Here is a 71,922-nt window from a genome sequence, read left to right as displayed (position 1 = left end):
TCACGGTTCATGTACTGCTGAAGCCTGGCTTGGAGAATTTTGAGCATTACGTTACAAGCATGTGAGATGACTCTCCCCTATAAAAGCACTCCTAAACCACAGTGAATAGTTGTTTCTCCCAAGTTCATAGAGATATAAATAGAGAAATTTAAATAAAATTAAAAGGCAGAGGAACTAGTGCTAATTAAAAGAGCAGGAGAAATCCCCTGAAAGGACAAATAATGAAACAGAGCTCACCTGTCTACCAAATCCTGAGTTTATAAAGGTGGTAATAAAAATATCAACTGAATTGAGAAAAATTATCAATATAAATGCAGATAACTGTAACAAGGAACTAGAAACTATAAAGATGAACCAGTCAAAAATTTGTAGTTCAATTTCTAAGGCAGAAAGCAAAAAACAGCCAACTAAATGACAGGGGAAAAAAAAAAAAAGTGATCTGGAAGACAGAAAATGGAGATCTCCGGTCAGAACAGTAGACAGAAAGACAACTGAAAAGAAAAATGAAAGAAACATATGAGATCTACAGGATAATATACAATGCGACAACCTATGCATAATAATGCCAGAAGGAGAGAGAGAGATAGCTAAAATGTATTTGAAGAAATTATGGCTGAAAACACCCCAAACCTGAAGAAGAAAAGAAGGAAACAGAATCCAGACACAGGAAGTGCAGAAGGTTCAAAACCAGATAAACTAACAGGCCCACACCAAGACATCAGTTCAGTTCAGTTCAGTTGCTCAGTCGTGTCCGACTCTTTGCGACCCCATGAATTGCAGCACGCCAGGCCTCCCTGTCCATTACCAACTCCTGGAGTTCACTCAGACTCACGTCCATTGAGTCAGTGATGCCATCCAGCCATCTCATCCTCGGTCATCCCCTCTCCTCCTGCCCCCAATCCCTCCCACCATCACAGTCTTTTCCAATGAGTCAACTCTTTGCATGAGGTGGCCAAAGTACTGGAGCTTCAGCTTTAGCATCATTCCTTCCAAAGAACATCCAGTACCGATCTCCTTTAGAATGGACTGGTTGGATCTCCTTGCAGTCCAAAGGACTCTCAAAAGTCTTCTCCAACACCATAGTTTAAAAGCATCAATTCTTCAGCGCTTAGCTTTCTTCACAGTCCAACTCTCACATCCATACATGACCACAGGAAAAACCATAGCCTTGACTAGACGGACCTTTGTTGGCAAAGTAATGTCTCTGCTTTTGAATATGCTATCTAGGTTGGTCATAACATTCCTTCCAAGGAGTAAGCATCTTTTAATTTCACGGCTGCAATCACCATCTGCAGCGATTTTGGAGCCCCGAAAAATGACACTGTTTCCCCATCTATTTCCCATGAAGTGATGGGACCAGATGCCATGATCTTCGTTTTCTAAATGTTGAGATTTAAGCCAACTTTTTCACTCTCCTCTTTCACTTTCATCAAGAGGCTTTTTAGTTCCTCTTCACTTTCTGTCATAAGGGTGGTGTCATCTGCATATCTGAGGTTATTGATATTTCTCCAGGCAATCTTTATTCCAGCTTGTGCTTCTTCCAGCCCAGTGTTTCTCATGATGTACTCTGCATAGAAGTTAAATAAGCAGGGTGACAATACACAGCCTTGACGTACTCCTTTTCCTATTTGGAACCAGTCTGTTGTTCCATGTCCAGTTCTAACTGTTGCTTCCTGACCTGCATACAGGTTTCCCAAGAGGCAGGTCAGGTGGTCTGGGATTCCCATCTCTTTCAGAATTTTCCAGTTTATTGTGGTCCACACAGTCAAAGGCTTTGGCATAGTCAATAAAGCAGAAATAGATATTTTTCTGGAACTCTCTTGTTTTTTCGATGATCCAGCAGATGTTGGCAATTTAATCTCTGATTCCTCTGCCTTGTTTTAAAAACCAGCTTGAACATCTGGAAGTTCATGGTTCACGTATTGCTGAAGCCTGGCTTGGAGAATTTTGAGGATTACTTTACTAGCCTGTGAGATGAGTGCAATTGTGCAGTAGTTTGAGCATTCTTTGGCATTGCCTTTCTTTGGATTGAAATGAAAACTGACCTTTTCCAGTCCTGTGGCCACTGCTGAGTTTTCCAAATTTGCTGGCATATTGAGTGCAGCACTTTCACTGCATCATCTTCCAGGATTTGAAATAGCTCCACTGGAATTCCATCACCTCCACTAGCTTTGTTCATAGTGATGCTTTCTAAGGCCCACTTGACTTCACATCCCAGGATGTCTGGCTCTAGGTGAATGATCACACCATCGTGGTTATCTGGGTCATGAAGATCTTTTTTGTACAGTTCTTCTGTGTATTCTTGCCACCTCTTCTTAATAGCTTCTGCTTCTGTTAAGTCCATACCATTTCTGTCCTTTATTGAGCCCATCTTTGCATGAAATGTTCCCTTGGTATCTCTAATTTTCTTGAAGAGATCTCTAGCCTTTCCCATTCTGTTGTTTTCCTCTATTTCTTTGCATTGATCGCTGAGGAAGGCTTTCTTATCTCTCCTTGCTATTCTTTGGAACTCTGCATTCAGATGCTTATATCTTTCCTTTTCTCCTTTGCTTTTCACTCTCTTCTTTTCACAGCTATTTGGAAGGCCTCCCCAGACAGCCATTTTGCTTTTTTGCATTTCTTTTCCATGGGGATGGTCTTGATCCCTGTCTCCTGTACAATGTCACGAACTTCCATCCATAGTTCATCAGGCACTCTATCTATCAGATCTAGGCCCTTAAATCTATTTCTCACTTCCACTGTATAATCATAAGGGATTTTGATTTAGGTCATACCTGAATGGTCTAGTGGTTTTCCCTACTTTCTTCAATTTAAGTCTGAATTTGGCAATATGGAATTCATGATGTGAGCCACAGTCAGCTCCCAGTGTTTTTGCTGACTGTATAGAGCTTCTCCATCTTTGGCTGCAAAGAATATAATCAATCTGATTTCGATGTTGATCATCTGGTGACGTCTCTGTGTAGAGTCTTCTCTTGTGTTGTTGGAAGAGGGTGTTTCCTATGACCAGTGTGTTCTCTTGGCAAAACTCTATTAGTCTTTGCCCTGCTTCATTCCTTATTCCAAGGCCAAATTTGCCTGTTACTCCAGGTGTTTCTTGACTTCCTACTTTTGCATTCCAGTCCCCTATAATGAAAAGGACACCAAGACATACTATAATTAAAATGATAAAAGTTAAAGATAAGGGAAGGATTCTCAAGGTAGCAAGAGAAAAACAGTTATTTACAAGGGAATCCCAACAAGGCTATCAGCCAATTTAACTTTGCATACCAGAAGGGAGTGGCATGATATATATTTAAAGTCCTGAAAAGGAAAAACCTGCAACCTAGGATACTCTACTCAGCAAGATTATCATTTATAATAAAAGGAGCAATTTAATAAAAAATTTATCAGGTAAGCAAAAACTAAAATGATCTTTTCAACACTCTCTGCTATATTTCTACAGGAGTGGCTCACTGACACTCAGCTGCGGCACTCATTGTCCTTTCCTCCAAATCTTTATATTGTGGTGAGTAATGCTGTCATTATCCCAGCATGCGGAAGTAGGACCTAAATATTATTTATTCCCACTAACCTCTCTCCCTTGTCTCATTTCCAGTTAGGTACCAAATCCTGTACACCATTATTTTGAAACCATTCATGACATCTTTGTTATTATGAAAGTAATAATAACTTTATTTTATATAACTTTACCTTACCCTTGTACTACTGTGGTTGCCTGATAATGCACTCCCATTCTTTCCTGACCCAGGCGAATTCATCTTTCTAAAGCTTCCCCACGATGGGTCACAATCTCCTTCCTTTCTTTAAACACTTAAATTTGTCTCAGGATATGAACCAAGTATTTTTTAAACACAAAATCTACCTTTAAAGAAATATTAAAAGGTCTTCTCTAAACAGAAAAGAAGCACAAATGTACAATAAAGGTAAAATCAAAATAGGAAAGGCAACCATATAGTACAGATAGAAGGTCTCTTAAATAAGCAAGTATATAGATGAAAAATGATTTTAAAATGGTAAAACTGATTATAACTACAATTAACAGTAAAATGATAATCATAAAGCTTTAAAATAGGACATCATAATCATAAAATACGAGAGAAGGAATTATAAACTGTAGATATTTTACAATGTGTTTGAACTTAAATGACTATCAGTTTAAAGCAAGTAGATATGGTTATGGATCAACATCTACAAACTCCATGGCAACCACAAATCAAAAACATACCACAGATTCACAAAAACCAAAAACAAAGGACCCAGCATACTATAAAAGAAAATCATCAAACCACAAAAGGAAAAACAAAGAGACTAAGAAAAGAACACATAAAAACTACAAAAATAACTGGAAAACAAGGATTAAAATGGCAATAAATACATACCTATCAATAATTACTCTAATTGTCAACCAATAAACGCTCTGATCAAAAGAAAAAGAGTGACTGATTACATAAAAAAACAAGAACCTGCAATTTGCTGCCTACAAGAAAGTCGCTTCAAGGTGAAAGACACATACAGATTGAAAGTTAGGAGATAAAAAACAATACTTCATGCAAATGGAAATGACAAGAAGGCAGGAATAGCAATACTTGTATTAGACAAAACAAACTTTAAAGCAAAGGCCATAAAAAAGACAAAGAAGAGCATTATATAATGATAAAAGGATCAATACAAGAAGAGGATATTATACTTATTAACATATATACACACAATATAGGAAAACAAAATATCATAAGACTATACTATGAGCAGTTATATATCAATGATTTGGACAATCAAAACAAAATGGGCAAATATCTAGAAACAGACAGTCTGCAAAGACTAAGTCAAGTGAAACAGACAATTTGAACAGACTTAACAGTAGAAGTGGAATGGAATCAGACATAATAATTATAATAAAACCTCAGCAAACAAAAACCCAGGATCAGATGGCTTTACTGGGGAATCCTACCAAGCACACAAAAACTTACATTTACCATTTTCAAACTACTCCAAAAAATGAAGAGGCGAGAACACTCCCAGATTCATTCTATGTGGCAACCATGGGCTTCCCTTGTGGCTCAGCTTGAAAGAATCCACCAGCAATGCAGGAGACCTGGGTTTGATCCCTGGGTTGGGAAAATCCCCTGGAGAAGGGAAAGGCTACCCACTTCAGTATTCTTGCCTGGAGAATTCCATGGATTGTATAGTCCATGGGGTTGCAAAGAGTCAGACACGATTGAGCGACTTTCACAATTCACAATCATCCTGATACCAAAATCAAACACAGACTTTATAAAAAGAGAAAAAAATAAAATTACAGGCCAATATCTTTGATGAATATAGATTCAAAATCCTTAACAAAATAATAGCAATTCAAACCCAATAACACATAAAAAGAATCATACCCTACGATCAAGCTGGATTTATCCTGGGTCACAAAGTTGGTTCAACAGATGCAAATCAATCAATGTGATACACCACAGTAACACAAGGAAAGATAAAAACAAGACTTAACCTTAATAGCTGTGGAAAAAGCTTCTGCAAACCTTAATATCCATTCATAATAAAAAATTCTCATCAAAGTGTGTACAGAGGGAACATATCTCAACAAAATAAAGGCAATTTATGACAAACCCACACACAACAAAACGGTGAAATGCTGAAAGTCTTCCTGTAACAGGAGGGAAAGGGGCAGGGCACAACTTTCCAAAGACAACATAAACTGATTAAAATCCAATGGGACCAAGATGGCAGACGAGACTAGACCTTGATCCTGAATCAGCAAGTGAAATGACACACCTAGAGGTGCGCGACAGTTCCGAGGCACTGTTAAAAGACCAAGGAGCGGGTGGTGCCCAAATCCAGGAAATCTCCGCCCCTTCCCCAAAGTAGTTGGAATAGTTCCCCCACTCACTAACACATGAAATTACCCAGCCTATAAAAACTAACCATGCCATATTTCACAGCCGCCGCATTCACCTCCTGTGATGGCCCGTACTCTGTGGAGCGTGCGTCTCTCTGTATCTGAATAAATCCACTTCTTACCTATCATTTTTTCTCTCACTGAATTCTTTCTGCAACGACATCAAGAACCTGAGCTTCATTAGGTCCTGAAACCAGATACTGTGGGGTTTTGGGTGGGTTTGAGTCCCAGCCACTTGGGTTCAAGTCCCAAGCAGGGTTTTGGCTGGGTTCGAGTCCCAGGCACGTGGGTTCAAGTCCCAATCTGTGGTAAATGGTTTCATTCCCACTAAAGTCGAGAACAAGGCAAGGATTGTCACTCTCACTTCTTCCGTTCAACACAGAACTGGAATTCCTAGCCACAGCAATCAGTCAAGAAATAAGAGGTATCCAAATTGGAAGGAAAGAGATAAAACTGTTACTATCTGCAGATGACATGATAGTCTATATCAATAACCCTAAAGTCTCCACACAAAACTGTTGGAACTAAGAAATGAATTCAGCAAGTCAGCAGGAAAGAAAGCTAATATACAGAAATTGGTTGGCTTTCTATACACTAATAATGAAATACTGGAAAGAGAAATTAAGAAATAATCACACTTAAAATTTCATTGGAAAAACACCTAGGAATATACTTAACTAAGGAGATGAAAGGCATTTATGCTGAAAACTATAAAACACCAATAAAGAAAATTGAAGATGACTCAAAGAAGTGGAAAGATATCCCATGCTCTTGGATTGAGAGAATTAATACTGTTAAAATGGCCATATTACTGAAAGCAATCAACAAATTTAGTGCAATCCCTATCAAAATACCCATGACACTGTTATAGAACTAGAACAAATAATCTTAAAAATTATATGGAACCACAAAAGACCTAGAATTGCCAAAGCAATCCTGAGAAAAAAAGACCAAAGCTGGGTATAACACTTCCAGACTTCAGACTATATAACAAAGCTACAGTTATCAAAATAGCACAAAATAGACACAGAGGTATTGGTACAAAAACAGACACATATTTCAGTGGGACCGATTAGAGAGCCCAGAAATAAACACATGCACCTATGGTCAATCTATTTCAAAGGTGGCAAGAATATACAATGGAGAAAAGACAGTCTCTTAAGAAGTGGTGTTGGGAAAGTTGGACAGCTACATGTAAATCAATGAAATTAGAACATTCCCTTACACCATACAAAAATAAACTCAAAATGGTTTGAGTTTCTTTGACATAAATCATAGCAATATTTTCTTAGCTCAGTCTCCTAATGCAAAAGGAAGTAAAGCAAAAATAAACGAATGAGGTCTAATCAAGATTAAAAGCTTTTGCACAGCAAATGAAACCATCAACAAAATGAAGAGACAATGTACAGAATGGAAGAAAATTTTTGCAAATGATGTGATGGACAAGGGGTAAAAATCCAAGATATACAAACAGTGTATACAACTCAACATCAAAGAACAAACAACCCGATACAAAAACTGGGCAGAGGACCTAAATAGACATTTTCCCAGGAAAGCAGATGGCTAGCAGGCACATGAAAAGACAACATCACTAATAAATTCATATTAGAGAAAGGCACATCAAAACTACAGTGAGGTATTACCTCATACTAGTCAAAATGGCAATCATCAAAAAGTCTACAAACAATGCTGGAGAGGGTGTGGAAAAAAGAGACCCTGCAGACACTGTTATTGGAAATGCAAATTGGTGAAACTGCTATGAAAAATAGTACGGAGGTTCCTTAAGGAAACAGAAATAGTACTACCATATGACTCAGGAAGTCTACCCCTGGGTATATACCCAGAAAAAAGCAAGAAGTCTCATTCAAACAGATACATGCACCCCAATGTTCACTATTTACAACAGCCAAGACATGGAAGCTCTTTTATAACATAATCAAGTTTCCTTGATGACCTCCATGGGCTGCACTTGTACTCCTTCATGCTGGGGGAATGCGCATGACCTTCAAAATGTTTCAGATGCTTCTCAGCACCAGCTCTGCCCTGAGCAGAGCCACGTGCCCTGGTGTGTCTGAGGCAAATACATGTTTTCTGGGCTGAAAATCAGAACTGTCTTCCTCAGTGCAACTTCCAAATACATGGGCATAGAGGAGATGAACATAAACCCTTACACATGCTTGGTCACTTCTGTCTTGGCCCAAGGGTGGCTCTGCTGGGTCCTGCTATTGGGGCTTAATGTGCTACCCGTTTAAGAGAAACAGCACATCTACACCCTGGGCGCTGGATGGAGACTGGCTGTGTCAGGATGCTTCCTCTTCTTGGGGTCAGCTTGGTAGGAGTTTGGGCCTTGTCCTTGAATGTGGCCTCCCCCTAACTGCCCTGGCCATGACCCAGCTTGACCCTGGCTGAGCCAGCTGCCTCTGCATAAGAAAGGAGATTGCAGCCAGTGAGAGGGGTGTGGGGTAAGAGACTCAGCTAAAGGTTTCTTTACCACAGTGTAGACCCTGTGGTTTTGTCGGAATCACGTCCAGGTTTGAGTGCGTTTGGTTTTATGAAAAACCCAGGGCCATTTGCCCAGGAGTGAAATGAGTTGACCCAACTCAGCCACAAATGATATTTTGGCTAAAGATAAGCTCCTGTAGGGAAGAGGGAAACCTCCCTTCTTTAACTTCAAAGGCTCTCAAAGGTTTGTGTGGTCAAAGAGGAAGAACACTGGACACCTGGGTTCTGCTGCTCCTCTGCCACCAATGAGCTGTGTGACTGAAAGCCGGCCAGTTCGCCTCTCTGTGCTCCAGTTTCTTCACCTCTAAAATGAGTGGTGGGGGGAATGGATGACCTCTCAAAGCCCTTTCAGCTCAAACATTCTATGATTCTACATAGGGCTGTCTACGTAATTTGCAGGGCTCAGTGCAAAATGAAAATGCAAGGCTTCTTGCAAGGCAAGAATTTCAAGACAGCAAGAGCAGAACATGAAGACAAGCATAGGATCCTTCTAAGCACCGGTCCCTGTGTGCCTGACCAGATGGTGTGCTCAGGAAGCTGGCCTTGATTCTATGGATGACCCTACATTACCCTTTTTTGATGGAGCATCTGCTTAACATAGTGGGAAGAATATGGGCTTTGAAGTTGGAAAGACTTGGTCTTTACTAGAAACTAACACAACGCTATAAATCAACTATCCTTCAGTAAAAAACAAAAAGAAAGACTTGGTTTTTAATCTTGGCTCTATGACTAGTGTGTGACCTTGGGTTCCTCATCTAGTTGCTCCTTGCCTCAGCTTCCTTGTGTGTAAAACAGACAAATCACACCCACCCAGAAGAAAGGTTGTAAGCATGTGTTGGGATTCAGTAAACAGCATCACCAGTGTTGCAAGGTACTGTTATTCATATTAAACGGAATTCCATATGAAGGAGGGTTTCATGGAGCTGTTGCTTTCTAAGGCAAGGTTATGTGCTGCTAGAGAGACTGTCAGATTCAAAACAGACTTTCTTTTTGCCAAAAAAAAAGTCACGAGTTTTTTTTTTTTTTTACAGTAACTGCATCTGCAGTGCTGTGCTCCCTGGACCACACACTCTACGATTTAGGAAGTCATTCCATTCCCAACTGTAAATTATCTCCTGGGCCTGTTACTTTTTTCACTCAGTTCTCCATCCTCCCACTCGTTTCCCCTGCTATTCAGGACTGCATATGGCTTTTGAGAAAACCACTTGAGTTCCACATTTGCTTCACGGCTATTCTTGTTCTCATTTGCCTTTACTTCACATGTATCCACACGTGCAGTTTTCCTCTAATCTCTCTCCTGAGGTCTCTCTCTGCTCTAGTTAATATATTGGAAGCCCAAGTCAGCCTCCACCAGGGGAGGAAATATCATTCATTCACATAACCGTCCCCTCATTCATTCACTCACTCATTATTTTTTGAGCACTGACTGTGCGTGCTGGCCACGTTGCCAGGCACTAGGGATACAGAGATGAATAATGACCTTTGAGAAGCTTAAGAACTGATGGGGCAGACAAGTGAATGAAACTTGAAATACAACAAGGTAAATAGTTTCATAAAGGTTGCAGGTCTTGGGGTTGAGGGGAGTATGACTCCCATGAGTTCAGTTTCCAGCTGGGTGAGCCACAGAAGGAAACACTTGAGCTGGGTTTGAAAGGTAAGGAGTTTTCCAAGAAAAGATTCAACCATCTGAAAGGAATCCTCAGAGCTCACTGCTGCTTTGCCACCCCCTTCCCTTGTCTCTGGTCATTTCCCTGACACAGGTGCCTCAGGATTGTCCAGCTTCACAGACTGACTCACCCCCTGCTCTGATGGATAAGAAAGTATGGAGGTATGGAGGAGGCATGGAGGATAAGAAAGTACAAAGCCCCTCCACCCTCCTCTTTGCCCGAGTCATGCAATTCCTCACTCCTCCCCACTTTCTCTCAGAAGAAGAGGTCTCTTCTCCTCCCTTCTCCGAGACTCTAATAGCATCCCACCTCCTCCAAGATTTTGTTTGTTACGTTTTTGTTCTCATAACTTCAAAATCTCTAGCTCTCAAGCTCCTTCCCTTTGTCAACAGATTCCAGTCTCACACAACCTAAAAACAAACACAACCTTTCTGAACCTTGCTCTGCCCTCAAGCAATTGTGGTAAAATGCCTTCCTCTTACTGATACACTTGTTGAGGTTTCTTTTATCTCAGTCATTACATTCTCAATGCTCTTTCACTCCACACCTCCTACTAATCTGGCATTCAGCCCCTCTACCCCACTGAGTCTCATCTCTCAAGAGGCAACAGACCACCAGATCAACGAATCCACTGACCTATCTCCAGTCCTCATTCTCACCTACTCACGCAGCACTGAAACCCTAATGTTCTTTCTTCCACGGCATTGTGCTCCCCGCCTTCTGCCTTCCCCTTTCCCCCAACACCCCCTCTTCTCTTGTCACAGACCCCTTCCCTCAGTCATCCACATTGCCCCTCGGCCTCAGCTACAAGATTGACTCCCAAACCCCGCCACTGGGTTCCCTTGCCTCTCTAAGCCTCACGCTCATCTTTCTAACTGTCTCTGCTCTATTTCTACTGGGGTGGCTCACTGACACTCAACTGCTGCACTCATTGTCCTTTCTCCGAATCTTTATATTTTGGTGAGTGTTGCTGTCATCATCCCAGCACCCAAAACCAGCATCTGAATATTGTTTACTCCCATTTTTCTCTCTCCCTTGTCTCATTTCCAGTTAGGTACCAAATCCTATACACCATCATTCTGAAATCACTCCTGACATCTTTGTTATTATCAAAGCAATGGCTTTACCTTACCCTTGTACTACTGTGGTTGCCTGGTAATACACCTCCATTCTTTCCCGACCCAGGTGAATTCATCTTTCTAAACCTTCCCCATGATGGGTCACAATCCCCTTCCTTTCTTTAAACACTTACATTAGTCTCAGGATATGAACCAAGTATTTTAAAATAACTTCTGATTCTTCTATTCAATTAAACAAATTCTTGATTAGTGCCTGGTATGTACAAGTCCCTTGATGAGCAGCTGCAGAAAGAGGAAGACAGAGTTTTGCCTTCAAGAAGCAGAATTCAGCTTTAAGAGAAGACCATTGGAATGAGACAGAGAATGAGAAGAACTAGAAAGGAAGAGAAAAAGGCAATGATGCTTTCAGAAGGAGGAGGTCATAGTATATGCATGTAAGTAAGTGTGTGTCTAGAGTTGTAAGTAGAAGTGGCATTTGTGGAAGATTTTAATAGGAAAAAATGAGAGTAGAAGCCTCCAGGTGAAGAAAACAATTTCAACCATGGTGTAAAGATGAGAAATTACCATGAATGTTTGGAAAATGGTGAGTAATCCAGATCTGCTGAAGCACAGTGGGGTCCAGTCTAATTTAGTCTGCTTGATAAGCATGAAAATCCAAGTATTCCTTTAGGGAATATAGAGTAAATGGTGTAACTTGGGACTTCAGCTTGTTTGAGTGCTGTGTGTATTTGGTGGGGCACACACACGGTGTGCTGGGTAATGTAGACATATGGACCTTGCTCTTAAGAAACTCACTCTCTTAACAGGAGAGGATGATTGCAACTCCACGTGGTAGACATCATTAGTACTAGTAGTAAAATTGTGTGCAGTGCCTCTGGCAGCCAGGGAAGGGAAGGGAAATTATGCTGGCATGAATTGTAAGGAAAATTATCAGACAGGTAGCATTTGATTACAGCTTTCAAACACGAGTAGAATTTGTCAGTGGAAAGGGGCAAAGTAGGATGTTTCAGGTAAAGGTAACAGGAAGAAAGGTGCGTGTGTGTGTGTGTGCATGTGTGTGTGTGCATGTGTGTGTGTGCATGTGTGTGTGTTGTGTGTGTGTAGTGGGGAGGGTATATGAAAATGTGTTCATAGGAAGGCAGGTTCTCAGTGGGAGTGGGGTAAGTTAGCCCCAGGTAGGATGACTGATGGAGATGATTTTGTCCCCCAGGGGACCTCTGGCAATGTCTCCAGATTTTCTGGCTGTCAGGAGGGTAACAGCAGGGTGGGAATTGGGGACTTCTAGGAAGGAAAGTTATGACCAACCTAGACAGCATATTAAAAAGCAGAGATTTTACTTTGCCAACAAAGGTCCATCTAGTCAAGGCTATGGTTTTACCAGTAGTCATGTATGGATGTGAGAGTTGGACTGTGAAGAAGGCTGAGCGCCGAAGAATTGATGCTTTTGAACTGTGGTGTTGGAGAAGACTCTTGAGAGTCCCTTGGACTGCAAGGAGCTCCAACCAGTCCATCCTAAAGGAGATCAGTCCTGGGTGTTCATTGGAAGGACTGATGTTGAAGCTGAAACTCCAGTACTTTGGCTACCTCATGTGAAGAGCTGACTCATTGGAAAAGACTCTGATGCTGGGAGGGATTGGGGGCAGGAGGAGAAGGGGATGACAGAGGATGAGATGGCTGGATGGCATCACCGACTCGAGGGACATGAGTTTGGGTAAACTCTGGGAGTTGGTGATGGACAGGGAGGCCTGGCATGCTGCAATTCATGGGGTCACAAAGAGTTGGACACGACTGAGAGACTGAACTGAACTGAACTAAGTGGGTAGAAGCTGGACATGTTGCTAATATCTTACAATACAATAAGAACTACACAGGACAGTTCTTTACAACAAAGAATTATCCCATTCAAAATGCTGATAATGCTGAGGCTCAGAAACGCTGGGGTATAGAGTATGACAGTCTTAGAAAGAAGTAGTAGGAAATGAGATTGGAAAGATAGATTGGCATTAATTTGTGAAAGGTCTTAAACACCATATGATATAATGGAGATTTCTAGGAAGGTAAGAGTTTTATTTTTATTCATTTGGTTGGTATCCTTTTAGTCAATGGTACTCATTTATAGTACAGTTCAATAAGAAGCAATAATGCTTACAAGTGACAAAGGAACATTTTCTTTATAAAATTCTGTAACTAAACTTTGAGATCATCTGAACAAAGATTTTCTTATGGATAAGAGTTCATTCCTATGTCTCCCTTTCCTGATTACCAGCTAAATTCCTCTGCCCCAAGCCACTCCTTCACCTCCCATCCCTATGTCCATCCAAAGTGCCCAAAGTTATCCCCTGAGCCTTCTGGCTGAACTGACCCGTGAAGCACAAGGGCTGAGCTGGGTACAGGTGGACTAGGTGCCTCTGAGACTGTAACCAGAAACTGATCACTTTAGCTTACAGTTAGGTATGAGTTTTCCCAAAAGCCTGGCTCTGGTCCAGGACTAATATATGATGTTTGCGAATAGAAATCTTCTAAGCCATACTCAAGTTGGAAAAACTGAGTTTGTATTATCATTGCTTAATTCAGTACCTTTCCTCCCACACTGCTGTGTTATGAATTCCTCTCCCACTCAGAACTGGGTTTTATTACCACTTCATGATCAGGAGGTAGATGACTGGGCTGGAAATCACTCAGGAAACACAGAACTTCCTAAGCCTAGTTTCAACCTTCTAAACAAAGGTTCAGTTCAGTCGTTCAGTCCTCCAACTCTCTGTGACCCCATGGACTGCAGCACGTCAGGCCTTCCTGTCTATCACCAACTCCCAGAATTTACTCAAACTCATGTCCATTGAGTCAGTGAAGCCATCCAACCATCTTATCCTCTGTTGTCCCCTTCTCCTCCCACTTTCAATCTTTCCCAGCATCAGGGTCTTTTCAAAACAGTTCTTCACATCAGGTGGCCAAAGTGTTGCAGTTTCAGCTTCAGCATCAGTCCTTCCAAAGAATATTTAGGACTGATTTCCTTTAGGACGGACTGGTAGGACCTCCTTGCAGTCAAAGAGATTCTCAAGAGTTTTCTCCAACACCACAGTTCAAAAGCATCAATTCTTTGGTGTTCAGCTTTTTTATAGTTGACCTCTCACATCCATACATGACCACTGGAAAAACCATAGCCTTGACTAGACAGACCTTTGTTGGCAAAGTAATGTCTTTGCTTTTTAATATGCCACCTAGGTTGGTCCTAACTTTTCTTCCAAGGAGCAAATGTCTTTTAATTTCATGGCTGCAGTCACCATCTGCAGTGATTTTGGAGCCCCTCAAAATAAAGTCTGTCACTGTTTTCACTGTTTCCCCATCTATTTCCCATGAAGTAATAGGACCAGATGCCATGATCTTAGTTTTCTGAATTGAGTTTTAAGATGACTTTTTCAGTCTCCTCTTTCACTTTCACTGAGAGGCTCTTTAGTTCTTCGATTTCTGCCGTAGGGGTGGTGTCATCTGCATATCTGAGGTTATTGATATTTCTCCCAGCAATCTTGATTCCAGCTTGTGCTTCTTCCAGCCCAGTGTTTCTCATGATGTACTCTGCATAGAAGTTAAATAAGCAGGGTGACAATATACAGCCTTGATGCACTCCTTTCCCAGTATGGAACCAGTCTGTTGTTCCATGTCCAGTTCTAACTGTTGCTTCCTGACCTGCATACAGATTTCTCAGGAGGCAGGTCAGGTGGTCTGGTATTCCCATCTCTTTCAGAATTTTCTATAGTTTGTTGTGATCCACACAGTCAAAGGCTTTGGCATAGTCAATAAAGCAGAAGTAGATGATTTTCTGGAACTCTCTTGCTTTTTTGATGATCCAGCAGATGTTGGCAATTTGATTTCTGGTTGCTCTGCCTTTTCTAAATCCATCTCGAATGTCTGGAAGTTCACGGTTCACATACTATTGAAGCCTGGCTTGGAGAATTTTGAGCATTACTTTGCTAGTGTGTGAGATGAATGCAATTATGCAGTAGTTTGAGCATTCTTTGGCATTGCCTTTCTTGGGGATTGGAATGAAAATTGACCTTTTCCAGTGCTGTGGCCACTGCTGAGTTTTCCAGATTTGCTGGCATATTGAGTGCAGCACTTTTCACAGCATCATCTTTTAGGATTTGAAATAGCTCAACTGGAATTCCATCACTTCCACTAACTTTGTTCGTAATGATGCTTCCTAAGGGCCACTTGACTTCACATTCCAAGGTATCTGGGTATAGGCGGGTAATCACACCATTGTGGTTATATGGGTCATGAAGATCTTTTTTTTAATAGTTCTTTTGTGTATTCTTGCCACCTCTCCTTAATATCTTCTACTTCTATTAGGTCCATAGCATTTCTGTCCTTTATTGTGCACATCTTTGCATGAAATGTTCTCTTGGTATCTCTAATTTTCTTGAAGAGATCTCTAGTCTTTCCCATTCTATTGTTTTCCTGTATTTCTTTGCATTGATTGATCACTGAGGAAGGCTTTCTTATCTCTCCTTACTATTTTCTGGAACTCTGCATTCAAATGGGTATATCTTTCCCTTTTTCCTTGCCTTTCATTTCTCTTCTTTTTTCAGTTATTCTTAAGGCCTCCTCAAATAACCATTTTGCCTTTTTGCATTTCTTTTTCTTGGGGATGGTCTTGATCCCTGCCTCCTGTACAATGTCATGAACCTCCGTCCATAGTTCTTCAGGGACTCTGTCTATCAGATCTAATCCCTTGAATCTATTTCTCACTTGCACTGTATAATTGTAAGGGATTTGATTTAGGTTATACCTGAATGGTCTAGTGGTTTTTCCCACTTTCTTCAATTTAAGTCTGAATTTGGCAATAAGGAGTTCATGATCTGAGCCACAGTTATCTCCTGGTCTTGTTTTTGCTAACTGTATAGAGTTTCTCCGCCTTTGGCTGCAAAGAATATAATCAATCTGATTTCAGTGTTGACCATCTGGTGATGTCCACGTGTAGAGTCTTGTGTTGTTGGAAGAGGGTATTTGCTATGACCAGTGTGTTCTCTTTGCAAAACTCTATTAGCCTTTTGCCTGCTTCATTCCGCAATCCAAGGCCAAATTTGCCTGTTACTCCAGGTATTTCTTGACTTCCTACTTTTGCATTCCAGTCCCCTATAATGAAAAGGACATCTTTTTCGGGTGTTAGTTCTAGAAGGTCTTGTAGGTCTTCCTAGAACCGTTGAACTTTAGCTTCTTCAGCATTACTGGTCAAGGCATAGACTTGGATTACTGTGATACTGAATGTTATTTGCCCAAAAATTATTTCCCAAAGTACACAGATGAACAATGTTATAGGGCAGACCTTTCATTCAGCTCAAAGAACATAGGTTACCAAAGACTCTGTACTAGTGGTGTTCAAAACTTTGAGTTTAAAGGATGTTTCCAAATTCTGGAATTTTCCATGGCACACCTAAAGGAATTAAATGGAACCCATTGTTGTCACCATACAATGTCACCATTGTTGACAGTGGCATTCATACATTGAAGTTAAAAAGATATTATTAATACAACCTGTGTTACCTGAGAGGAAGGTCACACTTTTAAGGTCAGACAACTCTTCTACTATTTTGCTCAGGAAGTATATGCTGCAGATTAGAATTGTCAGATCAAAATACAGGACACCCAATTAATTTTGAATTTTACTCAGTGAACTTTTCTTTTTTTAGGATATAAGTCTTTGTCATATGATAAATTTATTAACCTGAAATTCAAATTTAATTGTACATCCTCTTTTTATTTGCTAAACCTGGCAACACTACCCCAGAGAGAGTGTGAGATGGGAATCTTCATATATTCAATCAGTCTCTGTTCACACGATTGAATAAATGAAGATTTCCATCTCACACTCTCTCTGGGGTAGTGTTGCCAGATTTAGCAAATAAAAAGAGGATATACAATTAGTCTCTGTTCACACGGGACTTCCCTGGTGGCTCAGATGGGAAAGCGTCTGTCTACAATGCGGGAGATCCGGGTTCGATCCCTGGGTCGGGAAGATCCGCTGGAGAAAGAAATGGCAATCCACTCCAGTACTATTGCCTGGAAAATCCCTTGGACAGAGGAGCCTGGTAGGCTACAGTCCATGGGGTAGCAAAGAGTCGGACACGACTGAGCGACTTCACTCAATCAGTCTGTTCACACGGGCTCTCTGGGTTGAGCAGCTTGCCTCTCTGGTTATGATTGTTGTTAAAGACGCATACAACATGGTCCCTTGACACTAGACAACTTTGTCAACTTTGTTCAACTGAGGAAATCATAATTTGCTTTCATGCTGGAAGGGGAGAAAGATTATCTGAAATGGACTCACTAGGAGATATTGGTCTCTGATGTGGTAACTTTCTTAAGTATTCACTTGACAAATATTGAGCATCTTAGCCACTTAAGACAGAACGAAGAACTGAAGAGCTGCTTCTTAGAACAAGGAACTTAACATTCCTGTCTTGTGATGCCTACATGCTCATGGGGAGAGATTTTCAATGTTGACTTTAATATCCTTAATTTTTATCCTAGAGTTGCCCTGAGCTGGATGTGACTCCATTTATTGGCTTTACCACTCTTGAGTACATGCATGCTTAGTCGCTTCAGTCATTTCTGACTTTTTGCAACCCTATGGACTGTAGCCCACCAGGCTCCTCTGTCCATGGGATTTTCCAGGCAAGGGTACTGGAGTGGGTTGCCACGCCTTCCTCCAAGAGATCTTCCCGACCCAGGAATTGAACCCATGACTCTTATGTCTCCTGCATTGGTAGGAGAGTTCTTTACCCCTAGCACTACCTGGGAAGGTCACAGTTGAGTGCCTTGTCACTGTTTATCTGCTTACTGCCTGATCATGTTTTCTTACACATTCCTGAGGCAAAATTCTTGCTATGCCAGAATCTCCCAAAGTAGATTTTATGAGAACAGGCAGTAATAAATACTGGTATAAAAGAGAGAAAGCTCTTAGGAGCATGATCCTCCTGAGAACTTTTTGTTTCTTGGCAAGTGTGCATGTGTGTTTTTGTGAGTGTATCCGGGTGCACAGATGACGTGTCTTTTGGAAATTTTGGGCATAAGAGAGACTATCTCCTTTCTAAGTCAATCCTAATTTTAAAGAACATTTTTTTGACCAGTTTAGTCGCAAAAGCAAACACATGAAGGATTTCAGTAACAACGTTTTGAGCAGAAAAGATGGCCCCTGCTTGCAGCTTGGTTCAGTGGCAGACACTGAAATGTGGCTTGGCTCCGTCCCTTGGCTTAGTACTAGGGTGTTATGTTCCACTAGAGGCTCTGGTACCTTCTCAGAAATGCGCCAAATCAGGCACAGACTTGCTGGCAGCCACAGCAGAGGGATTTTACTGATCCATGCCCAGCTCTCAGGAGGTAACTGGCAAGAAAGAAGAAAGCAAAACAAGCAACCAAATCCCTATACACCTTATAAATTTGACTTGGAAATTTTGCCTCAAGGCTAATTCCACTCTCTTTTTATATCTGTTTGTTGGGAGCTCATTTCTCATATTTTCTCTAAACTCTTCCTTTTGACTTGGAAATTTTGCCTCAAGGCTGTCAAAGAGTAGGAATAATAATTTTATTTTCTCCAAGACCAGTTCTTGGGCACTGAGTCTTTAATGTAGAAAAAAATATATCTGATTATCAACTTTTAAAAAAAGTCTTGCCATTCCCGGGGTCAAGTGACTCAGCTCCTTGAAGATGAACTTGGTTTATGCCACTCCTGACCAAAGCTAAACCTTCAGGTCACATGACTTGCTTCCAAGTTGGGGGTAAAGCCTTGAAATCATGTGTATCTACTTTGCTGTAAGACATTCCTTTGATTATTTGAATCTCCTCTGCCAGGAATAAGCCAATTTGTCTCCATTTTGTCTGAAGCTGCAAAGCTAGGATTCCACTGGCGAGTTGGATTGTAGATTAAATTCTGCTTGGTTTCTTAATGAAGCCAGGAGCCTTTAGAGGGTAATCTGGTCACAGCTTCTTGCTGCCCTCTGGTGGAGAGATGCGATATTGAAGAAGCCACAACTGAGAAATTTGATTTCTCAGCAAAGCTGTCAAGGTGTATATGCAAATGTCGATGGGGAAATAATTACACTTAAAGCTATTAAGTAATACTCTACTGTGAAGCTAGATGTTATAATAAAAGTATATACTGAATGGAGTCTAAAAGGTTGCTTTATAAGAGTCTGATTTCTCAATAATGGGAGCTTTAATTCCACTCTCTTTTTATTTCTGCTTGTTGGGGACTCATTTCCCTTTTTTTTCTCTAAACTCTTCCTTTTCATCAACCATCACTTTATGTATCTTTACATGATAATTATAAGATTCTTGTAAGTGGTTATTTTTATACATTTCCAAAAAGTGAAAACCAGTATTTGACCAGGAAAAGTATAATCCTTATATTCTCCAGACACTAAACTGGGATTTATACCTATACATTCAGATCAAAATCCAAACCAAAACTCACTTCAGGAATTCAAATGAAACATGCTAGTCTTATATCTTCTGAAAGTTCTAAGTACAAGTGAGAGGCAATCTCCTTAAGACTTTTGCATGAAGTACTTTTTAAAAGAAAACATGCTTTCTTTTTACAGACCTAAAAATGCCAACATTTTCAAAAAGTATGATCAGGTGGAAGCATGTTTTTTAAATTAAAACCTCTGACAGGATGCCTTTTATAATCAAGGAAAATTTTTGGAGACTATAGTATGCCTCATTAACACAGTATGAATATGTATGCATGGCCTTTCAAATGTGTTCCAGTGACTTCTAGAGCTATCATGTTTCTTGAATTGAGAAATTCTTAATGCCAGGCTAGTACTTGGTTCTTATTGAAAGGCTTTTTATTCGTTACTTAATTCATTCAGTATATATTCTACAATATTTACTGAGAATCCATGTGCCAGCAGGAGGGAAGATACACAATCCCTGGATGAAGTTGCTTAGAGAACTCAGGACAAACGCCTCAAGAACAAAGCAGAATGCTGTCAGTCAGTATCATAAGAGCGGGAGGTAGAAAGCAAGATGCAAGTTCCGAAATGGAAGAGGCAAGTGCCAGCTTTGGGGGGAGAAGAAACAAGGGGCCTCTGAACTAGGAATTAAAGGGTGAATAGAATTTGTACATAAAATTACTCTAGATGACAGAAATTTATTCTAAAGGAAGAATTTTTCTCAGGGAAATAAATTATATGAAGCTAATAGGTGCCAAATAGGAAAAGGAGTGTGTCAAGTCACCCTGTTTATTTAACTTATATGTCACCCTGCTTTTAACTTATATTGTCACCCTGCTTATTTAACTTCTATGCAGAGTACATCATGAGAAACGCTGGGCTGGAAGAAACACAAGCTGGAATCAAGATTGCCAGGAGAAATATCAATAACCTCAGATATGCAGATGGCACCACCCTTATGGCAGAAAGTGAAGAGGAACTAAAAAGCCTCTTGATGAAAGTGAAAGAGGAGAGTGAAAAAGTTGGCATAAAGCTCAACATTCAGAAAACAAAGATGGGATCATCTGGACCCATCACTTCATGGGAAATAGATGGGGAAACAGTGTAAACAGTGTCAGACTTTATTTTTTTGGGCTTCAAAATCACTGCAGATGGTGACTGCAGCCAGGAAATTAAAAGACGCTTACTCCTTGGAAGAAAAGTTATGAGCAACCTAGATAGCATATTGAAAAGCAGAGACATTACTTTGCTGACTAAGGTCTGTCTAGTCAAGGCTATGGTTTTTCCTGTGGTCATGTATGGATGTGAGAGTTGGACTGTGAAGAAAGCTGAGCGCTGAAGAATTGATGCTTTTGAACTGTGGTGTTGGAGAAGACTCTTGAGAGTCCCTTGGACTGCAAGGAGATCCAACCAGTCCATTCTGAAGGAGATCAGCCCTGGGATTTCTTTGGAAGGAATGATACTAAAGCTGAAGCTCCAGTACTTTGGCCACCTCATGCGAAGAGTTGACTCATTGGAAAAGACTCTGATGCTGGGAGGGATTGGGGGCAGGAGGAGAAGGGGATGACAGAGGATGAGATGGCTGGATGGCATCACGGATTCGATGGACGTGAGTCTGAGTGAACTCCGGGAGTTGGTGATGGACAGGGAGGCCTGGCGTGCTGCGATTCATGGGGTCGCAGAGTCGGACACGACTGAGTGACTGAACTGAACTGAACTGAATAGGTGCCATTCAGGTGAATTTTACAATGTAAGAATTATTAACAGTTCAGATACTGTCAATTCTTGATCAACCTCTGTCCTTTATGTATGAGAAAATTCTCCTCTCTTTCTCAGAATACTATTCTCTCTTCTAACCAAAAACAGCAAAATGAGAGGAGGAATAACTGTTTTATTTCCTTCCCTCTGTCCCTACCTTTTCCTTAATTCATCAAAGCTATTCATTTGATAAATACTGTGTACTCGTTCTTATGCCTACTTCTGCCAAGTCCTAGAAGGCAGCAGTTAACAAGCACACATGATCCTTTTTCTGAAAAAGCTTTTACTAGATGCAGACGGACAATGAAGGGATTCATCTTGGGTGAGAAGAGGATCACCTTATCCATCGTAACTGGAGGAATGGAAGATATGATGGTTGGAGGGACAAGTAAAATTGTAGGTTTGACATTAGTAAGTTGAGAGAGCTCTTATCTGAGAACTTTAGTGTTTCTTCCCCATAATTACAGAAAATTCAGAGAATAGAACTAATAAAGGGTTGGACATTGGTCAGGCAAATGTGATGGAAGTGTAACAGAGAGAGGGGATTGATAACACTGGTGCGCAATGGACTGGGAGTATCTAAGCTATATACAAAGAAGGGTGGAAGTGGAAGGGTACTGATGAGAAGAGAGTAAGGGATTAAGGACTGGTGATCCAGTGAGGCTTAAGACCAGATTTGTAAGGAGTGACTTGAGTGAGAAGGTTGAAAAAATAAGACATTATCATCAGAAAGAAACGTCTGAATTTGTGACATCAGATATGGAATAATTTTGGATGGCAGCAAGATTTGGGATATGACTTGAGAGTTATGTGACTGAAGTGAAGAGGATGTGAAGGTTACTGGAGATGAGGACAGTGAAGGAACTGGGATGAAGATGACCTGGGATGGAGAACTGAAGTATTCAAGATCTCTCGTCTATGAGAGGGAAAGTGAACGATGAAAGCACCTCCTCCCTACGCTAGACGTCTGCAGCCTTTCCCCCATCATCCTGATCTGACATCACGTCTCCCTCAGAATCCTGCGTCTCATGTGATCATGCCATATGGGCACCCTTGCAGACGCCCGGAGTCCTGCTTTTCCTCCACTTTCTTGCTCCTATCACGCCAGGGGCTCCACTGCTAATAGATCCCAGCTTCCACTTCCCACCTGGTGCAGCAAATGTTTCTAGGGACAGGGAAGGGTACAAGCTCTGACTCTGGCTGCCAGAGCTTGCTGGGGGTGAGGGTAACCCAAGCTGAGGGAAGGTGTGTTCCTGCTATTTTGATCTTGATGGTGGAATGCACTTTTCTGTAACAATCCTGGGATCCAGGATTGTCCTCTAGAGAACCAATGGCTGGGACATCATGATTGGTTGGAGGAAACTGGCTTTGGTGGGCTAGCTCTCGGTCCTAATCATCATGCTTTACCTTCACTTTGTGGGAGAATACATTCAGTTTCAAAGGATGGACTTAGGAATGACTTTTCTAAATTAGGAATTATCTGTGTTGAAATTGTATGCTGGTCCCTAAATACTTCAGAAAACAGAGTGGCAAATATGCTATCTATCAATGGGCATTTTTTTTCTTTACATTTCTATGAGCTTCTAGGAGTTGAGAGAGCTTGATTGTCAGTCATGATGCTAAAAGAGTGCTTCGAGTTTATAATTTAGGTACTTTAACATTTAAACATATTGTCATGTTATGGAAAAGATTTGTGTTCACTGAACCTAATTCTGAAAATAAAAAGAATAGAAAACTTGTACTTTCACCAACCAGAAATAAAAATCTTGGCATCATATTCACTCCAGATATACATTTCCTTTTGCCCCTTCCCTGACTTGGAATCATAGTGTATACAAAGTTTTATCATCTCTTTCATTCATTTAACATGTGAGCATTTCCCTGGGTCATTGCCTATCCCTAAAAAGTGATTGTGGCAGATTCTCCTAGCTGTTCATCAAAATCTATTTCCTTCTCCTTGGGCATGCAGCTAGGCTACATTTCCAGGCTTCTTTGCAGTTAGGTGTAGTTGGTGATGCCATCCATCCAAGGGGACAACAGAGGATGAGATGGCTGGATGGCATCACCGACTCAATGGACATGAGTTTGAGCAAGCTCCAGGAGTTAGTAAGAACAGTGAATTCAGCCTGGCATGCTGCAGTCCGTGGGGTCCCTAAGAGTCAGACATGACTGAGCAACTGAACTGAACTGAAAAGAATAGGAGTGAATGTAGTGTGTGCTATTCCTGGGCCAGTGCTTTTAAAAGGCGAGTGTGTCTCCTTTATGTCATCTCTTCTTACAGCCAGATGCAGAAGATGATAAGGCCCGAGGGGAATTCAAAGTCAAAGGATGGAGGGAGACTACAATTTTGAATAATCGTGTGTTGAATACAGTATGGGTGAGAATAAACATCTATTGTGTTTGGACTATTATATATTTGCGAGTCTTTTTGCTACAGCAATTTTGCCTACTCCATTTCTCGCTGTATGGATGTACCTTAATTTCTTAAGAGAAATGTTTATTAAAATGTACTAGGTTGTTTAAAATAAACCCTGTGACTGAATTGGGTCTCTCTGGGTCCACACCTCTTTGAAATATGCCTTTACTGCTTTTTCGAACAAAAGCTGGTGTCTGTTTCCCCATTCCTTGAATTTATGCTGCCCTTCTGACTTGTTTTGACCAACAAAGTGTGATGGAAATAGTATCTGGGGACTTCTGAGTTCAGACTCTAAGAGGCCTGACAGCATCTGCTTTTGCTCCTCATGGATCAGGCTGCATGTAAAGAAGTTCAGGTTATCCTTTAGAGGGAGTCTACACAGGGAGACGGGTCCTAGAGGATGAGATGCCATGTGGATAGAGAAACCACATGGAGGAGAAACAAGGACCCAGACATACTGTGAACCCTGCTAATAACATGGGAAAAGGGAGACCCAGCCATCCCAGCTCACCTCAGCCATCTGAGTCATGCCAATGGGAGTGCCAGACTTGTGAGGCCTTCGGGGTCCTCCAAACCTAGTAAAGCCCCCAGCCAACACTATGTGGATGAGACAACACATCCCTTCAGAGCCCTGGCAAAACTCCTGACCCCACAGAACTGTAAGCAATAAAATGATTGAGTCATGGGTATGTTGACTGCTAACCATCAATAGGTAACTGATACATGATGATTGTATCTTTCTAAAGTTTTGTCACTGCAAATGACTCTCAGGAACATCTTTGTACCAGCTTCCTTGTTCATCAAGAGATTCTATGGTATTGAACTTGTTTAAGTCTGGAAACTGAGTAAGGAGTCATGTCTCCTCTCCATTTGGGTGCTCAAATTAGGTTTCTGGCCACTGCGACAGAAATGAAGTACTATATTTTTTGACTTTTTTTTTTTTTTTTTGGTATTGGGGTATAGCTGACTAACTGGAGAAGGAAATGGTAACCCACTCCAGTGTTCTTGCCTGGAGAATCCCAGGGACGGAGGAGCCTGGTGGGCTGCAGTCAGTCCATGGGGCCACGAAGAGTCAGACACGACTGAGCAACTGAGCTTTCACTTTTCACCTTCATGCATTGGAGAATGAAATGGCAACCCACTTCAGTGTTCTTGCCTGGAGAATCCCATGGACGGAGGAGCCTGGTGGGCTGCCGTCTATGGGGTTGCACAGAGTCGGACACAACTGAAGCGACTTAGCAGCAGCAGCATAGCTGATTAACAATGTCGTGACAGTTTCAGGTGAACAGCAAAGAGACTCAGCATTACATATACATGTATCCGTTCTCCCTCAAACTCTCTCCCATCCAGGCTGCCACATAACACTGAGTAGAGTTCCCTGTGCTATACAGTTCTTGTTGGTTATCTGTTTTAAATATAGCAGGGTGTACATGTCTATTCCAAACTCTGAACTATCCCTTCCCCCATCTTTCTCCCCCACAAGCACAAGTCCATTCTCTAAGTCTGTGAGTCTGTTTCTCTTTCATAAGTAAATTAATTTGTATCATTTCTTTTTAGATCCCATATGTAAGGGATGTCATATGATATTTCTCCTTCTCTGAATGAAGTAATATTTTAATAGGCTGCAATCTGATAAATTCATATAGATACCATGATCAGTTAGCTACTACTAAAGATTCCTGCTAGTCAAAACAATTTGGTTAACATTTTATCTCGATTGCCCATTATAGTAAATGCCCTCACCTTGCCTCTTATAGTTAATTGTTGCCACCTGGCCTTTGTCATTCTGGGATCCCATCATCTTCACTGAAATCAGGGAGCCAGTTTCAATGGTGGTATCTTTTACCATCACCATAACCTACAGAAGACAGTCATCACAGAACTTTGTGAGGATATTGAGGGCCTGTCATTAATGCCTTTCTCAGTGCCTCAGTGGAGGGAGTGAACTCTCAGAGGATGTAGTTGAAGGGGGGTGTGCAAGTTGATGATTATATATCTGCTCCACCATTTCGATCTCTCTGAGTCTTTGGATTCCTTCTTCTACGTTGTGCCAGGAAAAATCTGGCACAATTTTATCTTCATGGAGCATAGGCTATAGTTGAGTTTACGTTTCTGGCAACCAAAAAAAAAAAAAAAAAATTAGATACACTTCTAACCGTAAGAGCTTTAGTAACTGATATAATGACCCATATCAATACATTTGGTTTAATCCAGTGTAGAGTAACCATGGGAAACTCTCTGATTCTCTGTGACTTGAGCTGAGAGTTAATGATCTAAGGCTGTCATTTCTTACAGAAGCATCTTTGCTACCATAACAGTCATTTGGTCCCCTTAGGGCCACAGAAGGTATTTCATCCCAGTCAACCACAGGTATTAAGCATGATGTCAGAACATATCATAGATACTCAAACCTTATTTCCTCTTGGTAAAGAGACCACTACCTTGTTCAAAGCTAAGGGCATGCTCAAATCAACCTAAGAATCCCATTTTGGGGGCTGTTTCCTAGGACCACTTCTTGTTCCAAGAATCCTGCTAATAAAACAGAATCATACTATTCACCAGAGAGAATATAACGAATTGGTTAAATGTTTAAGAACTGAAAAGCACATGTATAACACTGAGGTAACACAGAGATAACTGCTGAAAGCAGTTGCAACCCTTGGAGCTGGAGGAAAAAGGGGATTACCAGTTTGGGGTTACCAGAATTCAGACTTTTGGAGGAAGGGATCTGCAGAATTGCGACCCAGATCTTTGACAAGAGAGCATCACCCAGGTGCTGCTAGCACCTCTGAAGTGTCAATTCTGCAAGTGTGTAAAAATGAGTCAGGGACTAGAAGCAACAGCCATTATTGGGGATGAAGAGCTGCTGCTGGGCAACATTGTCAGGAATAAGAAGACAGGAAGGAACAAGTCCCTTCTCGTCTCTTCCTACCTTCCAATCTCCCTCTAGTGGTCAATTATTGTTATAACTGCCAGCTGGTAAAGACCACTTGGTCTTGAAGAATCCCAGCCCCAGCATCCCACAGCAATGCATGGGATTGGAGCTGAGAAACCACAGCTGGATGGGCCAAAAAGTGTGTGTCTGAACATACTGGCATATGCACACACACACACATGTGCACACATATCCTAAGAGTTTGATGATACACTATTTAGCATTAAAAATAATTTTTTCTCATTACAATAGCAACACACTTATTTTCTTTAACTAGAAAATACAAACAAGCTCCTAGATGAAAAAAAAATCCATCTTACTGCTGAGAAGATAATCATTGTTAACACCTTGATTTAGATCCTTCCAGACCTCTTTCTCAATGTGGATGCATATTTTTTCATGAAATCATGTTGTACGTAGTTTTCTAAACTGCTTTAAAATATTTTAATGTATCATGAAAAACTGCTCATATTAATGCATGTTTTAATTAATACAACAGTAGAATCCAAACTGTTCCTAGGAAGTGTCTTATGAGGTACTTCTAGGAGTCTGGGCAGAAGGACTTTATGTGAGAGTGCTGAGTTCTCCCTTGCATCCTAAACCACTTCAATTCTGCTTCTATTGTTTTATACATTTCATTTCTATGTCAAGATTTTTGTGGGGAAAAAAACTCCACTGCCAATATAGTAGAAAACCACTGACTCGTGTGAATATATCACTTTTCATTTTCATGATTATAACAAAAAAGGATAACTTCTCTAAATTTTTTTTCTGAAGCCCTAGAGGGACACAATGGGACACAACGCATTTACTCTTATTTGGCAATACCTTGAAATTATTTTAACCTGTATTTCTTGAATTGCTAATGAGATGAACAAGTTTCTATTTCAATGTAATTTGTGTCTGTGGCAGTCTTTCTTTGCAAACTCAAAAATTTAAAAGCATGGCCCCAAGTACTTACTTTCTCCCTAATATACAGAGCCCATCCCCCATTTCAAGGAAGTTCCACTTTTAATTTTTTTGCTGGGTTTGGATCCAACACTTGCTGAATACAATTTACCAGAGACACTTTTATTTTATTATTTTTTTTGAAATTTTAAAAATATAAATTTATTTATTTTAATTGGAGGCTAATTACTTTACAATGTTGTATTGGTTTTGCCATACATCAAAATGAATCCACCACGGGTGTACACATGTTCCCTATCCTGAACCCCCCTCCCACCTCCCTCCCTATCCCATCCCTCTGGGTCATCCCAGTGCACCAGCCCTGAGCATCCTGTATCCTGCATCAAACCTGGACTGGTGATTCGTTTTACATATGATATTATACATATTTCAGTGCCATTCTCCCAAATCATCCCACCCTCGCCCTCTCCCACAGAGTCCAAAAGACTGTTCTATACATCTATGTCTCTTTTGCTGTCTTGCATACAGGGTTATCATTACCACCTTTCTAAATTCCATATATATGTGTTAGTATACTGTATTGGTGTTTTTCTTTCTGGCTTACTTCACTCTGTATGATAGGCTCCAGTTTCATCCACCTCATTAGAATTGATTCAAATGTATTATTTTTAACGGCTGAGTAATACTCCATTGTGTATATGTACCATAGCTTTCTTATCCATTCATCTGCTGATGGACATCTAGGTTGCTAAGGAAGCTCCAATTTTAAATATCCACTGTTCATCCAGAATCCATCTCCCTGCCCTCCATTCTTGGTAATGACTGCAAATTCTTCTTCACTGACACCATAGGAGCTCTCTTTCTGGGGCTCCCTCATCTTTCTGTTGCATGCTAAGTTGCTTCAGTCATGTCTGACTCTTTGCGACCCTATGGACTACAGCCTTTCAGGCTCTTCTGTCCATGGGGATTCTCCAGGCTAGAATACTGGAGTGGATTGCCATGCCCTCCTCCGGGGGAATCTTCCTGCCAAAACTCAAAAATACCATGTCTAAAGCTATCTTTATCTTCCTGGCTCAGAGAATCAAGATTTCTTGATCTTTAAGACAACCCCTCTACCTGAGCACTTGATCCCACCCTTGCTTGCTCCTCTGGGACCTAGTGTGGTGTCTGGGAAACAGCTGATGCTCAAAAACTGCTGAATGAATACTTAATGGCTCTTCCTTCATCAGTTCTCTCCCCTTCATCCCTTTAGTAGGTCCAGCTTCTCTCACTCTTTTGGCCCCATTTCCCTTAGCCTATTTAGGTGATGAGGTCATTTCCTGTCTGTGATGGTCAGTTTTATGTGTCAGCTTGGCTAGGCTACAGTACCCAGTTATTCAATCACACTAGATTAGGTGCTGCTATGAAGGTATTCTGTTTATGTGATTATCAGCTGCAATCAGTTGACTTTTTGTAAAGGAGATTATCCTGGGTAATCTGGATAAAACTGATCCCATCAGTTTAAAAGGCCTTGAGAACAGAACTATTTCCCTGAGGACAAAAAAGAGAAGAAATTCCATCTGTAGACTGCAGCTTCAGCTCCTGCCTGACTGCCTGCCCTATGGATTTTAGGGACTTCCCCGGCTCAGACGTAAAAGCATCTGCCTACAATGCAGGAGACCTGGGTTTGATCCCTGGGTTGGGAAGATCCCCTGGAGAAGGAAATGACAACCCACTCCAGTACTCTTGCCTGGAAAATCCCATGGACTGAGAAGCCTGGTGGGCTACAGTCTGTGGGGTCACAAAGAGTCAGACATGACTGAGTGACTTCACTTTCACTTTCACATGGATTTTAGATTTGACTATCCAATCCCTATAGCCAATTTCTTTCCTATTGCTTTTTTTTTTTTTTTTTTTTTTGACTGGTGGGACCCTGACTGATACACTATCCTTAAAATTAGGACAAAACAATACACTGCTTGTGTATTCTTGCCTTGGGAACCCCATGAACAGTATGAAAAGGCAAAAGGTATGACAATGAAAGATTAACTCCCCAGTCAGTAGGTGCCCAATATGCTACTGGAGAAAAGTGGAGAAATAACTCCAGAAAGAATGAAGAGACAGACCCAAAGCAAAAACAATGCCCAGTTGTTGATGTGACTGGTGATGGAAGTAAAGTCTGATGCTGTAAAGAACAATATTGCATAGGAACCTGGAATGTTAGGTCCATGAATCAAGGTAAATTAGAAGTGGTCAAACAGGAGATGGCAAGAGTGAACATCGATTTTAGGAATCAGTGAACTAAGATGGACTGGAATGGGTGAATTTAACTCAGATGACCATTATATCTACTACTGTGGGCAAGAATCCCTTAGAAGAAAAGGACTAGCCCTTATAGTCAACAAAAGAGTCTGAAATACAGTTCTTGGGTGCAATCTCAAAAACAGCAGAATGATCTTGGCTCCTTTCCAAGGCAAACCATTCAATATCACAGTAATCCAAGCCTAGGCCCCAACCAGTAATGCTGAAGAAGCAAAAGTGGAAAAGTTCTAGGAAAACATACAAGACTGTCTAGAACTATCACCCCAAAAAGATGTCCTTTTCATCATAGCAGACTGGAATGCAAAATAGGAAGTCAAGAGATACCTGGACTACAGGCAAATTTGGCCCTAGGAGTACAAAATGAAATAGGAAAAGGCTAACAGAGTTTTGCACCGGTTAATGCACTGGTGGTAGTAAACACCCTCTTCCAGCAACACAAGAGAAGACTCTACACAGATGGTCAATATTGAAATCAGATTGATTATATTCTTTGCAGCTAAAGATGGAGAAGCTCTATACAGTCAGCAAAAACAAGACCAGGAGATGACTGTGGCTCAAATCATGAACTCCTTATTGCCAAATTCAGGCTTAAATTGAAGAAAGTAGGGAAAACCACTAGACCATTCAGGTATGACCTAAATAAACCCCTTACGATTATACAGCAGAAGTGACAAATAGATTCAAGGGATTAGATCTGATAGACTGAGTGCCTGAAGAACTATGGATAGAGGTTCAATGACATCGTACAGCAGGCAGAGATCAAGGCCATCCCCAAGAAAATGAATTGCAAAAAGGCAAAATGGTTGTCTGAGGAGGCCTTACAAATAACTGAAAAAAGAAGAGAAGTGAAAGGCAAAGGAGAAAAGGAAAGATATGCAGAGTTTGAATTTGAATGCAGAGTTTCAAAGAATAGCAAGGAGAGATAAGAAAGCCTTTCTCAGTGATCAATGCAAAGAAACAGAGGAAAACAACAGAAAGACTAGAGATCTCTTCAAGAAAATTCAACATACCAAGAGAACATTTCACACAAAGATGGGCACAATAAAGGACAGAAATGGTATGGACTGAGTAGAAACAGAAGATATTAAGAAGAGGTGGCAAGAATATACAGAACTATTCAAAAGTTCTTTATGACCCAGATAACCATAATGATGTGATAACCCACCTAGAGCCAGACATCCTGGAATGCAAAGTCAAGTGGGCCTTAGGAAGCATCACTATGAACAAAGCGAATGGAGGTGATGGAATTCCAGAAGAGCTATTTCAAATCCTAAAAGATGATGCTGTGAAAGTGCTGCACTCAATATGCCAGCAAATATAGAAAACTCAGCAGTGGCCACAGCACTGGAAAAGGTCACTTTTCATTCCAATACCCAAGAAAGGTAATGCCAAAGAATGTTCAAACTACCACACAATTGTATTCATCTCACACTAGCAAAGTAATGCTCAAAATTCTCCAAGCCAGGCTTCAACAGTATGTGAACTGTGAACTTCCAGATGTTCAAACTGGATTTAGAAAAGGCAGAGGAACCAGAAATCAAATTGCTAACATCCACTGGATCATCAAAAAAAACCAAGAGAGTTCCAGAAAAGCATCTGGTTTTTTTTCCCAGAAAAGCATACTTCTGTTTTATTGAATATGCCAAAGACTTTGTGTGAATCACAATAAACTGTGGAAAATTCTGAAAGTGATGGGAATACCAGACCCCCTGACCTGCCTCCTGAGAAATTTGTATGCGGGTCAAGAAGCAACAGTTAGAACTGGACATAGAAGAACAGACTTGTTCCAAATCGGGAAAGGAGTATGTCAAGGCTGTATATTGTCACCCTGCTTATTTAACTTACATGCAGAGTACATCATGAGAAACGCTGGCCTGCATGAAGCACAAGCTGGAATCAAGATTGCCAGGAAAAATATCAATAACCTCAGATACACAGATGACACGACCCTTATGGCAGAAAGCAAAGAAGAACTAAAGAGCCTCTTGATGAAAGTGAAAAAGTTGGTTTAAAACTCAACATTCAGAAAACTAAGATTACAGCATCCAGTCCTATGACTTCATGGCAAATACATGGGGAAACAATGGAAACAGTGAGAGACTTTTTTTTTTGGGGGGGGGGGGCTCCAAAATCACTGCAGACAGTGACAGCCATGAAATTCAAAGACGCTTACTCCTTGGAGGAAAAGCTATGACCAACCTAGACAGCATATTAAAAAGCAGAGACATTACTTTGTCAACAAAGGTCTGTCTAGTCAAAGCTATGGTTTTTCCAGTAGTCATGTATGGATGTAAGAGTTGGAGTATAAAGAAAGCTGAGCACTACAAAATTGATGCTTTTGACCTATGGTGTTGGAGAAGACTCTTGAGAGTCCCTTGGACTGCAAGGAGATCCAGCCATTTAATCCTAAAGGAAATGAACCCTGAATAAAGGAAATGAACCCTGAATATTCATTGGAAGGACTGTTGCTGAAGCTAAAGCTCCAATACTTTGGCCACCTGATGGGAAGAACTGACTCATTTGAAAAGACCCTGATGCTGGGAAAGATTGAAGGTGGGAGAAGGGGACGACAGAGGATGAGATGGTTCGATGGCATCACCGACTCAATGGACATGAGTTTGAGCAAGCTTCAGGAGGTGGTGAAGGGCAGGGAAGCCTGGCATGCTGCAGTCCACGGGGTCACAAAGTGTTGGACATGACTGAGCGACTGAATCGAACTGAGTACACTGCTTGATCCTGCATCTCTCTTTTATTGCATAGACTCTGTCTTCCCTTCTAAGCTTCTAAAAACGTTATCCTACTCCCTCCCTTAGAAATTACTCTTTGAGCTACAGTCCCATTTATTTAACTGGTGAATTGGACATACCCTGTGGGCAGCCCAATGGGCAATCTCAAACTCAGTGCATCACAAGTTATCTCATGATTCCTGCCACCTACTTAAAATGGTTCTTTTGGGTGTCACATCTCAAACTCAAACAGTTTGGAAGTCATACTAGATGTTTAAATACCCAAATACTAGATATCTAAATAAGTCATCCTGTTCATCCTCAGTCCCAGTGTTTGAATTCAGGCCTTAATCATGTCTTGCTTCAGCTTTTGTAATAGATCACATTATTATGTCCTTTCCTCTAGTCTCATTTTCAAATCTGTTTCCCGAGTGCTGCTCCTCTGATGCAAAGTGACCAAAATTGCCAAGCCTAAGACTTAGTGTCCCCTTTGCACTTTCAACAAGGGATCCCTAATGCAGACCACCTTCACAAGGATCTTTTAAAAAGCACAGAATCTTACTCAGACCTAATGAATAAGAATTTCCAAAGTGGGGCCTGAAATTTTTCTATTTTTAAAAGACTACCCAGGTTATTACAATCAGCCAGGTTTGGGAATCACCTGTCTGCAGGGTAAATCCAAATTCTGTCTGTGACCTGACACCCCTACTCCCAGGTTAATTCCTCAGAATGCATCATGTTCCAGCAATACTGGTTCAGCAAGGACTAATGATTTTTCCAACCCATGTTGTTTACCATCTCTCTATCAAGAAAGTCTTCTTCTCTTATCTGCTTGGGAAAGTTCTACTTGCCCTTCAAAAACTCTACTCAAGCATCATCTAGTGTCTTAGCCAGTAAATATCAACAAACTAGTAAAAATGTTTACGCTAAGTATGCACAGTTCTCTATATAAATTTTCACCTCAATAAAGCTGTTAAGAACTCACTGAGGTCCTACTAAACACCACACTCTGACCTAAGCATTGTGATAAGCCACAATGGTAGAACTACCTTCAGTAAGCTCACATGTCATTGGAGGAAACACACAAATATACAATATAATGCAGTGAGGTAAATTCTGCAAGTCTATGGTAGGCTAAATAATGCCCCCAACAAGATATCTGCATCCTAAGCCCCCAGATCCATGAATATGTTTGTTTACATTGCAAAATATTATGTAGATATTAAGTTAAAGATTATGAGATGAAGAGAATATCCTGGGTTATTTTGGTGGGCTCAATCTGATCACTAGAGTCCTTTTAAGATGAAGGCAGATGGAAGGGTGAAAGGAGATTGGAAGATGCTATGCTACCAACTTTGAAAATGGAGGATGGAGACATGAGTCAAGGAATGCATATGGCCTCTAGAAGGTGAAAAAAGAAAATGAATTATCCAGTAGAGACTCCAGAAAGATCCAGCCCTGCCAACTTTAGTCCAGTGAGATCCATTTTGAACTTCTGGTCTCCAGAAATGTAACTGTGTTGTTTTAAGTTATCATATTTGTAGTCATTTGTTACAGCAACAATAGGAGGCTAATACAGAGGCCAACACAGGGCATATGTACATAAAGGAGTACATAAAGAGAGTCTCTACATCAAGTTATGGAATGAGAATGGGATGTTCAGAAGAATTACCCAAAGGTAATCACATAAGATCTGAGGGAGATTGTGTTTCAAGGAAATGACACAGAGTAATAAGTACAGAGAGCATGCAAAGCATTTCAATTTGGCAAGGCTATTCAAACAGTAAAAATAATATTAATTTTTCTAAGAGTAAATACTGTTTGCATGCAGGCACTCTTCTAAAGCACTTTTTAACTGTGAGCACTTTACAAGTTTGTATTTATCTTCATTTTACCTACAGGAATACTAAGATTTGGAGGAGTTAGTTTAACTATCCTGAGATCATAGAGCTAGCAAACAGCAGATCTAAAATCAGAAACTTGTTGGTTTGTCTTCACAACCCACTAACTGCCTCTCTAACACATTATGGTGGGGCCCTTAAGTAAGGTGTCAACAGGGTGAAGGGAAGTGAAAGACATTCAGTAGTGTCCAACTCTTTGTGACAAGGTCTATACAGTACAGAACACTGGAGTGGGTAGCCTTTCCCTTCTCCAGGGGATCTTCCCAATCCAGGGATCAAACCCAGGTCTCCCGCATTGCAGGTGGATTCTTTACCAGCTGAGCCACAAGGGAAGTCCAAGAATATTGGAGTGGGTAACCTATCCCTTCTCCAGCAGATCGTCCCAACCCAGGGATTGAACTGGGGTCTCCTGCATTGCGGGAGGAAACTTTACCAGCAGAGCTTTCAGGCAACAGCATAGCTGAAGTAAATCAAGCATCAGAAAGATATTGAGGCGAGGATCAGCAGAGCTTGGAATATCGTCTTGTTTTGGACATTGACAGAAGATTGGATTGATGAAGAGTCAAGCAGCCTCCAATTTTCTGTGATCATGGTTTTGTTACTGAAATGCAAATTCATGTGCCCAATGCACAGTGAGGCCAAACAATACCAAAACGTTGGAGTTTGGAGTAGAGAAAGGTTTATTGCTGGGCCATGCAAGGAGATGGTGGTTCATGCCATAAAATTCCCAAACTCCCCAAAAGCTTTCAGCAAAACCCTTTTATAGAAAAGGAGGGGGAGGGCCATGGTTGGTTTCAAACTTCTTGGTGTCAGATCTTTTATTCTGGAAGTCAGTCACGGTCAGGTAAGGAGTCTCCTGTAAAAACCTCCACCAAACAAACGTTACTCTCTGTTCTGACAATAAAGGGCAAAGTCTCAAGACTCAACTTTCACCCTCCGAGGTCCTGGCCAAGAGGAGGGGGTTATAGGCCTGCTGGTTACCCTGCCCAGGAGGGTTCATCCAGTACCCAGTCTGGGTCCTCCCACCAGGGCTGAAGAGGTAGCTCTCAGCTAGTGGCTCCCTCAGGGCCAGGTCCCCAGATCCTGAACAGCGGTCATCACTGAGGAAGCCAGGCACCCAGGATACAACTGGCCCTCAGACTCCTCAGGCCACACAAATGTCAGTTAGGGGGCCCAAATCCTGCAGAATGTAGCCCATGCAGATGGCTGCTGCTATTATATCACAGAGAGGAAGACAGGGCAGAGGTTCACCACCACCCTGAGGCCTGGGCCCCGCCACTGGGCGTAGTGAGGGCTCTGGAGCCCTGGGGGACACAACCCCCAGACTGTTCCCTGCCTGCCCCCTCCCCTAATTCACCCACTGGCCCAAAGCAGGGTGAGCTGGACCAGCCCCCTGGAAGAACAGGATCTGCCTCTTACCTCACTTTCTACCTGAGGACCACACTCCACTGACCCTTGGCTAAATCCCCTACTAAGGGTCACTCATTGACGGTTATTTGTTGGTGGGGCTCACTGCAACACCAACCAAAGGCCTGGCAAGATCACTAACGGTCACCCATTGATAGTTATTTACGGGAGGGGCCCACTATGGCACTAACCAATGACTGAGCAGGACCACTGACCACTGCACAGTGTAATGGCACACAGCAGCCCCATGTGCTAAGGGCTCCACTCTATTATAGTTTTGCTGCTGCTTCCTTGGCTAACGTCAATTCCAAGGTGGCTCTAGTGGTAAACAATCTGCCTGCTCAGGCAGGAGACCCAAGAGATGTGGGTTCCATCACTGAGTTGGGAAGATCCCCTAGAGAAGGAAATGGCAACTTGGAAAGTTGCCATGGAAGGGCAGTATTCTTACCTGGAAAGTTCCATGGGAAGGGGCCTGGCTGGTTGCAGTCCATGGGGACACAAAGAGAGGGACACGACTGAGCGACTAAATACACACACACACACCCCATCCTTGACTAACTCTTAAGTTTCTGTGTTGCAAACGTACATTTTGTTTAAGGCTCTTTATTCCATTTCTTCCTTTTCTCCTAATGGCTGAGGTGGAGATGAGGGTGTATGCAACTCAACTACGTCTTACTTTTCACGTCTGTAAAAGACCTAGAAGTACTTACCAAACTGGTTGCGCCTCAGAATCCCATGGGGAAGCAGAAACACAAGGACAAAGCCTCAACCCATTCCGAGATTCTGTGTAGTACTGGGATAAGGCGCCCCCCAAATCTCCCAGGTGGTTCTGATACACTACCACGTGTTTCAGGTTCACCATACTTAGTCCACGGTTCCGTGAAAGACTCCGCCCAGGGCCCCGCCCCCGCCCCACCTTTTGCCCTCTACCTCCCGGTGACGTTAGCTCATTTCCCCTCCTTCGGTGCCTCCACTTGGTCTCGCCTAGCTCCGCCCCTCCCACTCCGCTTGCTGCCTCCCAAGATGGCTACGCTGTTGCCGGGCCCGGAGCCGTGGAACCGGGTGAGGATACCTAAGGCAGGGAGCCGTAGCGCAGTGACCGTACAGGACCCGGATACGGCGCTAGGTGAGTGAGGCGCCGGGCTAGGGGCGCTGGCTTTTCCGGAGGAGGCGTGGGGCCGGCGCACGTGCGCGCTGGGCGGGACTTCCGGAGCCCGCGGGACACTGGGAAGGGCAGAAGGGTCAGGAACTGGGGAATTTGCCAAGGAGTCTCGTGGGGGCACCCGGCTTTACAGTTGTTCGCTGGATCCACCGTGTCTATCGCAGGGCCTGGCAGGGGCACCGAAGGCTCGCGACCCAGCACCGCACCGAAATGGGGGAGAGGGGCGGACACAACTGGTGTCAGGGAAAAGTGCTGCCTGGGAGCCCGACGTTTCACTCAGCCACCAAGAGGCGTGGTCAGCCCTCCGTCTCTGCCGTGCTCTGCCTCCGAAGGGCTGCGGGTCGCCACTCAAGCACTCTGCGATTAAGCCGCAAATTTCCTGGGTCCCCCGTTCCTTATCTGTAAAATGGGGTTAGTTTCCCGGAGAAGGCAATGGCAACCCACTCCAGTACTCTTGCCTGGCAAATCCCATGGATAGAGGAGCCTGGTAGGCTATAGTCCATGGGATCGCTAGGAGTCTGACACGACTGAGCGACTTCACTTTCGCTTTCATGCATTGGAGAAGGAAATGGCAACCCACTCCAGTGTTCTTGCCTGGAGAATCCCAGGGATGGGGGAACCTGGTGGGCTGCCGTCTGTGGGGTCGCACAGAGTCGGACACGACTGAAGCGACTTAGCAGCAGTAGCAGCAGCTATCGCCAGGTCTCTGGGAGGATCTAAATGATGTCATTTAGGAAAGCGTGCTCTATCAATACTGTTCATACTGTTCATGGGGCTCTATCAGTGTTTGAATGGCATTGCGATTATTAGGCAGTAGGGCAGTAAGGTGGCGCTAGTGGGAAAGAACCCACCTTTCTTTAGGTAGAAGTAAGAGGCGCAGGTTCGATCCCTGGGTCGGGAAGATCGCCTGGAGGAGGGCATAGCAACGCACTCCAGTATTGCTTGGAAAAGCCCATGGACAGAGGAGCCTGGCAGGCCGCAGTTCATAGGGTCGTACAGAGTCGGACAAGACTGAAGCGACTTAGCACGCACACAGGTCAGTAAGAACTGGGTTGAGGGATTGAATCCCGGCTCTTCCCTCTGCTGGAACTGGATTGAGCAGTAGGGAATGTCTAACGTCTCTGGGCCTCAGCTTATTTTCAAACGGGAATAACAATAGTACTTTATTCATAGAGCAGTTCTGCTGAAAGGGAGTATTATAGAGTAATAATATAAAGTATTATTAATATAAAATAAAGTGAGTATTTGGAACAGTGCCTGATATAGTAAATAATGATCAGTTCAGTCCAGTCCAGTCGCTCAGTTGTGTCTGACTCTTTGCAACCCCATGGAATGCAGTAAGCCAGGCTTCCCTGTCCATCACCAACTCCCAGAGCTCGCTCAAACTCATGTCCATTGAGTCGGTGATGTCATCCAACCATCTCATCCTCTGTCCTCCCCTTCTCCTCTTGCCTTCAATCTTTCCCACCATCAGGGTGTTTTCAAATGAATCAGTTCTTAGCATCAGGTGACCAAAGTATTGGAGTTTCAACTTCACCATCAGTCCTAACTGAATACTCAGGACTGATTTTCTTTAGGATGAACTGGTTGGATCTCCTTGCAGATGATAGCTGTTATTAAATATTTATAACTTATCATCAGATTCCCCTCTCCATCCATCCATCCTGCCCCATTTACAGATTAACGCTACCCCTTCCTCTGTTCAGAAATACTTTTTAACAGGATTCCTGTTAAGCATGGAAATTCACTAAGTCTCTCCCCACCCCAAAGGCAGCTCATTCTGGCCTCAAATAGTTGGGAGAGTAAGAAAGTTCTCTGTGTTGTGTAAAGTTTGCCTTTGTGTTACTGCCACTGAGGATGCTACTGCTACCCTTAAGAGGCATAGAGAACACTATTAACTCTTATGTTCACAGCTTTTCAGACTAGGAGGCTGTTATCTTGTTTTGCTAAATAAGCACCCTGTGTTTAGTCAGATATTATATAATTTCCAGTTGTTATAGTGATTTCTCTTTTCTAAATATATTCTTAAAGTGGTATTAGAGAAGTATATAAAAGTGTCCCACCTTCAACATACTTAAAGTATTTCAGTTCAGTTCAGTTGCTCAGTTGTGTTTGACTCTTTGCGACCTCATAAACCGCAGCATGCCAGGCCTGCCTGTCCATCACAAACTCCTGGAGTTTATCCAAACTCATGTCCATTGAGTCGGTGATGCCATCTAAACATCTCATCCTCTGTCATCCCCTTCTCCTCCTGCCTTCAATCTCTCCCAATATCAGGGTCTTTTCAAATGAGTCAGCTCTTCCCATCAGGTGGCCAAAATATTGGAGTTTCAGCTTCAACACCAGTCCTTCCAATGAATACCCAGGACTGATCTCCTTTAGGATGGACTGGTTGGATCTCCTTTTAGTCCAAGGGACTCTCAAGAGTCTTCTTCAACACCACAGTTCAAAGCATCAATTCTTCGGTGCTTAGCTTTCTTTATAGTCCAACTCTCAAATCCATACATGACTACTGGAAAAACCATAGCCTTCACTAGATGGACCTTTGTTGGCCAAGTAATGTCTCTGCTTTTTATTATGCTGTCTAGGTTGGTCATAACTTTCCTTCCAAGGAGTAGGCATCTTTTAATTTCATGGCTGCAATCACCATCTGCAGCGATTTTGGAGCTCAGAAAAATAAAGTCAGCCACTGTTTCCACTGTTTCCCCATCTATTTCCCATGAAGTGATGGGACCAGATGCCATGATCTTCGTTTTCTGAATGTTGAGCTTTAAGCCAACTTTTTCACTCTCCTCTTTCACTTTCATCAAGAGGCTCTTTAGTTCTTCATTTTCTGCCACAAAGGTGGTGTCATCTGTATATCTGAGGTTATTGATATTTCTCCAGGCAATCTTGATTCCAGCTTGTGCTTCTTCCAGCCCAGCATTTCTCATGATGTACTCTGCATATAAGTTAAATAAGCAGGGTGACACTATACAGCCTTGACGTACTCCTTTTCCTATTTGGAACCAGTCTGTTGTTCCATGTCCAGTTCTAACTGTTGCTTGCTGACCTGCATACAGGTTTCTCAAGAGGCAGGTCAGGTGGTCTGGTATTCCTATCTCTTTCAGAATTTTCCACAGTTTATTGTGATCCACACAGTCAAAGGCTTTAGCAGTCAATAAAGCAGAAACAGATGTTTTTCTAGAACTCCTCTTGCTTTTTCAATGATCCAGCGAATGTTGGCAATTTGATCTCTGGTTCCTCTGTCTTTTCTAAAACCAGCTTGAACACCTGGAAGTTCATGGTTCACGTAGTGCTGAAGCCTGGCTTGGAGAATTTTGAGCATTACTTTACTAGTGTGTGAGATGAGTGCAACTGTGCGGTAGTTTGAACATTCTTTGGCATTGCCTTTCTTTGGGATTGGAATGAAAACTGACCTTTTCCAGTCCTGTGGCCACTGCTGAGTTTTCCAAATTTGCTGGCATATTGAGTACAACACTTTCTCAGCATCATCTTTTAGGATTTGAAATAGCTCAACTGGAATTCCGGAGAAGGCAATGGCAACCCACTTTAGTACTCTTGCCTGGAAAATCCCCTGGACAGAGGAGCCTGGTAGGCTGCAGTCCATGGGGTGGCGAAGAGTTGGACACGACTGAGCGACTTCAATTTCACTTTTACTTTTCACTTTCATGCATTGGAGAAGGAAATGGCAACCCACTCCAGTGTTCTTGCCTGGAGAATCCCAGGGATGGTGGAGCCTGGTGGGCTGCTGTCTGTGGGGTCTCACAGAGTTGGACATGACTAAAGTGACTTAGCAGCAGTAGCAGCAGCAACTGGAATTCCATCACCTCCACCAGCTTTGTTCATAGTGATACTTCCTAAGGCCCTCTTGACTTCACATTCCCGGATATCTGGGTCTAGATGAGTGATCACACCATCATGATGATCTGGGTCATGAAGATCTTTTTTGTATAGTTCTTCTGTGTGTTTTTGCCACCTCTTCTTAATATCTTCTGCTTCTGTTAGGTCCATACCATTTCTGTCCTTTATTGGCCCATCTTTGCATGAAATGTTCCCTTGGTATCTCGAATTTTCTTATCTATTAGGTAGATAAGAAAGACTATGGGTATCTATAGTCTTTCCTCTTCTATGGTTTTCCTCTATTTATTTGCCCTGATCGCTGAGGAAGGCCTTCTTATCTCTCTTTGCTATCCTTTGGAACTCTGCATTCAAGTGGGTATATCTTTCCTTTACTCCTTTACTTTTCACTTCTCTTCTTTTCACAGCTGTTTGTAAGGCCTCCTCAGACAGCCATTTTGCTTTTTTGCATTTCTTTTTCTTGGGGATGGTCTTGATCCCTGTCATCTGTACAGTGTCACGAACCTCTGTCCATAGTTCATCAGGCACTCTGTCTATCAGATCTAGTCCTTTAAATCTATTTCTCACTTCCACTGTATAATCATTAGGGATTTGACTCAGGTCATATCTGAATGGTCTAGTGGCTTTCCCCACTTTCTTAAAGTGTTTGGTGTACCCTAAATGACTCTGCAAAGTATTCGTATGAAAGAATATTAAAATCACGATAAAATGTGATATGATATACATTCTAGTTTAATAGATGTTTTCTGAATGATTTCATGAACATGATATCATCTGTCACCATTTTCCTTCCTTCCTATGTCATTTCTTACATACTTAGAAATGTTTACTTATGTTCTTACAAGTGAAGCTGATTGTGTTGTTATTGATTTCTTTAAAACAGATAAGGAAAGATGCTTCTTTTAGTGTATTTTTTGTATAATATACTTAATGTAGAAATGCATGTTAAGTCTTATTACTAAATATCTCTGCATTAGACCTTTGCATTGCAGCTATAATTAAAGAATGCTGTCGCATTACATTGTCACTGAAGAGCCGAACCTTAGATGCAGAGACAGATGTATTATGTGCGATCCTTTACAGCAATCACAACAGAATGGGGCGCCATAAGCCCCATTTGGCCCTCAGACAGGTAAGGCGAGAGCCCTGTATTTAAGATAAAACATTTTTACTTGGTGAAGCTGGAGATCACACTGCCACTTAACTTTTGTTATTTATGGAAATTGAAGTAAATTACTTGTGATTTACTTGGGCTTTCCTGATAGCTCAGTTGGTAAAGAATCCACCTACAATGCAGGAGACCTTGGTTTGATTCCTGGGTTGGGAAGATCCACTGGAGAAGGGACAGGCTACCCACTCCAGAATTCTTGGGCTTCCCTTGTGGCTCAGCTAGTAAAGTAGCTGCCTGCAATGCGGGAGACCTGGATTTGATCCCTGCGTTGGGAAGATCCCCTGGAGAAAAGAAAGGCTACCCATTTCAGTATTCAGGCCTGGAGAATTCTGTGGACTGTCCATGGGGTCGCAAAGAGTTGGACACAACTGAGTGACTTTCACTTCACTTTCACTTGTGATTTTTAAGTGTTAAGCCCACAATCACATGTGAGCTTTCAGTTTTTTTTCCCTGAAAGCATTTCAAAAAACAGTCTGTATTAGAAAAGAACTATGTTCGATTCTTTCCCAGTCTTGTTTCTAGTAGGTAGATAATTATGAAAAAATTTCTTCATTATATACAATCTGTAACAAATTACCACTCCTTTGTCTACTTTAAAGATTGAGTGATTTGATCAAAACAAAATGTTGGATTAAGAAACAATTTTCCTGAGCATAATCAAAATCCCCAAATCATAAAAAGAACAAAGTTGCAATTTATTGTGGTAAACAATCTAATTGGGAATATATTAAATGAATATATAACAAGTTGTGTAAAGTGTTTTGTGTATCTTTTGAAGTTTAAGACAAAATTGGGTCCTTCTAGCTCAGGGATTACATACACAGAATAGAGCCTTCTAAGTTCTGTATATGCTAATTTATTTGCTCTTTCATTTTATTAATTCTCCAAGTATTTTTGAAACTTTCTATGTGTCAGGCACTGTGCTTTGTGCTAGGTGTATGGCATTATCTCCAACCTTAAACAGATTCATGTTCTTTGGTTAGTTTTCCATTCACATTACTTAAAGCAAAAAAGATGATTTCTTCACCAAAGAAAGATTTGCGATTATGGTTTTTTCTAAGTTTTCTTCTCTGGAGCAGGTTTTATCTCCTGAGTCTTTAACTCCAAAACCAAACTTGTTATCTCAGATTGAATTTATGTATTTCTCCTCCTGGCTTCCAGGTTGTCAATAAGTATAGTCATAAAAATTTGGTGTTCTGTTTTCTCTGCTCTCCCATCCGGTTAACTGATCAATTAACAGTTTCTCTGTGTCTAGTCCCTTTTAGTTCTGGCTAAATTTTAAAACCTTGTCAATTTTTTGTTGTCTTGTAATTCTGACTGATGTTTCCTCCTTTAGTCTTTCCTCTACTGTGGCATGTTCACACGTACCAAATCCAGGTTAATGATCCTAAAACAAAGCTTAATTTTTAATGGTTCTCCATTGTCCCCTGAATAAAGAGCAGACCTCTTAGCTTAACTTAGCAGATCCTTCCTGATCTGGCCTCTTCAGTTTTCTTAGCTCAGGCTTCTCTATGGTCTTCATCGTCATATATGTTGTACTACAAGCAGCCTGAACTCTTTGAGTCTTCCTACTCACCACATTGGTTCCCTCCTCTGAGCCTTTGCTTACCTGGTCCTGTATGTTTACAATGCCCAAGCCCTCCATCACTTGATCCTCATGTCTGCAGCACTTACGGACAGTGAAATTTAGTACTTAACAATTTACTGTCTTGTTTTATTAGTTTCACTATTAGAATCATGTTACTTTCAGAAAAGTTTATTAATACAATCTTGAGAAGAATAATCTTACATTTACTTTGGTCCTCTTTATAGCACCAAGCACATCCTGGACTATAGTAAGAAAGAAAGAAAAAAAGAAAGTGAAGTTGCTTAATTGTGTCCAACTCTTTTCGACCCCATGGACTGTAGCTCGCCAGGCTCCTCTATCCATGGGATTCTCCAGGCAAGAGTACTGGAGTGGGTTGCCATTTCCTTCTCCAGGGGATCTTCCCAACCCAGGGATCGAACCTGGGTCTCCCGCATTGTAGGCAGATGCTTTACCATCTGAGCCACCAGGGAAATCCAGTCACTGGTCATAACCTGAGCATAATCAAAATCCCCGAATCATAAAAAGAACAAAGTTGCAATTTATTTATTGTGGTGGTAAATAACTAATTGGGAATGTATTAAATGAATATATAATAAGTTGTCTAAAGTGTTTTATGTATCTTTTGAAGTTTAAGACAAAATCTGAGAAATTTATTTGGCTGCATAAATTTAAAATTTTTAACCAGAAGCAACTGCTTTGGGCTACAGGTTTCTTTACCCTAAAATATGGTATTCTGTGTATTTCTATACTTTGTATTCTGTGTATTTCTATACTTTGTATTCAGGGTAGTACTATACTTTGAAATTTTGAATTTGTTTTCGTGTTCACATCGTGGGTTTGTCTCTATTACACAAAAACATGTGAATTTGAGCTGGTCTTCCCCTTTCAGGTTGAACAGTGTTTAAAACGTTTGAAAAACATGAATTTGGAAGGTTCAATTCAAGATCTCTCAGAGTCATTTTCTTCTAAGTAAGTAGTCTAGTTGCTTTGTAATGGGCTTCGTGCTGGGCTGGAAACCTGGTGTCTTGCTGTGACCTCGCTTTAGACTTCCTTCATTATTGTTTGAATATAACCAATTATACCTTAGCTGTACAAACTTTATTTTAATAAAGGGCCCCTGGTATTTGTGGTAATCTCCCTCTGTTGGCTTGTGGGAAGGAATAGTGTGACACTGAAACCTGGGTGATGATAAGCTATTTTGAAACATAAATGTCAGTTAACTTCAGTGAGTCATTATTAAGCTTAACTACCTCAAATTGAGCTTAAAGCAATTCTGTACTTATTATATAAGTGTTTTATAGTTAAGAATGAAAGTAACATACTTTTCTATTTTTGTCAAGTGAAAATCAGCCTATAAATACCAAAGCATGTGTCATCCCCAGCCAACCAGTGGTGGAACTGGTGTTGATGAAGATTTTGGGAGCCTGCAAGTTGCTGCTTCGCCTGTTGGACTGTTGCTGCAAGACATTTCTGTATCCTTGAATCATCTAAAAAATGTTTTTCTGAACTTCAGTTGTTTGGATGTATTTAATGGGCTTCTCAGGTGGCTCAGTGGTAAAGAATCCACCTGCTAATGAAGGAGCCACAGGAGATGCAGGTTTGATCCCTGGGTCAGGAAGACCCCCTGGAGGAGGAAGTGGCAACCCACTCCAGTATTCTTGCCTGGGAAATCCCACGGACCAAGGAGCCTGTTGGGTTACAGTCCATGGGGTTGCAGAGTCAGACACGACTGAGCATGCATACAGGGATGAATTTAATAGTATTTCTGTTTGAAAGCTAGGGAGTATGTAGTTTTTCATATTTTCAAAGTAGGAGTTATAATTTATGCAAGTTCTTAAAATTTTGCTCTTTGGTCTCCTCTTCCTGGGAAGTGCCTGAAATAGCCATTGCCAGGGATTTCTACCTCTTTTTAATATGTATTATCCTAAAGGCATTGACAGTTAGAAATTCTTAATCTTAAAAGCTAATCCTTAGGAACCAAATTTATTAATGAAGCCTCTAGCAGAGTGTATATTACTTTTGTTAAAGCTTCAATGACTTAATAGAACATGTTTTAAGGCTTTAACTCCTTAAAATTCTGCATTGTGGTTTTTTTTTTCCCATAAATGTAACTCAACAAAACATAAATTGCTTTGATTCTGTTTTCCAACTTTAACTTGATTCTTCAGCTTGACTGTGAAACATCTAGGTTTGCAAGAATTCATTATTTTAAACCTTGTGATGGTTGGCCTCGTGAGCAGGTTATGGTATGTATGTACGTACCTTTGAAATCCTTCTCTTCTTTTTCATTTCTCTAACTCAGACTAGGTTTCTTATTAGTAGTTTTCATATTTGCTTTTCCATGGGATGTTGAAGGTGCAGAAATTCTGTTTCTTCATTTGATCAGAGTTTATCTGGGATGGATTAGGAAGCTAAGTGTTGTTATTGGGAAGCTAAGTTATGTCAAAAGACTAGGCTTTCAATCTGAATCCATGAGATCACTTCCACATTAACTAAGCAAATGAATTCCTAGGATTAGCAGCTGGAATTTAAAAAAAAAAGGTTCCTTTAATCATTCAGCTGAGCCATTTAAAATGAATGTGTTCCTGGGCAGTCTATATCATTCGTTTGTTTCTGCCACTAGATTTCTAATACTTAATGGCAATGACCTTCCTTATGTTTCTAAATTCCTTTCTTCCACATGAACCACTACTGCTTTTCCAGCCATAGCTATTGATGTAAAGAACACTGGTAATACTAGTTGCAAACCAAAGAGAATTTCCCTTGCATCTCACAATATATATTATGGAGCTTATCTGATGGATAATCAGATTCAAAATCTGCCCATTTGTGATTAGCTATAATTTGAATGGAAACAAAAAAAGAAAAAATTATTTCTAATCCTTAATTTCTGTCTTAATCTGTTTATCTCAAGTACTCTTTTCAATCATCCTGTTTTTTTATTCTGCTTGTTTTTAGAGCTAACAATGTTAGAATTACTTACCCTATGTTAGTATGATTATCATGTTAGTAATGTTAGAATTACTACTCAATGTCAAACCATATTATTCTTCCCTACAATGAAAATAGCTTTGATTTTTTAATTTTAATAATACATGTTTATTTGAAGAAACTTTTCAAAGAACCTGAAATTTGCCTAAAATCTTATCCTCTAGATAAAACCACATTTAAGATTTTGGTGCCCATCCTTTGAAATCTCTCTCCATGTAGTACTGTATTTGGTTTTATATAACATTTTGTACTTGGATTTTTCTGTATAAGCTGGACTAAATCTAGCTCTTTGCAAGTATCCACTGTAGCATTTTTTTGTTTTAAATCTGTAGCGGCAGACTGATAGGTGTTATTTTCAGCTTTGAATCTGTTAGTTATTATGTAATCTGCAAATTACAATTACTGGCTAATTCATGAGCTCTTACTTCTTTCCCTAGGGTTCTCTATAAAGATGTTTTAAAAAAGCTGGTTTCTTTATATGAACCATTGTTTGGATTACTTCAAGAGGTCTCCAGGATTCAACCATTGCCTTACTTCAAAGGTTTTACCTTTCCTTCTGATATTGTTGAATTTTTAGGAGAGCCCTATTTTGAAGTCTTTAAGAAAAAAATGCCTACAGCTTTTGTAGCTAAAGGAGTAACCAAACTGCTAAATAAACTGTTTTTAACAAAAGAGCAATCACAGAGGTCGGGTGAAGAAACTTTACTTAGAATTTCTGAAAAAGCTAAACAAATGAAGATCAATATACCAAATAACATGGATCTTGGACAACCAGTAAAGAGTAAGAAAATCTTAAAAGGTAATTTGCTTTGATATGGCTCATTTTCTTAAACTCTCTGAATCTTAACTCACATTATCTTTAGAGACGTGTGATATTAATAAGGTGTGTTTTCTAAGCTTGAGCATGTTATTTCTTTCTATTGTATCTTCATAGTTCTTTGCTTGCTTAACTCCCTTTGTTGTCATGTACTTAAGAATTTATTGTTTTGAAAATAGTATGCCTAATTGTTTTATCTGTACTCTATCTCCACAGAAAAGTCATCAGAATTTGATGTGAGAGCTTTCTGCAAACAGCTGAAACAAAAAGCTATTCAGGTTTGTCTGGCTTATTTTAATAATAGCTTATGATTTCTGCTAAGTGTAGATGCCACTTACCAAGGCCAGAGGCTGAATCTCACTTCTGGTTTTATCCTCGGCTCTAGGCATAGTGCCATCTTGGTCTCAGTCTGCTTCTGAATGAGTAGAGGCATTTCCAAGGGATCTGAGTGCATCTAGTTAATTCGGTTAATAGAATGCCTTCAGAAACATTTTACTAAGGGTTTTGCTAGGATTTTAAAATGATCCTAGGATCCACCATAGGAGTGGATTACACTGCAGCTTAAGAACATGGGCTTCGAAGTCAGATGGTTTGTGTCCTGGCTTTGGTGTGTAGTAGTTTGTGACCTTATGTAAGTTTCTTGACCTGTCCATGCCTCCATTTTCTAGAAACAGTATACACTTCATAGGGCTCTGCCAGTTTTAGTACATGTAAAGTATTCAGCACAGAGTCTCAAGTGTGGTAAGCCCTTACTTGATGTTAGATGTTGTCAGGTACTTCCATCGTCACTATCATCATCATCATCATCTTTTATCATGAGGCTTCTATTTCTGTCTTTCTGTCAGTGTTAGAGCTGCTGTCAGCGTTTGACCTCTCCTCAGCCAGTGTCTGTAAACTTGGTTTGTTCTGGATCTGACACGGATAAGAAGTTCTTTTACTCTCTTTTCAAAGTTGTTTTCTTCATGGGCTATTTCTTCCATTCTATTCAAGAATTCTTTTCTAACAAGTCAGTACTTTCTTGAAGGTTTACAAGGATTCCAGCTTGCATTTATATTTTGTCCAGTTTACAAGTTCTGGAGGAAGATGTCATCATCACCATAATACTTATACTGCATTTACTCTTTGCTGGGCATTGTTCAGAACTCTTTATATGTGTAAACTCATATAATCCTTGCAAAAGTCCTGTGAGGTAGGTGCTGTTCTTTCCATGTTTCAGATGAGAAAATTAAGGCAAAGAAAGGACAAGAAATTTGTCTAGGCCAGATAGCAAATATGGGGCAGAACTGGGATTTGAACCAGGCAGTTTGGTTTTAGTCTTTGTCATTTAATATTATTTGTTGTTCAGTCACTAAGTTGTGTCTGACTTTCTGCAACTCCATGCCTGCAGCACACCAGGCTTCCCTGTCCTTAACTGTCTCCTGCAGTTTATCATTACACCAGTCTCCAAATAGTTTTATCAGCTCTCTCTTAATAACTACAGCTCTCTGTGACTCCTGAAACTTTCTGCAGTCCATCACTTGTTCCTATGTGAGCTGGTTCCAGCATCCCTCTTATTTATGACCAATCACTATTTTATTTTTAGCATTTAGCACCAACATGCTTAGGGTGTTTTTAGGCCAAACCTTTATGGATCACCAACACAAAGATCGATGGGTCTCTGCCTTCTACTACTATTACTTGTTCTTCTTGAGAATGAGAAATTTGCAAGAAACGAAGTTTTGAACACAAGATGGAAGCAGACCTTGTAGGTGGCATATTTCAATAAACAGTAGTAGTTGATAAAATTCACTTGACTTCATGCAGAAAAGTGACGTTGAAGAGACAGAGGTGCCACATCAAAAGATGGTTGAATTGGAATTGGAAATATTGCTCAGTTAAGCATTTTTAGCATACATTCAGCAGTCATCTGCATTTCCACATTTATCAACAACATTTATGACCCTTCATTGAGGAGGTGATGAAAAACAAGCTGTGGTAGTCCAGTATTAGAGGAAAAGAGCCTTTCAGCGATTTTGTCTCCCGCCAGATAGACTTTGACCAATACTTAATTATGCGGAGTTTTATTCTTATGTGTAGGTTAAATGGGCTTCCCTGGTGGCTCAGTGGTTGAGAATCCACCTGCCAGTGCAGGAGAGGCAGGATGGATCTGCCGGAAGATCCCCGGAGAAGGAAATGGCCACTTCGGTATTCTTGCCTGGGAAATCCCATGGACAGAGGAGCCCGGTGGGCTGTAGTCCATGGGGTCACAAACACAACAGCAACACAGGTTAAATAAATATGTCTGTAAATGTTTATATTGTTACTTGTGTACAACTGAATTTAGCTATAGATGGGATCTGTTGTAGCACAGAAGGGAAAAAATCGTATTAGGAACAGTGAATAAAAATTTTTTTAAGGAAAGGAATTCCCTGGCAGTCTAGTTATTAGGACTGTATTTCCACTGCAAGGGGGGTACCAGTCTGTTCCCAGGGTTGAGGAACTAAGATCCCCAAAGCCAGGTGGCACAGTCAAAAAAATTTAAAAAGACAAACAGAAAGCATGGGGAACTGGAAAAAACTTTTCTCCTTCTTTTAAAAAGATGCATTTTCAAATGTTGATAGTGTGTGAGTCAACTTCTCTCTCTTGTTATATGTCAGTAACAGATCCAATATATTTTTCTCATTCCATATTTCAGGAGAAGAACTTTGAGTTTAAATGTTCTCCATCCAAACTAAAGGCAACCAAACATTCTTCTCAGAAAGCAATAGGAACTCCCTGTGTAAAAAGTCTTGTGCAAAGATTCCGAGAGGCTGAGACTTTCACACAACTTTCTGAAGAAATCCAAATGGCAATTCTGTGGTGCAGAAGCAAAAAACTGAAGGTTCAGACCACCTTTCTGGGTAACAAACTTCTTAAAAGTAATCGGCTTAAACATGTGGAAGCTCAAGGCTCTAGGTAGGTATATTATAAAAATTACATTCCTTTACTTCTTCTGTTATCTTTTAAGGCGAAAGTATATAGTCAGCCTTTTTAATGTCCAGTACCCTGGGGACTAAAATTGCAGTTTTGTTAGCTACTTTTATTGGACAGAGCTAACTATATGTATCATCGGGAGGAAGTAAATTTGGTCAATTGGATTTACTCTTCACCATTCCATCCTTTTATTCGAAAAGTATCAGGTGTGTCGGTGGTATGCTAACCTGCAGATGCAACTATGTGTAAGACAGATTTAATCCTCATGGAGTTCTGCCTCTCTGGTAGGAGATGGCCAGTCTGCCCGCAGCTTCAGTGGGATGAGGGTGTGAGAGCAGAAGATGCTTCTTCCTACAAGGCCACACACCAGACTCGAGTCAGCGTCGAGTAGTTTCCATTTACAGGAGCTAGACTCGCCATGTATTGCTTCATCCTTTTGGGATGCCTACATTCATAGCACTGCTTAAGGATGGTTATCTTTGTGAGCCAATATTGCTTGAATGAAGTTAGATATTTTAGGGCTTTATGTTTTTATTGAACAAATAATAGACGCGTGTAGTAACAATTTGAGACACAAACGGCCATAAAGGTCCTCATTCCCCCTTGACAGGGGCGATCACTGACCACTTTTTGCGTATCCTTCAAGAAACACTCTGTGCATCCACCACAATTTCTTACTATATTAATGGACATGTGTCTATTCAGGGCTTTATAATGGTTTCCATGGATGTCACTTGGTCACAACTTGTTAAATTTTCTTTAAAAATTTATGGAAAAACAATACCTGTTTTAGTAAAAAAAAATATGATATATACTGAAGGTTTTATACCAAGTTTTGACTAAAAGCTGTGGGAGAAGTTAAGGGTTTTTACATTATATTCTAGAGTGGAAGCTCAATTTAAAATGGAGCTGTTCTGTTCAAGATTCTGTTTAAACTCAGGGGTAGATGAGGCAGAGATGCTAATTAAAAGTTAATCCAGAGGGTAACAAACTGGTGGTTATTTGATGAAGCCATTATTCTGCACCCCACAAAAATGCAGTGCTCTTTCATTCTGCCCTGTTTTGATGTTTCAGTAACATGTTATATTTGTGCTACATTTTAAGTTTACTTAATGTCCACAATAACTGACACAGGTGGTGGTATTCACATTTTATGGATGAGTTAATAAGAGGATTTTACTCAGGGAATTAGAGCTGGAGATCTTGAACTCAGTGCAGATCCTCTGATTCTTCTGGGTCTTTTTCATCTATTTCCATTTCAGATGGGAAGTCACCTACCCTCTCCTCACTTAAAAATTACCACTTATAGTAAGACAGAATGGTTTGGAAACAGAGATCATGGATTACTGCGTTAAAATGGGCTTCCTCAAAGTTCTATATTGGTTTAAAAAGGAAGAGGGTACAGTAGGAGGCACAGACTCAGGCTAATTGTTTGCATTCTGACTATCAGAGTGAGGCAGTTAGCAGGGTACCAGTGTTCCTTGTGGCAGTATATCCTACTCAGTATATCCTATATCCTAAATACCTAACACAACCAGCCATTTGAGTTCTGAATCCCCAGATTTGAAGATAATATGAATGCTGTCATTTTGCCTGTGCTGGCATCCCTGTCTTCTCATTTTACATAAACTCCCTCTTCACTTTTATTCCTTTTTTTCTTGTTCATTTCCTGTTATTATATTGAATATGAAGTCATTACTCTAGAAATGGGAAGATGCATCCTAGTGACTTTTCTATTTGTAATTCATCTTTTCCCCAGTTCCATTCCTATTACATTATGAATAGATTAGCAATTATCAGGAAGTAGCTCTGGCACTGAAATATGGCAGTATCTCACCATTCAGCTGCCTTGCTAGTTGAAGGAGCTACTTTACTGTGGAAATGTAATGGGGACACATTTGCCCACAGTCTAAATCAGAGGGAAGTTGTGCTCTGAAAACACAGACTGGATATGAAGCTCCTATTTCTGTGTTTTTCCTTATGATTCTGGAAATTGTACAGAGGCATAGGACATATATTTTAATTGGAAGTTGGTAAGAAGGAGACGAAATTTCTGAGAATGTTTTTCTGCATCTTAACAGTCTAATTTCTTCTGTCCTTTAAAGTTTGCCAAAGAAGCTACAGTGCATGAAAACATCTATTTGCAACTGCCTTCTTCATGGCTTAGGTATGAAAACTTCGAAGCATCACCTGAGACAAAGAAGATCACAGAATAAATTTTCACTGAAAGGAAGGAAAGAGAGAAAGTTGCAGTCGACTCTTTCAAAGGAAATCCAGCAGCCCCCTCGAGGGACTCAGAGTGCTACGGATGTCATTAAAGGGAGACTCTCAGATTCTACTGTTTGTAGGACTGATGTGTACCCTAACAATAAGCAAGTGTTGAATAGGAGAGTTTCAGATCCTTTCATACAAACTAAGGAGACACAAACTCATGAAAAGCTTACAGAAAATGAAAATGAGGCGGGTTCTTGGACAGTGATGCAAGGAAATAAACATAATACATCAGGAACCACTAAGGAGACAGACGACATTGATGATATTTTTGCTTTAATGGGAGTTTAGAGGCTCATATGTGAAACTGTTAACCAGTTGCTCCAGTGTTTTGCTGCTTTAAGTAGAACAGCTGAGATGTGGGAAGATCTGCAAGTACCACTTGGACTCAGAGGAGCTGCTTTAGGACAACACTGTACAGCAGTTCATTTTAGTTCAATAAACGCTTACCATAGCTTTGTGTCATTTAATCGACAAATATTTGACTATTAGTCAGTTTTTTACTTAAGACCTGAGTAATTAGGTTTGTAAAACTTATATTGTGCCTTAGGTAAATGGGATGCAGGGGTGGGGTATAGCAAGGAATCACCTAGGTCACTTTGACCTTAATGGCTCCACTGTAGCTAAGTGCTCTTCTGAACACCAAGGTCTATAGCTTTTAACAGCTGTACTGTCTGTGTTCTGTATGTTAGAACTGATCATCAGTTTTGCTACTAAGTATGTTAGCAGGCAATGGTTACAACCATTATTTCACTTCATTTGTTAACCTTATCTCATTGGAGGGCATATTAAAATGCTTTTGGAATTGTCCAAAAGTTTATAGGGGAGCTTGATTTGGGTGCTAGTGATTGATTCCAAATAAATTTTTTTTTTTCCAGAAAGGATATAGAGTGACTTACGGTTATACACAAAGTAGAACTAGGTGAGAAAGTTAAATGAAAAAGCTAAGGAACCACAAAATCAGCCTAGAGAGGCTAAAAATAGATTTATAATTGGTGCCGATGCTATCACCTGATATTTGTATGTTGCTCATACAATTGCTCTGAGAAGGTAAATCCTACATATTTTCAAATAATGATGCGAAGTTTGAGGTTTCTTTCAAGTTTTATGTTTATATATAGTAATTTATACAATGCCCTAGTATATCCTGCATCTTGCTCAGTCATCCTACCATTTTTTAAGTTTCCTTTTTGTTCTTTATCTGGCCTTTTTCTTTCCTCGTCTGTTTTCTGTATATTTTCCACTTACTTACTATACCAGTGGTTCTCAAACTGTAGGGATGTCTTGAGACTCACTTGGTGGGGTTGTTTAAAATGCCGATTTTGAGTCCCTTCCAGAGATTGATAATCATGGCTAGGGGACAGGATCGGAAATCTGCATTTTAATACGGGGCTCAGGTGATTTTGATGCAAGTAGTGCAGAATGCAGTTAGATAAACACTGGTTTAGCTCCCTTCTTTCCTGAAGCCTTGCTAAGTCAATCTCTAGTCACTTTTTATTAGTTTATATTTCTCCTGGTTTCCTACCAAGTGGTACAGCTACTTGGTACTTTAAAACATGGACAATACCGAGGAAGTCTCCTTCGTGACAAGTCTAGAAATAGCCATCAGCTTCTAAGATTCAAGACCCAGTCTTGCTTCTGTGTGCATGTGACACTAATCATGTGCAAACAGCAGGCTTCTCTGGGCTCAGTTCCTCCATCTGAAGTGGTATTACTGTCCAATAATCATAAACCTGTACAGCTGGAAGAGACTTTGGAGATCACCCTTCATTGTATACAACAGAGTGGTTCAGTGAATTGTCTAAGGAGGTGAAACTGGATTAGACTATAAGCCTAGCATTTTTTTTCCCTATTTAATTAATGTTCCTTTGGAGTATGTTTATCTCCTTTTCCCATCTGCCCCTTAAAATTCTGGGAAAAACAGTAAAGAGTTTCATGTGTCCCTAAGTTGGTAAAAATAAGGAACATAAGAATTCTATTTTTTTTCCAAACAAATTCAAATGTTTTAAGTTTTAAAAGTGAAATCTTAAATTTACAAAACCATAACTTACCCAGTAAATTAGATTAGAAAATAACTGTTAGCATCATCATGGTAAATACCAATTTAATCCCTTCTGGTGGCATTAACACACTCTGGTCATTTATAAGAGCAGTGTGGTAGACCTCTCATGTGTCATTTCAAATCTTCTTGGCCTCTTACTGCAGCCACTACTATGATAACGAGTCTCAAGCAGGACCGGATGACTACACCTTGCCTTCTCGCCTCTGACAAGCTACAGGAACTGCCTGGCATTTGGGCATACACAATTTGTTAATCTCCCTTCAAAGACAATTCAGAGGCACATTTCCTAAGGTTCCACAGATCCCTCAAGATCAAGCCCTAGAGCTATGTTGTTTCCAACTCACTGCCTCCTTGATTGGCTTTCCTTCCATCTGTTTCATTTCCCCTTCATTCCTGTTCCCTGGAATCACATCCCCAGTAAACTATTGGACACAAGCTTTTGTCTTAGACCTTCCTTTTAGAAGAACAAAAGCCAAGGCTAAGACAAGCTGTAAAGTAACATTGGCAGGCAGAAAGATGACTTTTAAGATAATTTTGTTGTTAATATATATCTTACTTGGTGAATGCCCATATTAGTTCCCTCCCCCCCTCTTAAAGTTTAAATCACTGCTGGTTAGAATAAACTAGTAGTATTAACTATAAAACTGAAAACATATTCAGAACTGAATTTTCTAAAAGTCAAAAAGTTGTTTTATAGCATTAATTTTTTATCCAGTGTATTGTTATAACATTTTAATATTCAGCCTCACTCTGAAAAGCTAAACCACTTGTATGACTAGGTCAGAAACACCTTCATAAAAATATTTTCCACTAACATTCCAAAGTAAGGCTTTATCTTTCCATTCTGAATCCTAATGGGAAGATTCCTTTTATGAACTGTCCCATCAACTTTTTTCTCTTGCCCTGTGCAAATCAACTTTCATACCTAAAACTTTCTTCTTTGGTCTTAACCTAGATAAAATGTTACTTCCTCTGTGACAGGATGTATTCTGTGATAAATCTACCCATGAGTTTTGCTATATACTTGAATTGGTTTTGCTTTACAAATAGGTAGAATAAATAGATGTTCTTTTCACATTTTAATCTTCACAGCTTCTGAGGTAGAGTTACAAAAGAAGTTCAGAAATATCCAATGTGTAATAAATATTAGAACTGGAACTTGAATTCTGGTCTTCTGATTCTGAACCCTGTGAAAGTGACTGACCTCAGCCTGAAATAAGTGGTATTTCCATTATGGACTGACTGAAATTTTATCAAGAATAATTTTTGTTATATTCAAATGTCTCCAGAAAAATGATAAGTTATAGCCATACATATAAAGACCCTAATGCTGGGAAAGATTGAAGGTAAAAGAAGAGGGTGGCAGAGGATGAGATGGTTAGATAGCATCACTAACTCAATGGACATGAATTTGAACAAACTCTAGGAGATAGTGAAGGACCGGGAAGCCTGGTGTGCTACAGTCCATGGGGTGGCAGTCAAGACACAACCTGGTGACTGAACAATAACGTAAGACTTTACCTTCAACCCATCTATCGGTGCTTAACAAAAAAGTAGCCCCTTTTTACCTAGTGCATTGTAATATTTAAAAAATAGAGTAATAGATATTCCTTTAAAAGACAAAAACCCAATGAATAATATGGCAAACCATCATCTACACAGTAGGGGCTACCCTGATGGCTCAGACAATAAAGAATCTGCCTGCAATGCAGGAGACGTGACTTCAATCCCTGTGTCAGGAGGATCCCCTGGAGAAGGGAATGGCTACCCACTCCAGTATCCTTGCCTGGAAAATGCCATGGACAGAGGAGCCTGGCAGGCTACAGTCCATAGGGTTACAAAGAGTCAGACACGACTGAGTAACACTCTCACTATCATCTACACGGTAGGAAACAGATTCTCATTTTATAGACTTCTATATGGTCTTGTTTGTCAGTTTGTTAAAAACTGCTGTTATCTCTTCTAATGAACAGCATAACTCAATCATGTATAAACCTTCCTGCCCCTATAGGCACAAATTCATTCCTCCTTTGGAAATATGCAGGTTTTAAAGCTGAAGTGATCCTTCTCCAAGTTACAGATACACAACATTTAAAACAATGTTGAAATTCTGTCTTTAACTGCAGTTGGCACAGACAATTTTGAATCTTCAGCTAAACTGGAAGCCAGTAGTCTTAAGATTTCCTGTTATATCTGCTATAAAGCATCTCAGCAGATGGATTCCAGAACAGGTCATGGCACTGTGGGGGGAAAAAAAAAAAGATCATTTTCTTCCTTACTTCAGAGGTAGTAACAGATCTGAATTCACCGAACTTAAAATCCATTTATCAACAGGTGTGAAACAGGATATCTTAATTTGTCCTACCTTTCTTCTCTTCCTCAGCACCTCTTGTAATATTCTAAATCTGGTGAGCCATATCATCTGATCTAGTTCCTCCATGATTCTAAAAACTTCATATCTACTATTTTGCTTTTTATTTTCCAGACCAAGTTATTATTATTGTGGTATAATCGACATACAACACTAGTTTCAGTGTTTAGTGTTTACTAGTTTACAATGATTCAATATTTGTACATATTGCAAAATGATCACCACAATAAGTCTAGTTACACCTGCCACCATTTATAGTAAACAAATTTTTTTTTCTTGTGAAAAAAAAAAAAAAAGACTTTTACGGTCTACTCTCTTAGCAACTTTCAAATATGCAGTACAGCATTACTAACTGTGGTAACTATATTGTATATTACACCATCCCCATGGTTTATTTTATAACTGGGAGTTTGTACCTTTTGACCTTCACCTATTTTTCTTACCCTCAACCTCTACCTCTAGCAACCATGAATCTCTTCTCATCTGAGCTTGTTTTTTAATATTCCACATGTAAGTGAAATCACACATTATTTGTCTTTCTCTGACTTATTTCACTTAGGGTAATGCTCTCAAGGTCCATTCATGTCTTCTCAAATGGTAAGATTTCCTCCTTTTTGGTGGCTGAATTGTATTCCATTTGTGTGTACAGGATGACCCTTGAAAATCATGGATCTAATCTGTGTCTATCCACTTACATGTGGATGTTTTACAACGGTAAATACCACAGTGTTACATCCAGTTGGTTGAATCCAGGGATTTGGAGGAAATATGGCTATGGCAGGTCAACTATAAGTTACACTTGGATTTTTGACTGGGTAAGGGTCAGAACCCTTAACCCTTCACATTGTTCAAGGGTCAGCTGTACAGTACCACATCTTCTCTGTCCATTCATCCACTGAGGGACACTTGTTTCCAAATTTTGGCTATTGAAAATAATGCTGTAACGAGCATGGAGGTGCACATATCTTTTCAAATTAATGTTTTCATTTTCTTCAGATGTATATCCAGGAGTGTAATTCTTGGATCATATGGTAGTTCTATTTTTAGTTTTTTGAGGAATCAATACTGTTTTCTTTAGGGACTGCACCAATTTACATTCCTACCAACAGTACACAAGGATTCCCTTTTCTCTATATTCATGCCAATACTTATGTCTTATCTTTTTGATAACAGCACTCTAACAGGTGTGAGGTAATATCTCGTTGTGGTTTTGATTTGGATTTCCACGATGATTAGTGATGTTGAGGATCATTTCATGCACCTGTTAGCTATCTGTATGTCTTTGGAAAAATGTCTATTCAGTTCCTGTGTTTATTTTTTAATCCTTTTTTTTTTTTTTTTTACCATTGAGTTGTATGAGTTCTTTATATATTTTGGATATTAACCCCTATTAGATATATGACTTGCAAATATCTTCTTCCATTGATTAGGCTGACTTTTCATTTTGTTGATAATTTTCTTTGCTGTGAAGAAACTTTTAGTTTAATATAGTCCCACTTACTTTTGGAGTCAGATCCAAATACTCACAACTTAAAAGTGATGTCAAAGAGCTTACAGCGTCTTTTCTTCTAGGAATTTTATGGTTTCATGTCTTACATTCAAGTACTTTTCCATTTTGAGTTAATTTTCATGTATGGTGTAAGATAGTAACCTAGTTTCATTCTTTTGCATGTGGTTGTCCAATTTTTCCAGCATCATTTATTGAAGAGACTGTCCTTTCCCCATTGTATATTCTTGACTCCTTTGAAAGTTAACCACTCATATTGCATGGGTTTATTTCTGAGATCTCTATTCTGTTCCACTGACCTATATATCTGTTTTTATGCCAATACCATACTGTTTCATTACTACAGCTTTTGTGACCCAGTTTGAAATCAGGAAGTGTGATACCTCCAGCTTTGTTCTTTCTTAAGATTGCTTTGGCTATCCAGGGTCACCTGTGGTTCCACATAGTTTTTCAGACTATTCTATTTCTGTGAAAAATGCCATTGGAATATCTTCTATTTTGCTTTTTATTTCCCAGACTAAAATTCTGATCTCTTTAATTTGTTCTTTTTGTGACAAAGATTAAATTACCATGACAATACAGACTTTTCATGATTTAAAAAAAAAAATCACTGTCAGCACTATTGTGTCTATTATTGCTCTGTCTTACTGTATCTATCCATATCTGTTCATCCATTTGTCAGCATGGAAGTGAACACATGGTTTCTTGGGATACACAGACTTTTATGGATGCAGGTATGGTGTATATGGGGGCTTCCCTGGTGGCTCAGAGGTTAAAGTGTCTGCCTCCAATGTGGGAGACTGGGTTTAATCCCTGGGTCGGGAAGATCCCCTGGAGAAGGAAATGGTAACCCACTCCAGTATTCTTGCCTGGAGAATCCCATGGACGGAGAAGCCTGGTAGGCTACAGTCCACAGGGTCGCAAAGAGTCGGACATGACTGAGCGACCTTCACTCACATGGTGTATATGTATATATTGAACAGGTAAAATATTCTCTGCTGTGTTGCTAATTCTTTTTGATAAAGCTGCCTCCATACTGATTCTCAACTAGAACTGAAGTTACACATGTATGGTTTAAGGAAGAGATACAAGTTGGATAGTCTGCACACTAGCTATGGCACCATGAACTCCTTTGCAACATTTTTGTCAATTCATGATTTTCTTTGTCCTAAGAATCAGTTCTCATTTGCATGAAAACCATAGAAGCAATTATATTGTGCCTACTTATATATTTCTTCCATACAAGTTATAAAAACAGATTGATCCCAGCATCAAACTTTAGGGGCCTTTTGTCCGTTTTACTTCTCTAACTCAGCTGGGGTAGAGTTCAGACATGAAGGGGAGCACTTAAACTTTTGCCAACAGGCTTAAAGGCCAAACCTTGCTGGACTCCATGTCTACCCACACTTCCACCTTTCTCTTACCAGTATCATACAAGAAGAGGAGGAAATAAAACCTGTCTTATTTTATAATAATTATCCTATGACTAGGTCAAATTCCCTTTTGGAGGATGTACTGGGGCTTGGTCAAGCAAATAAAAGCAAGGAGTATAAATAACTCTACTATCTGAATTGGGTTTTGAGAACTACAGTCTGACAACTTCCTGTATGTGGTCACTGTGGTATCCTGAACGTTGAAGTTCTCAAAAGCTGGCACCTCCTGTATGTGTCTCAATTTGTAAGACTTTGAGTACTGTGTGGCTTCTGCAGTACCTTAGTCACTTAGTATGGTGGCACAGTGATTCAAAGGTCATGCAGCAGCAAATGCCAGCCTATCTAAAGAAGGGAACACCTCTAAAAAGTACTGAGAATCTGTTAGTTCAGGTCGTTGGCCAGATCTTGCCATTGACTGACTTTTGGGAAGAAAAGAAGCTAATTTTATTATGTGGCTAATATGTGTACATCAGTTGCAATATATTTTATTTAATCCTTCTAACCATCACATTTTTCCTCAAAAAATGAAATAAGTTGCTTTAAAAGCTATTGCCAAGAAGCAGAGGAACCATGCAAAACCATGGTTGTCTGACCCTTGAGGTCCATGCTCTTTCTATACCAGCAAATGCTTCTCTGAAATTCCCTTCACTTCTCTGACCTGTAATGTATCTGTGAAACAGAGATGCTTACTTTGTGGATCAATTAAATATTTAGAATGATCTAGTGACATAACCTCCCGCAAGACCATCTGTTTTCAGATGGCTCTAGTTGTTCTTAATGTCAAGCCACAATAGGACTTGACTGAACTGACAGTATACAGCTTAAAGCAGTGTGAGACTACGGTTTGATCACTCCCTTGTTTTCAACACTATAATTCTAACATTGTAGCTCAAGACAACCTTATCAGTTTTTCCCCAGCCTCATTATATTATTCAACTCAGCCTACAGTCAACTAAAACTTTTTTTTTTCCCAATAAATGCAGCTGTTAGGCCATAATTTGCCCATCTTGTGTTTATTTTACCTTTTTAGCTGAAGTCTCATTTCCTTGTTATTAAAAACATTTAAAAGAAAGCAATTATTTTTCTGAGACAATGCTCAGGGCTCTAAGAAGAAACAGGATTTCATTCCTGCCCATAGGAGTTTCCACTGTATCTATCAGACACAGATAAATGAACAGGATAAATACTTAAATGTAAGTCAAGGGGGAAAAGCATTTTGTAGAAATGAATGAAGACAGAATGTGACTACATATTCATACAGACAATTGTGATCTGGATCGGTAGGAACTAGAATGACTGCTTAGAGGGCAGTTTCATGTAATTTCTGGTAGGAACTATCATAGTGCCTTCCACAAAGAAGTCAGAGTCAGAAAATCACACAGGAGTGGCACTGTATTTCTGCTATAATACAGGTTACTTACTGTATCCAAAGTGTACACTGAAAGTAAAAATTCATGTTTCATTGCTAAATCACATCTGACAAAAATTGCTGGCTCAGGAAATAACCATCCTGTCTGCTACCAATGCTTAATTCTAGCTTATATGAAGCATTTCTTCCTTACATATGGTCCTTTAAAAGGAAAATTCTTATCCTTTACAGCTTGATGTGGTCTAGGGTTGAAATAGGCTGAAGTAGAAAGATCATGAAGATACTACAGGGAAGATTCATCAAGAATCTGCAGACAGAAGAAAGAATAGAGGGGAGGGAAAAAAAGTGTTGATAAAATAAAAGCCAATAAATTATGGCTAAGTGCCATAATTAGAGTCTTCCAAACTCCCCTAATCTTAAAAGGATACCTCAATTTCAGAAACACTGATTTAATGCTAAAGGTTGTTATCACATAAAGTTATATGTTAGTACATAAAGACAACTCAACTCTTACCTTACAGGGAACAACTGAGGAAAACATCCTTGTGTTTTAGTGTCAACAAATTTCTGGATCTGAAGCACTTGTTTTAAAAGATGTCCCTTGGAAGATTTGTCAATTTTTGTTAATACCATCTGTAGGAAAACAAATATTTAAGCATTAGAAATAAGGTACAGTTGACCCTTGAGCAACATGGGATTAAACTGCAAAGGTGCACTTATATGCAGATATTTTCAACAGTAAATACCACAATATTACATGATCTGTGGTTGATTAAATCTATGGATATGGAACTGCCAATATGGAGGAACCATCAATAGAGAAGAACCTTGAATAGGAAGGACTGTAAGTTAAACTTGGATTCGCGATTGAAAGGACGGTGGGTGCCCCTAACTCCTATACTGTTCAAGGGTCAACTCTTATTTCTTAATATACAGTTTTATACATTTTAGTTACAAAATTTCAGTAACAACTAGGTGACCTATGCAAGTTTCTTAATCTCTCTGTACTTGTTTCCTCATCTATAAAATAAAAGCAATATCTTCTAAAGGAGCTGCTGTAAAGATTAAATAAATTAATATATGCAATACATAAAGCATACACTGTGTGTTTGCTGTTTAACCACAGAGGGCCATAATATCTTGGATTCAAGACCAGTGAAAAGAACCCTAGGGCCATACTTGCCATTGCTATACACCAAATGTTTCATGTGATCACTATTTATTTTGTGGTCTAAGACACAGAAGTATTATTAGGTTGATACACATAAAACTGCTGATTTATAATCATTTTTAAAATCCTGAATTGTTCTACCTTATATGTTAAATTTAAAGGAAAAATTACAAATCAGGCTATTGGTAGGTTGTAGCCACTGTAGTTATATTCCAACTTAAATAAAGTTATACTCCAAGTAACCCTAGAATTTACTAGGGTTAACAGCAAATATAATACTTTAAGTAATTTACTTACTCAAAGACAATTATATACTAGAAAAAGGTCAAGGCATGATGATTACAAAATTAATTAAAAAGTAAAAACCTTGATGTATTTTTCAGAAGTTTTCCTAGGAAAATTCTATAAAATTAAATTTCTTGACTAATCATTTATGCTTTTCAGTTATAAAAATATATAAATGATTAAAATAAAATATAATGATTATAAATAAACTATACAGCATAAAAAATATTAATGGCAGAAGGAGTGAGAAGCAGAAAGTCTTTCTTCATAAAGAGAAATACGCTGATACCTAATTCCTCCATCACAACTTCTTTTACAAAGAAAAAAAGCTAATATTTTCTTAAAGTTAAAACTGAGGAAAATATATGATTTCACAAAATGATATCTATGATATCAAATTAGGAGTGAATTATCAAATTATCAATAAAACTGGGGAAAATTTGGGCTTTTTTTTTTTTTACTATATAGACTATGTTTATCAATTCTTTGGCTCCTCATAACTGTAAATTATCTCTAATGTTTCAAAGGGCATTTGCAAACCCCAAGAATTCCATGACTCCACGAATACAAACAGCTTTTTGACTAGTAACATGGTTTGATTTGCATTAAACTGCAAAACCACTACATTTTAGTGGTTTTCTGACATTTTTTGAAACCAAATTATAGTCAAGTTCCTCAGAGAGGAACTTGAAGATTGCCATTTAATCTGAAAAACATACAGAGCAAAATTGGTAGGATACCAACCTAGCAATCTGTATTCTATTCTAGGGTAAACAACAGAAAGAACTGGTAATATATTCTCATAAGAAATTTTCTTTTCCTTAAGAATATAAACATCCTACCTTTGTGTGCTGGAGCCTACTAAATTTTTGTGATGTTCTTAAATTCCAAATTAGTTTAGCAAATTTTTCAGTTGTAGTTTCATTTATATTCTGATAAATACTATCTGTCAAGCTGCTGTTAAAGAGCTACTAAGGAGTTTTAGCAAATATTTATAGTCATTTAAAAAAGAAAAAACAGTGCTCACTTCGGCAGCACATATACTAAAATTGGAACAATACAGAGAAGATTAGCGTGGCCCCTGCACAAGGATGACACGCAAATTCGTGAAGCGTTCCATATTTTTCATGTCAATGTATGGCAAAACCAATACAGTATTGTAAAGTAAAATAAAGTAAAAATAAAAATTTAAATAAACTAAAAAAAATAAATAAAAAACAAAAAACAAAACAAAACAAGGAAAAGCATTTATAATCACTAGATGAATAGAAAACTTTGACTATAATTTTGAGAATTTAAAAGCTAGGAGAAGGAAAGGGAATAAAAGTACCACAGAACTTATTTTAATATTAATGGCTAATAATTGAAAAGACATTTTAAAAGGTACTCCTTTAACTTTTGAGGAGGAGACCTACTCATTTATTAAACAGACAGACACACAGGGAACTCATATTTCTGAGTGCAACCATGAGTCAAAAGAAATACTTACCACATAAGGTAATGCAAATTCTTCACACATTTCTATGGCAATATTGTCTGCTTTTTGAATTCCAATAACACTATCCACTAATAAAAATGTTCTCATCAAACTGTAGGAATGCAGAAATGAAGATTAACAGCAAAGAAAAATATACTTATTCATTTCCCCCATCCTAACCTTCACTATACTAAGAAATTGTCTTTTGAAAAATTATCAGATCAAAATTTAAAAATTTCTTTAGGCAAAAGGAATTCTCAATTTACCATGAAGTCCATCCTAGTTCCAACAGGTCTCAGTGTTGGTTATGTTCAATAGCCAGATTCATTAATATTATTTCAATAGCATATATAGAACATATGACTATAAGTTACCATAAAGGTGTTTAAGTCTTCAAATATTACTTTAAGACTAGCAGATAACAAAACCAAACACATATTTTGTATTTTCTTGTGTAAGTATTTTATCTTAGCTCTTTGTAAAGATACAACAAGCAAATTACTTATAAACATTTTTTTATACTTCAAAAGTTTAACATTAATTTTTCCATATATTCTGCAATGCTTGAAACATAGACCTGCTACCTGGCTACTACCTATGGAGACAAATAAAAGTAGTATTTATCAAGGCTGTGATGTCAGAAGTATTTTAAGAATAACCAGAATTTACTGACGTTTATTTAAATCTGGTAAACACCATATTAACCAACAAATTTCATTTTTAAAAATAGCCAGCTAAGAGTTTGGTATAAAAAATTAATGAAGTCTGCTGATGTACTACTTATAGTCTCAATATAGGAAAACAACTGAATTTAAGTTTAACCTAATTTACAGGAAAAAAAAACTAAGCAGACAGTATATACCTTTCTCCGAAACAGTTCAGAATATTATGAGAATAAAGTACACTTTCTAGAAAAGTTATTTGATAAAACTGAAGGGTTCATCATGTGTAGAATGTTCTATTCATGAAAACATGTTTAGGGGTTAAATATAACAATTATAAGAAAAAAAAGCTTCTTACTTCTTTCGTTCTTTTAGGTAGGTTTCTACCATGTCAACGAAATCTTCAGGTGCTCTATAGCCATAACCTGGCATGTCCACCAATGTAAAGTGTTTTCCAACTTTGTAAAAATTAATTTTCTTTGTATGGCCCTGATAAAGTAAATGTAAAAATAAGTTTCTTAAAATATGTCCTTTGTATATTTCATGACTCAAAATATTATCTGTTCAATCAATAATTACTTATTGAAAGCATAAAAGTATTCTGTATATAACCCTATGCAGATGACAATACAGGAAAAACAAACAGAAGAGAAGCGGCTGGTTATAAGCTCAGATGATCCTACTTCCTCCTTCCAATTCATTTTTCTTTAAAGAGAATCTGTATGATTTAAGAACTTCAAATCCATATTAGAAATACGCAGGCAAAGTATTTTCAAGTTTTCCTACTTCATTAGTTCTCTCTTAGTGAGAGAACTGGTCTAAATAGTATGGCTGCATTAGTCGATATTCTCTGATGAAAAATATATTTCCACTTTAAAGAATTATCTCCACTTTAAATGAATTATGGCACAAACAGGATAAATTAAATGCTTACTGTCATACAAGTTTTCATAAAAACCAGATGCAAAGTTTGATACTGTAGCTAGACTATTACTTGCCTTAAATCAATAGGCGTGTTTTATTAGATGGGTTTGGTGCTTTCATTAAGCCATTTTTTTAAAAAGCATGTACAACTGTAAAGTACCTGTGCAACTACAATTAATGTAAAGATGATCAAAATAGTTTATGTATGTGGTTTTCTGTCCACAGACATTTATTAATCAGAAAAGGGAAAATTATGACAAACAATTTTAAGTCAATTGTTCAGAACTCAGGAAGGTTTTATAAATGATGCTTAGGTTCCCAGGCAACTTATGTGTCTATCTATAGGAAAAAAACTTTAGAATTACAGATTAGAAATGTCAAGAATATAATTCTTCCATTGTCTTCTCACAGCAGAAAGGAAACACCCTACCTAGAAGTCAGAGTTGAACTCCGACGTTTGATGAGGCAGGGCACAAAGGAATAAGGATAGAAGGGTTAACAAATGACTACAATCATCAGGGGTAGTATCAGGGAATCAACTATGTGAAGAAACTGGGAGCAGGAAAACATTAGTGAAGCCTCAGGGAAGGGTTCTATTGTAAGGAAACAGGGGCAGTGAGCCCTGGGTTGTTAGGAACATTTTGCCAAAGATAGATAATAAGGTGAGGGGAACTGGGGTGGGGAGAGGGTTCCTTAAATATTGGTAGAGTCTGTATTATGGAAAAGGAAGCAGAGGAAATGAGAAAATGACAAAAAGCTATTACAGCAGACTGACTGGGATATTAAGCACGTCAATTTGGCCCTGGGTAAACTGGGAAGTGCCTGAATCGTATATATATATATATATGAATATATATATATAGATATATATTATTATATATTATATATTATTATATATATTATATATTATATATATATTTTATATATATTATATATATATTATATATATATATATTATATGGGATATTATATATCCCATAAGGATATATCCCATATATCCTTATATATATATATATATATATATATATGAATCATATATATATATATATGAGTTAGCTAGGTATGAAAGATTATAGGAGGAAAAAAATACACTTAAAGCTGTTTCCTTCAAAAATCAATGTAGAACTAGATGAGCATTCTCATAGAAGCAAATACAGAATGACAATGGAATAACTCTTGAGAAAAGACTGGACCAAGGAAAATTTCTTCAACATACTGGCCAGGTTACTAAAATAACTTCCGTTTTCTTCAGAGAAATACACAGGCATTAATGAAATGTCTTACATTAGCACTTGTTTGAAAGAAATCACTTTTCTAGGAACTTAGCAATTATGGTTTCTAACCGCCCCCCCCCAATATTTATTCTTCATCTTAGTCAATTCAGGAGTAGTTCAGATATGTTTTAAATTTTGACATACCGGTTTTTTGGAGACTCTAACTTCAACCTCTGGGGCAAGTGAAAACAAGGCCTTTATTAGAGAGGATTTTCCAACATTGCTTCTGCCTATAAAACATACCTTATACAAGCAAAAAGAAAATAATTGAGCACTAGTTTATATATATATATATATAAAATCATATATTGTATTGGGTTGGCCAAAAAGTTCATTTGGGTTTTACTGTACCAGCTTACAGAAAAACCCAAATGAACTTTTTGGCCAACACACTATTAGCTGTAAATATCTGTAAATACTATTCAGTCTTGATTAACCATAAAAAAGTAGCTTATGGTTAGTCAACCTTCAAATTCTAATATACAGTTGTTATATATTAAATGATTTTAATGTGGCAGGTACGGTTTTAAAAGCACTTGTTATTTTCTTATTTACTCTTTACAATATCCCTATGAGACAGATAACATTATAAACTAAAAGTTTTCTCACTTTACAGGTGATAAGACCAGAGGCAAAGAGAGGCTCAATATCCGGCCCCAAATTATACAGCTAGAAAGTGAAGAAGCTGGAAACTGAACTCTAGACATCTTTATCTGTACCTGTGCTTTTAATTACATATGTCACTCAAGAACATCTGCAACATTTATTAAGAATTCCATATTTTCAAAGCTTTTTGAAGTTAACAATTACATGCGTTTCAACAAAACTGACTCTAAAGTCACTCCTGTTTGAAACCACATTTCCCCACAAACTCTCAAAGTACACTATTACAACATTATAATTATTTCTTTCTCTTGACCTTTCTTGTTCCATTTAAGCTTTTCTCCTTTAGCGTGAATGTAGAAAGCAACAAAATATTTCTGAGACTAACCATTAATACACATGGCAATCAGTGCTTCTAAATGAGGGCGGTAGCGCCCCCTGGGGGTGTTTTTGAAATTTGTAACGGCATTTTTTATGATTAATAAGAGGGCATTTTTAGTTATTAATATAACTGGGTGGCATTTAGTGAGCAGGAGCCAGCAGTGCTATATATTTTGCAAAACTGTGGTCAGTCCTTCAAAATAAACTGATTTGGATGCTGTATAAATTTCAAATGTCCTACCAGATTAAATCAAATAATATAGATTAAAAAAACTAAATTAAAAAGAAATTACACAAAAGTCCAGAATTTAAAAATGGAAAAGCAATGCTGTCTCCAAATCATTAAGTGATTTATGTACTCTTAAATTATTGTAGAGTTCGAGCAGAAAAGTTCCAGCGCAATGGTACCATTATCACCAATAATGGAGGTCTGAGAAAGAGAAAGGAATACCAGACCACCACTTGACCTGTCTCTTGAGAAACCTGTATGCAGGTCAGGAAGCAACAGTTAGAACTGGACATGGAACAACAGACTGGTTCCAAATAGGAAAAGGAGTACGTCAAAGCTGTATACTGTCACTCTGCTTATTTAACTTATATGCAGAGTACATCATGAGAAACGCTGGGCTGGAAGAAGCACAAGCTGGAATCAGGACTGCCAGGAGAAATATCAATAACCTCAGATATGCAGATGACACCACCCTTATGGCAGAAAGTGAAGAGGAACTAAAAAGGCTCTTGATGAAAGTGAAAGAGGAGAGTGAAAAAGTTGGCTTAAAGCTCAACATTCAGAAAACAAAGATCATGGCATCTGGTCCCATCACTTCATGGGAAATTGATGGGGAAACAGGCTCCAAAATCACTGCACATGGTGACTGCAGCCATGAAATTAAAAGACGCTTACTCCTTGGAAGAAAAGTATGACCAACCTAGACAGCATATTGAAAAGCAAACTTTGCCAACAAAGATCCGTTTAGTCAAGGCTATGGTTTTTCCTGTGGTCATGTATGGATGCGAGAGTTGGACTGCGATGAAAGCTGAGTGCTGAAGAATTGATGCTTTTGAACTGTGGTGTTGGAGAAGACTCTTGAGAGTCCCTTGGACTGCAAGGAGATCCAACCAGTCCATTCTAAAGGAGATCAGTCCTGGGTGTTCTTTGGAAGAAATGATGCTAAAGCTGAAACTCCAGTACTTTGGCCACGTCATGCGAAGAGTTGACTCATTGGAAAAGACTCTGATGCTGGGAGGGATTGGGAGCAGGAGGACAAGGGGACGACGGAGGATGAGATGGCTGGATGGTATCACTGACTCGATGGACGTGAGTTTGAGTGAACTCCGGGAGTTGGTGATGGACAGGGAGGCCTGGCGTGCCGCGATTCATGGGGTCGCAAAGAGTCCGACATAACTGAGCGACTGAACTGAGCCTTAACAGAACAAAATATTAAACTGCAGGACATGCATAAAATGGACACTCACTGAATTCCACTGAAGCTGTTTTAGAAAATCTTACAGATTATTGCCATTTATATATGATTTTTTGGCACATGATAGTAAATTCAGATTGAGTGAAAATTATGTATTGATAAGGATCACTTCATTTGTAAAACTACTCTACTTTTTGCATTCTTCACTTTTTCCAGTTTGTCTCGGCATGTTTTCCCTACTTCAATTAAAAACAAAAATGATAAATGTTTTAATCGCCTTCTAAAGTCTTTCATATTCACTACCAAAATAATTGGGCTTCCCTTGTGGCTCAGCTTGTAAAGAATCCGCCTGCAAAGCGGGAGACCTGGGTTCAATCCCTGGGTTGGGAAGATTCCCTGGCGAAGGGAATGGCTACCTACTCCAGTATTCTGGCCTGGAGAATTCCATGGATTGTATAGTCCATGGTGTCGCAAAGAGTCGGACACGACTGAGTGACTTTCACTCACTTATTCACCAAAATAATTAAACCCACATCTGCTTACTTTGTTACAATAATGATATCGCGTCCATACAAAGCTAGTAAATCTCTCGTGTGCTGATAATGCAGGCAGGCATGCTAAGTTGCTTCAGTCGTGTCCGACTCTGTGTGACCCTCTGGACTTCAGCCTGTCAGGCTCCTCTGTCCAAGGGATTCTCCAGGCATGAATACTGTAGTGGGCTGCCATGCCCTCCGCCACGGGATCTTCCCGACCCAGGGATCGAACCTGTGTCTTTTATGTCTACCTGCATCGGCAGGAGGGTTCTTTACCACTAGCATCGCTAGTTGATAATAGGTTACAGCAAAATCGTGGCCCAAGCCCTCAGTACCCTCAGGCAGCTGCGGCGCTCACCTCCGGGCGGCGAAGGTCCGGGGCGTGGTCGAGACGCACCGCCGAGGTGAGGTACTCGATGCGGTTTCGGGCGGAGGCCGTGAAGAAGCTCTCCGCCCGCGCGATGTCCTCCAGGCTCGGGTGGAAGATATTCAGGTGAAGGTCTGGCCTCGAGCCCGGGACGAAATGCCCATGGAGTTCTTGCAGCGGGAAGACCAGCTTCGTCAGCTGCTTGCTCGGCAGCCGTAGAACCTCCGTGAAGGCCTGGAACGCGCTGTAAGCTCGTCTTCCGCTCCCCAGCTCTGGTCCCATCCCAAACAGCCTGCCCACGCACGGCCGCAGCCGGTGCGCTGCCATTTTCGTCTTTTAGAAGTCCCACCTCGGGATCTCAATCCCAAGATCTGAAATGCGCGTGCGTGACCCGGCTCCCGCTAAGCCTGCTGGGAATTGTAGTTTCCAATGGCCTCTTTGGTTCCCGCAGAGACTCTTTGTGTTCCAAGAGCTGGAGACAGGTGTTACCCGCAGCGGGGGGAAAAGTGGTTGGATGCTTTTCACATCCTGGCCCTGACAACTGTGCCTTTGACATGTATGTCGCTTTGGGGAGGTTGTTTAACTGTTTTTCAGAGCTGAAAAAACATATCTAGCTGTGTGAGCCCTGAGGCTCAAGTGAAGAAGAAAACGTGCGAAGCTCTGGTGGATTTCCGGGCGGTTTACTCTTCACACTTTCTGGTTGTTGCAAAAACACTTGCGCAGAAATGAAAAGGGCAGGTGAGAAATGTCGTTCAAAAAGCACCTGGTTTTCGGGGTGCAGACAGTTCGTACTTCATTCCGCCTTCTCTAGAGCTGCAGGAAATGTCATTAAAATTTAGAGATTTCTTACAGAGTAAAAGAAAACAAAACAAAACCAAACCAAACAGTTTACACAGGTGTTCAAGAGTTGTTTCATTGAAGTTACGTAACGACATCTTATTTCAGAAGTTTCTTAAAGCCATTCAAACTCATCAGTGCTGGAATGGGAGACAGAGCGATCGTGATAAAATGACTATCTGAAAGATATTTCTACCTAAAAGACAATGGGTCTTCTAAAACCTTAGCAGCAAACAGCGTAGCAAGGTTAGCTCATGATCTCTTGAGCGATTCCTCAAGTTGTTCACTGACTATTCAGGGCAGTTCTTGAGTTAATGTCACACAAAAATTAGTGAACAAGGTCAACAACTTTGACTTTGTTGTTTCAGGCAACAAAGTAGCCTGAAATTGTTGCCCGCCTAATTTTTTGTTGATCTTTGCATTAGGCTTTAAGGCTTGCCTCCATCCCCTAGTCTCACGCCTCCATAAGAAAA

General features: G+C 39.8%; 2 protein-coding genes, 1 long non-coding RNA gene and 2 other non-coding genes across 7 annotated transcripts; 2 read left to right on the top strand and 3 right to left on the bottom strand.

Moving 5' to 3' along the window:
• Window positions 1–22,916: 22,916 nt before the first annotated feature.
• LOC138420263 (uncharacterized) lies at window positions 22,917–36,850 on the bottom strand. The gene is made up of 3 exons (XR_011249197.1): window positions 36,667–36,850; window positions 24,960–25,889; window positions 22,917–24,812 (listed from the first exon to the last, which is right to left on the bottom strand). It is a non-coding gene; the product is annotated as an uncharacterized lncRNA (long non-coding RNA).
• A 20-nt stretch (window positions 36,851–36,870) lies between these two features.
• On the top strand, window positions 36,871–53,247 carry NEPRO (nucleolus and neural progenitor protein). 3 transcript variants are annotated; one of them, XM_069553351.1, is made up of 9 exons: window positions 36,872–37,082; window positions 41,957–42,111; window positions 44,628–44,707; window positions 45,079–45,210; window positions 45,907–45,984; window positions 47,167–47,528; window positions 47,763–47,824; window positions 50,221–50,480; window positions 52,604–53,247. In XM_069553351.1, the coding sequence occupies exons 1-9, from the start codon at window positions 36,980–36,982 to the stop codon at window positions 53,058–53,060; spliced, it is 1,689 nt and encodes a 562-aa protein (XP_069409452.1). In that variant the 5' UTR covers window positions 36,872–36,979; the 3' UTR covers window positions 53,061–53,247. The 3 variants fall into 3 exon arrangements, with proteins under 3 accessions (XP_069409461.1, XP_069409452.1, XP_069409457.1); XM_069553356.1 differs by lacking the exon at window positions 36,872–37,082 and adding an exon at window positions 37,159–38,154; XM_069553360.1 differs by lacking the exon at window positions 41,957–42,111 and having other exon boundaries at window positions 36,871–37,082.
• Window positions 44,137–44,208, bottom strand: TRNAC-ACA (transfer RNA cysteine (anticodon ACA)). Its single transcript has one exon. It is a non-coding gene; the product is annotated as a tRNA-Cys (tRNA).
• GTPBP8 (GTP binding protein 8) lies at window positions 53,029–71,172 on the bottom strand. Its single transcript, XM_069553365.1, has 6 exons — window positions 70,604–71,172; window positions 67,449–67,547; window positions 65,465–65,595; window positions 64,457–64,556; window positions 62,026–62,144; window positions 53,029–57,071 (listed from the first exon to the last, which is right to left on the bottom strand). Exons 1-6 carry the CDS (start codon window positions 70,937–70,939, stop codon window positions 56,981–56,983), a joined length of 876 nt encoding a protein of 291 aa, XP_069409466.1. The 5' UTR covers window positions 70,940–71,172; the 3' UTR covers window positions 53,029–56,980.
• LOC138431272 (U6 spliceosomal RNA) lies at window positions 63,987–64,093 on the top strand. The gene has a single exon (XR_011253609.1). It is a non-coding gene; the product is annotated as a U6 spliceosomal RNA (small nuclear RNA).
• Window positions 71,173–71,922: the final 750 nt, after the last annotated feature.

The sequence above is a fragment of the Ovis canadensis genome, chromosome 1 (assembly GCF_042477335.2).
Source record: "Ovis canadensis isolate MfBH-ARS-UI-01 breed Bighorn chromosome 1, ARS-UI_OviCan_v2, whole genome shotgun sequence".
In the NCBI taxonomy this organism is placed as follows: Eukaryota; Metazoa; Chordata; class Mammalia; order Artiodactyla; family Bovidae; genus Ovis; species Ovis canadensis.
The sequence above is the reverse complement of the archived record's forward strand: the minus strand, read 5'-3'. Positions and strand labels throughout refer to the sequence as shown.

Bases quoted from the DNA above. Each gene is read 5' to 3' on its own strand.
- NEPRO (XM_069553351.1), top strand. From the start codon at position 36,980: ATGGCTACGCTGTTGCCGGGCCCGGAGCCGTGGAACCGGGTGAGGATA. The intron at 37,083-41,956 runs GTGAGTGAGGCG...TCTCTGCATTAG, and splicing joins GGACCCGGATACGGCGCTAG to ACCTTTGCATTGCAGCTATA. The intron at 47,825-50,220 runs GTTTGTCTGGCT...TCCATATTTCAG, and splicing joins TGAAACAAAAAGCTATTCAG to GAGAAGAACTTTGAGTTTAA.
- GTPBP8 (XM_069553365.1), bottom strand. From the start codon at position 70,939: ATGGCAGCGCACCGGCTGCGGCCGTGCGTGGGCAGGCTGTTTGGGATG. The intron at 65,596-67,448 runs GTATGTCAAAAT...TTACTTTATCAG, and splicing joins TTAGAGTCTCCAAAAAACCG to GGCCATACAAAGAAAATTAA. The intron at 62,145-64,456 runs GTAAGTATTTCT...GTTTTCCTACAG, and splicing joins AATTTGCATTACCTTATGTG to ATGGTATTAACAAAAATTGA.